General features: G+C 43.1%; 3 protein-coding genes across 6 annotated transcripts; 2 read left to right on the top strand and 1 right to left on the bottom strand.

The window, feature by feature from the left end:
• Positions 1–33,712: 33,712 nt before the first annotated feature.
• On the top strand, positions 33,713–43,031 carry LOC147852938 (uncharacterized). Of its 4 annotated transcripts, none has more exons than XM_087333374.1 (14): positions 33,713–33,848; positions 33,935–34,526; positions 34,956–35,130; positions 36,322–36,405; positions 36,498–36,739; positions 37,020–37,239; positions 37,399–37,478; positions 39,898–39,982; positions 40,804–40,935; positions 41,019–41,132; positions 41,634–41,690; positions 41,770–41,851; positions 41,937–41,990; positions 42,448–43,031. In XM_087333374.1, exons 2-14 carry the CDS (start codon positions 34,288–34,290, stop codon positions 42,567–42,569), a joined length of 1,686 nt encoding a protein of 561 aa, XP_087189500.1. In that variant the 5' UTR covers positions 33,713–33,848; positions 33,935–34,287; the 3' UTR covers positions 42,570–43,031. The 4 variants fall into 4 exon arrangements, with proteins under 4 accessions (XP_087189500.1, XP_087189502.1, XP_087189501.1 ...); XM_087333376.1 differs by having other exon boundaries at positions 33,714–33,848; positions 41,643–41,690; XM_087333375.1 differs by having other exon boundaries at positions 33,727–33,834.
• Positions 43,032–43,930: 899 nt separating this feature from the next.
• Positions 43,931–46,549, top strand: LOC147852937 (pentatricopeptide repeat-containing protein At2g13600-like). The gene has a single exon (XM_087332961.1). The coding sequence runs from the start codon at positions 43,954–43,956 to the stop codon at positions 45,640–45,642; it is 1,689 nt and encodes a 562-aa protein (XP_087189087.1). The 5' UTR covers positions 43,931–43,953; the 3' UTR covers positions 45,643–46,549.
• Positions 46,550–47,517: 968 nt separating this feature from the next.
• Positions 47,518–49,118, bottom strand: LOC147852936 (phosphatidylinositol 4-kinase gamma 3-like). The gene is made up of 2 exons (XM_087332963.1): positions 48,131–49,118; positions 47,518–48,004 (listed from the first exon to the last, which is right to left on the bottom strand). Exons 1-2 carry the CDS (start codon positions 49,052–49,054, stop codon positions 47,621–47,623), a joined length of 1,308 nt encoding a protein of 435 aa, XP_087189089.1. The 5' UTR covers positions 49,055–49,118; the 3' UTR covers positions 47,518–47,620.
• Positions 49,119–59,895: the final 10,777 nt, after the last annotated feature.

The raw sequence follows: 59,895 nt of genomic DNA, 5'->3' as shown, positions 1-59,895 counted from the left end.
GAGCCAAGTTCTTCATCCTCTCCATCTTCGGTTGTCCGCATCGCGGTGTCGCGGCGCGCGCACACTTTTCATTGTGCAAATCAACTTCCGAATATAGAGAAGTGTATTTCAGCACTTGGAGCGCATTTTCAGCAGGTACCCTGCTGTTTTACCCCCATTTCGAAGCCGTTCGTGTAGTCGAAATCGTCATCCGAGTGATAGTTTGTGAGCTGCATTTTCAGCACTCATTTCCGATTTGTTGAGGTAATATTTTACCACTTTCTTGTTCTTTGGTAAAATGGCAAACAATGGTGATTTGTTTGGCATGCTTCAAGCTGAAGATAAGCTTGATGGGACAAACTATCCAATGTGGTCCTACATGATGAAACACGTTCTTGTTGCCAAACAACTATGGAACATAGTGGTAGATGTAGATCGACGCCCCGCCGGTCCTACTACTTCACAGTCTACTATCACAGATACAGGTTCATCTTCGAGCACAGTGACTTCATCTACTCCACCAACACAAGAGCAACTTAGATGGGATGGAAAAGATGCTCAAGCTCATGCATTGATTGCACTTTCTGTGAAGCGTCATATAGTTCCACATATTCGGTCATGCTCTACGTCCAAACAAGCATGGGACACTCTTGCTTCGTTGTATGCCGTGCGTAACGAAGCACGTGTTGCATATTTGAGAAAGCAACTTGAGGATGTATATATGGCTGAAAATGAGTCGGTAGATGTGTATGTGACACGCATTAAAGATTTGAAAGAGCAATTGGCAAACATTGATGAGATCATTTCGAATACATCAGTTGTCTCTACGTTGTTGAAAGGATTACCCGAATCTTTTCAAAGCTTTGCTACTACTATTCGTTTGGTTGCAAAAGGGAATACGGATATGTACGCATTTGATGAGGTTGTGTCTCTTCTTTTGCAAGAAGAACAATCTAGAGTGATAGAGGGAACACAAGCACTTGCTATCTCACAAAAAGGAAAAGGCAAGCATGGTTCAGCTTTTGGTTCTTCAAAACCAAAGCCTCAACCTCCCTCTTTCACTTATTCCTCTAATGATGGTGATTTGCAAAAGAAGAAAAGATGCAAATATTGTCGAAAGGTTGGCCATACGATTGAAGAATGTAGAAAGCTTGTTAAGCGCAATGAGAAGAAGAAGGAATCCGGCATGACCATTTCTGAAAATGTTTCAAGTGCAAAGAGTGATGAGGCCAACATGGCTCAAGATTATTGGGCATGTGTTGTTACATATCATTATGATGCATCATTGCACTCTAAATGTATGGTTGTAAGTGAGATTGATTCGGATTGGTTCTTTGATAGTGGTGCTTCAAAGCACATTACTTCATGCAAAAGTTTTTTTGCATCCTTGAAAGATGCACCCAAAGGTGGACATGTGGTGTGTGCAAACAATGCCTCTTATCCTATCATTGGAGTAGGAGAAATTGAGCTTTCGGCTGCAAATGGAGGTGTTGTCATCTTAAAGAATGTATTGTATGTGCCCGGTATCAAGAAGAACTTAATTTCGGTTCCTTTGATTGCCAAAGCCGGACTTCATGTACATTTTGTTGATGATAAGTGCATGGTTCACGATTATAGCAATGGTGATGTTATCGTGATGTCCGGTACATTATGCAATGGCTTGTACCGTTTAGATACATACAAGAGGGCTTCTCTAAATGCCTTGGCTGTACATACTTCTTCCATGGCTGAAATGGAGCTTTGGCATGCTCGTTTTGGTCACTTGAACTTCAATAGTTTGCTTCACTTGCAAAAGAAGGATATGGTTATTGGGTTGCCTACACTTGAGTCCATTGAAAAACATGCATGTGAAGGTTGCATTCTTGGAAAAATGCATCGTGCTTCTTTTCCAAAAGATAGTCATACACACACTACAAGAAAATTACAACTTGTTCATAGTGATGTGTGTGGTCCTGTAAAGACTCCATCTTTTGGAAAGCATGTATATTTTGTTACCTTCATTGATGATGCTACTCGTCATACATGGGTGTATCCTATGAAAGCAAAGAATGAAGTCTTTTCTTGCTTCAAATCATTTTTAGCTATGGCTGAAAATTTTTCCGCAAATAAGCTCTTGACTCTACGCACGGATCGTGGTGGCGAATATATGTCACATGAGTTTAATGCTTTTCTTTGTGAAAGAGGTATTTTACATCAATGTACGGTGCCATATACACCTCAACAAAATGGTGTTGCAGAACGCAAAAATAGAACACTCTTAGAGATGGCACGATGTATGGTTAAAGGAAAGCATCTTCCTAACAAGTTTTGGATGGAAGCGGTTATGTGTGCAAATTATGTGTTGAATCGTTGCCCTACAAAAGCGTTGAGAGTCATTACGCCATATGAGGCTTGGAATGGACATAAACCTATGGTTAGTCATATGCGTGTGTTCGGTTGTTTGGCATATGCTCTTGTGCCATCACAACAACGTCACAAACTTGATGACAAGGCAAAGAAATGCATATTTGTTGGTTATAGTGCGGAAAGTAAGGGATATCGTTTGTATCATCCATTGACGGACACAATTATTGTGAGTCGAGATGTGGTATTTGCTGAAAATTCAGCTTTCCCTTTTCTTGAATGCAAAAAACAACCAACAGTTAGCTCACAAGATGTGTTTGATACACTCATGCCTTTGTTCCAAAGTGCTGCGCTTGACCATGGACATGTAGACCAGCCAAGTGAGTCTCAAAGGGATAAAAATTTCCAGCAAATAAGTGTTGAAAATGCACGAAATGTCCAACCAAATGTGGCTGAAAATGAGCATGAAATTCAGCCCACGCATGATGTACATATTGAAGATGTATTACATAATGAACGTATGGCTATCGAGAGGTCACAAACTATGCCGAGGTGGCTGAAACAAACTTTGCAAGATAGCAAATTGAGTGCACCCTTACTTGGTAAAACAAGATCAAGCTCTCGCCATGCATCAGGTAATTTTGTGGATTATTCTATTGTTGCAATAGCATGTAATGAGGAGCCACTTACTTTTGAAGATGCATGTGATGATCCACATTGGATGAGTGCTATGCAATCAGAAATGGATTCCATTCATAAAAATGGTACTTGGGAGTTATGTGAATTGCCAAAAGGAAAGAATGTGATTGGTACTAGGTGGGTTTACAAGATTAAACGAAAGCCCGATGGTAGTATTGATCGCTACAAAGCTAGATTGGTTGCCAAAGGATATGCCCAACAATATGGCATTGATTATGAGGAAACTTTTGCACCTACTTCACGCATGACTACCATTCGTACCGTGGTTGCATTGGCTGCCCAAAGAGGTTGGAAAATGCATCAATTGGACATAAAAACAGCCTTTTTAAATGGTGATTTGCAAGAAGAGGTTTATGTGAAGCAACCTCCTGGATTTGCTACGAAAGAGAAAGAGCATATGGTTTGTCGCTTGCATAAGGCCTTGTATGGTCTCAAGCAAGCTCCGCGTGCATGGTATGAAAAAATCCATAAGCACTTGATTTCTCTTGGCTTCACATGTAGTCCGATTGAAAGCACACTTTATGTACGCAAAGATGGGGCTGATCTTCTAGTGCTCGTTCTTTATGTTGATGACATACTCTTGACTGGGTCATGTGATGCAAAACTCGATTTTCTTATGGCTGATTTGCAGCATACTTTTGAAGTCACTTATCTTGGTCTTTTGAGCTACTATCTTGGCATCCAGTTTGTATCCGTTGAGGGGGGAATGTTTATGCATCAAGGAAAGTATGTTGAAAAACTACTTCAGCGTTTTGACTTTGAGGATTGCAAGCCGGTTTATACACCTGTGGAGACAGGATTTAGGTTCTCTGTTGAGGATTCTAGTGATGCGTTTGATACTTCTCTTTATCAACAAGCTGTGGGATGTCTTATATATGCATGCAATACAAGGCCGGATATACAGTATGCAGTCTCCCAATTGAGTCGATTCATGCATAGCCCTGGCACTAAGCATTGGCAAGCAGTGAAACGTGTGTTCAGATATCTTAGAGGCACTTTGAGCTTGGGTCTCTTTTATGGCAGAGATACTCAGCCATGCTTGCATGCTTTTACAGATAGTGATTGGGCTGGTTGTTATGATACTCGCGTGTCCACTAGTGGTAATTGCTTTTTCTTTGGAAACTCATGTATATCTTGGTTGAGTAAAAAGCAACCTACAGTGGCGACATCAAGTTGTGAAGCTGAGTACAGGGCAGTTTTCACAGCTACAGTGGAGTGTATATGGCTAAGACGCCTTTTGATGGATCTTTGCATGGAGATTGAAGTTGCTACACGTATTCTCACAGATAGTCAGAGTGCATTGGCTGTTGCACGAAATCCTGTACTTCATGCACGGACCAAACACATTGAGGTGCATTATCACTATGTGAGAGAGCGCTTTCATGCAGGAGATATTGATTTGGTATATGTGCCTACACAAGATAACGTGGCAGACATATTCACCAAAGCTCTTCCACGAGAAAAGTTTGAAGCTTTTCGCAAAGCTTTAGGCTTATTGCCTTGTGGGGGCTGATCTATCACTCCTTGTACATGTTCACATCATTCGCTCCAGGGGGGTTTGTTACACTTGCGTGTTCCTCTAGTAGCTTTGATGTGAACCATTTTCCCTATACATGGGCACTTTTTACTCTAGTGCTGGCTAGAGGTTTTTTCCCCATGTTACCACATACATGAGTCACTCATATGTGGTGGTACTTAGTACTTAGGGATATATATTTCAGCTATTATTTTTTTAGGAACATTCATCAATAGAGAGCTATTCCAGCCATTGCCTTCCTTGTGTGAGTGCTTCTTTCTTTGAGCTTCTTGTGTGTTTCCCACTCTTCCTCACATACCCAACACTCTCTTCCTCTTTCTCTCTTGTTTTAGTGTTTCTTCTTCTTCTCCTCCTCTGCTTCTTCTTCATCACTCTGTGAGTCTAGCTTGATACCTACAGGTTCTGTATCTTCCCTGTCGGCTGTGCAAGACCCTGCTCGGCGCGACGAGCCCGTGAGCTCCCTGACCGGCGGCTTGGTAGTAGACGACTATTGTATCTTGCTTCTTGTAAATATACCTATGGAAGATTTTGCATTTTTTGTGTTTGCGTGGGTGTTTTAGTGTTTCCTTACTTCTGTTTCTGTACATAAGCGTGAGTGGGGTCGGCACTGTGTGCGTGCGTGCGTGTGTCGGCCAGGAGTGCATGCGTGTTCTTCTCTCCCTCCTTTCCGGTCATTTCTGGCGTCCTGGAAAAGGTAACCACGACTTCCTACGCTCCGTCACTCCCTAGTCCAAGACCCATGTGGTCCCGCCCTTCTACATGCACGCGCGAAACTTCGCGACAACGTGAGCACACTTTTCGTTGTATAGTAAGTAGGTAGGTACAAGTCGACTGAGGTAAAATCCTAGGCAACACGCATTCAATAGGGAGAGAATCGAGGTGTATCTCTGTCCGAAAGGACAGAGAATTAATATGATGTAACGGATAATAACGGCCTCCCTCCTTGGGCTATAAAAGAGAGGGAGAGGAATGGAAAAGGTATCGCGCATTAGAGAGGAGGAAGTGTTGTCGGGCTGGGACCGAGCCCTTCTCCTCTGCCACTCTCCATAGCCATTTTTGCGTAGGTTTTCAGGAGGCTGACTCCGCTCTGTGGAACACCCGTGAGCTTCCGGTAGTGTCTCCATCTCGCTCTTCTGTGTGTGAGTGAACAAGCGTCGGTGTTCGCCTTGCCGGCCTGTTAGTTGTAACCGTCTCGATATATATATATATATATATATTTATATACATACGTGTTCATATACTCGGACTTCTAATCATCTCGCTTTGCTGTGTTGTTGGACTGTGATTCCTGTGTGCTCTTGTGTCTGTGTGTGTGCAAGCGCGTCCGTTGCCTTTCCGTTCTCCTCCTTCTCTGCTATCTCTCGGTCCAAGACCCTCGTGGTCCTGCCTCGTTCTCCACGCACGCGCGTAACAACGCGACATATTTGGTGAACCCGACGTAAACAGGCGGTAGAGGAATAGAAAGATGAGGGGGTCGGATCTCGCGGAAGTCATGGCTTCAGCTGTGGATTGGATAGTGAGTGCGCGTGAAGGCGCAGGTGCCCTCGATAGGGCTATTGAAGCGGTTGTCGGCACGATAGGCCGGTTCGGTGGGAAGGACGCCACGAGCTATTTGGAGGCCTACCGGGCCGAGATGGTAATGAGAGACATTCCGGAAGAAAGGCGACTGACCGGATTCCCTCAGGTGGCGATTCCGGGCATCCATGCGGAGGTGCTCGAGGTACGGGCTGAGAACCAGACCTGGGAAGAGTTTGAAGGTCGGCTCCTCGAAAAATACGGGCTTGATGACGCGCTTCGGCTCTCGAAACGGGACTTCATGGAATGGGTAGAGACCCCCGAAAAGGGGAGGAACGCGTCGGTGCTCCTCTGGAAGTTTGAAGAACGCTTCGCGCATCTTTCGGCGCTCGACCGGACCGTACTAGACACAAGTCGCGTCCTGCTGTTCGTTAAGTCGGTGGATGCGAGGGACCGGGAGTAAGTGGGTCTCCTACTAGAGATTGATGACGGGCTAACGACCGACTGGGCTGCGGTGAAGAGAGTCTGTGGCCGTTTCGACAAATGACGAGAGTGGGTCGATAAAGGATCAACAAGGGGCGGGGTTTGTAGCAGCAAGGAAACTCGAGCCAACCCCGCCAGCGCGAAGGGAAGAGACCCGAGACTGGCTCGAGACCGGATCAACTTTGATCGGCATGGTCAAAGGCTCGTCTGGAGGAGCAGCTCTAGAGGAGCTGACTAGGATGGTAAAGGACCTCCAAATTGCATAGGCACGGAGGGACGGCGGCGAACATGCCCGTGACCGAAGGCCTCTGGCTGGAAACCAGTGTTTGTGGTGCGACGCGGTCGGCCACGTCCGGAAGGACTGCGGGGACTTCGCCGAGGAAATGAGGGCCAACGTGGTGTACCTATGGAATGGTTAGGTGCACACTAGCGAGACCCGAAGGGCCCTGGACCTGAATGTCGGACGAGGGGGTATGAAACGGTTGATGGAAGAAGCAGCGGCTCGCCACGCGGAGACTGTCCACTACTCGGTGTCGGCTGGGATCCGGGTCGGAGGTGGCGAGGCTCGAAAGACGAACGAAACTGGATTCCGGCCCCTGATGCTGGAAGGCCTTGCCAGCGCACGACTAAGGAAAGAAGAAGCGGACCGCGTAGAAAAACGGGTCCGGGAGGTAATCGGGTGGAGTGAGCCGGTCGAAGAGAAGACGGGCTTCGTTGAAGCCACATGCTAGAACTACGAGGCTCTGGTGGAAGACAAGCGAGTAGGTAAAACCGGAGGGCAGGGCCCTCGCAATGGTACGAGACCCGATTCGGTCAAAGGTAGAATGAGGCCGGTGCGACCGGCGCACCGGATAAAGCCAAGAAGGCCGGGTACTGGTTGAGCACGGAAATCGAAAGGACCACGGACCTGCGAAAGGTCCTAGAGGAACGTATCCTCAACAACAAAGTGGAGTTGTCACTGAGGGAAGTGCTCGGGATCGCGAAGAAGGAGTTCCACGACTCCATCGTAGACTTGGTGAAGAGGAAGAGGCTGTCGACAGAGCCAGAGCCGGAGAAGCCGGTGGAAGTGCAAACGACGCACATAGAGGACATGGCGCTAGAAGACGAGTTGGCGGAGAGCCACTATTCGAGGCCACATTGGGCAAGAGCGACCACAGAGACCCCTATTAAGATCGGGGATGTCCAGGAGCTGGTGGTGGCGTTGGTCGAAAGGGGAAATGGCCGATCAACACCAAACACGACTGGAAAATACGGGCAACGACGTGCGCCACGGAAGAACTACATGGAGCCTGCCCGAACGTACAGGTGAAAATCGGCGATGTCGAGATCGACCAACACTTCTTTGTGTAGGAGACGTCCTCACATCCGGTTATTCTAGGAGAACCATACATCACGGCAGCACGGATGGAGACCAAGGTGTTGGACAACGGTTTAGCCTATGCAAGAGTCAAGAGCCAGGACGGGCGTCACTCGGTCCAGTTCCTGACGGTGCGACCAAACCATGAGCGTAACCGCGAGACCCTAAGTGGCGAAACCCGAGGGGATTTTTAGAGAGGGCTATCAAGGCATGGGGCCGTAATAGTCCGGACACCCCGGGAAAACCCCACAAATGTACAATAGGGAAGAAGACTTGTACCATCAGTAGGAAATTTTGGTTCTCCGACAGCGGGAGTTGTACAATTGTCGGCGTCGTTGGCGGGAGAAGAAGAGGGCGGAGGAGCGACTTTGAGCATGCAGAGTCCTCGGCCCTGGAGAGGAAATCAACAGAGCCGTGGAGGCGGTCTCTTTCGACGACACCTTGGGACAGTTACGAGAGGTGGTCGGAGGAGGCCTTAAAGAGGACCGGACGATTCCGGTATGTTCGGAAGGGATGTACGAAGTCATCGCCGACTTTTGTAACGGGCTCAAGTCGGATCGGACGGCCCGGGTGGACACGAAGTACAAGCCTGTGGACCGGAAGGTGAGGCCAATAGCGGCACCTTTGCCGGAGGGCAGCGATGAGCGGATAAAAGGGGTCGCGTCGGACCCAAGTTTACGGAATCCGGCTGGCATAGGGCACCAGTTCACCGACATAAAGCTACGGGAGCTCAAGGTAGGTGGGGGTGGCTTTCTATTGCCGGTGGAGGAGAACAGGTTTCGGAGAATGCTCGGAAGACATGGGAAAGCCTTTGCGTTCTCGCCGGGGGAGATCGGGTGCATGGACCCGACGATCGTCGAACCGATGGTGATCTTCACGGTACTGCATGTACCGTGGAATCTCAAACAAATTCCGATGCCGAGAGCTCACATCCCGAAGTTGATGGAGCTTCTGAAGCAAAAGGTGGAGATGGGCATCCTTGAACCGTCGAGTGCCCCGTATTCGAATCGGTGATTTACGGTGCCGAAGAAGAACGACACGTTGCGCTTCATTTAGGACCTGCAACCGGCCAACAAGGTGACCATTCGAAACATAGGGATCAGACCGACCATAGACGAGTTCGCGGAGGCCTTCGCCGGAAGGTCGATTTACTCTGTCGGTGATCTGTACTCGGGGTACGATCAGTTCCAACTAGCCGTGGAGAGCAGAGACATTACGACGATGCAGACTCCTCTCAGCCTAGTGCGGATGCGTACCCTACCACAAGGAGGGACGAACTCGGTGGCTCACATGGTGAACGCGATGAACAAAGTGCTCAGGGATTGTATCCCGAACATCACCATGCCATTCTTAGACGACATCCCGATCAGGGGATGCCCGGTGGAGGAAAAGGACGAAATAATCGGACCGGACGGATGTCGGAATTTCGTGGCGACTCACATCAATGACTGCGAGAAGGTGTTGCAGAGACTAGAAGGCGCGAGGGTCACCTTCTCCGGGGAAAAATCGGCCTTCGGGCAATCAGAGATCATGGTCGTCGGGCACCTATGCGGACCATACGGTCGAAAACCGTCTCCGGCCAAGGTGGAAGCCATCTCCGCAATGAAACATAACTGCAATTCGGTTACGGAGGTTCAGAGATTCTTGGGAGCATGCGCGTTCTACCATATCTGGATCCCGCATTATGCCCACGTCACGGAGCCGTTGTATGGGTTGCTGAAGAAAGGGCGTAAATTCGAGTGGGGAGACGAGCATACGGAGTCAGTCTGAAAGATGAAGGAATCACTTGCCATGACACCGACGCTTCGAAAGGCTGTCTACGGCAAAGACACTCCGATTTACGTAACCGTAGACAGGAGTCCGACCGGGATCGGATGGGTGATCAACAAGAGGATGACGTTGGCACGAGGTTCCCCATCCCGTTCGGCGCGAAGGTCCTCAGTGAGCTACAGCGAGGATACGCCCAGGTTAAACGTGAACTCTGGGGTATCGTTTCGGCGGTGAAAGTCGATAAAGACTACCTGATCGGGACAGAGGTAATGATCGAGACGGACTGCCTGCCGATTCTCGGCATGGTTTCCGGATGAGTGACGCCAGACCTGGCAATGCTTAGCTGGATAGCGTACATCAAGTCCCTGAATCCGGAGATACGACACATTTCCGAAAAAGACAATGCCATGGCCGACATGCTCTCAAGGGCGAGGTTCGAAAACGAGGATGAGGAAGTTGGCGTAGATTTCTTCGAGGTGGCATACGTGACAACCAGAAAGGGGAGCACTCCGGTGCTTAACGAATTCAACGAGAGCAAGTATGGTGGGGAGTGGCTCCAAATCGGCGGGCTCTTGAAAACAATGACACCGGACGCGGCGTGGACAAAGGAAGAGACCAACCGGATCCGGAAGAAAGCGTACCGATTCTTCCTTCGGGACAGGTACATATGGAAGCCCCCGAAGAAGAGGGATGACATCCCGCTCCGAGTGGTGGCGAAGAAGGAAGAACAGGAGGAGTTGCTGGAGGCCTACCACGAGAGTCCCTAGGCCGGACACCGCCGAACGTGGGCCACGTTCGAGAAGCTAAAGGGGAAGAAATGGTGGCCAGGACTGTACCGGGACGTACATCGGTTCGTGACGACTTGCGAAAGCTGTCAGATGCACTCCATAGTCCGACACTGGGACGAGCTTCACCCGACCTACCCTCCGACCGTCCATTTCAAGTGGATGGTGGACTTGGTGACGATGTCGATGGGAGTAGGACAGATGCGATACCTGGTGCTTGCGTGGGAAGACTTAACGAACCAGGTGGAAGGCCGGGCACTGCAGAACAAGACAACCGCGGCGTTATGCCGGTCCCTGATCGAAGAGGTAGTGTGTCGGTACGGGTGCGTTGGGAGGATCGTGGTTGACCGCGGAGAGTTGGACGCGCAAGAGGCTGAAGAGTTGTTTGACCGACTAGGGGTCAAACTCTCGCTCACCACAGCGTACAATTCGGAGGCTAACGGGAAGGTGGAGCGCAGACACGGGCCGATCGTCAAAGCGCTAGTACGGGCGTGCGAAGGCCAAGTCGGGAACTAGCCGCGACTGCTACCTTATGCCTTGTGGGCGGACCGAACTACGCACAATTTGATAACTGGGTTCATGCCGGCAGAGCTTATGTACGGGCAGAGGCCGATCATGCCGACTGAGCGAACCATCTCCTCATGGGCCACGATGGACTGGAGAGATGAGATGAGCCAGGAGGAGCTGCTAGCGGCATGGATTCGACAGCTCGAGCGAAGGTCGGAGGACGTGGAACGAGCCGCGAAGAAGCTTCGGTTGGCAAGGTTGAAGAACAAAGGGCGGTTTGACCGGACTCACCGATTGCGACCGAAGAAAATCGAGGAAGGCGACTGGGTCCTAGTGTATGACAGCAGCCTCGACAACCAGCACAGGGCAACGCGGAAGTTTGCAAGGAGGTGGTTCGGGCCTTACATGGTGACAGGCGCCAACGACAACAGGACCTACCATCTTGCGGAGCTCGACGGTACGAGGATGGCAATACCGGTAGCGGGGAAGAGGGTCAAAGCGTTTAAGAAACAACACGAGTGCGAGCCGGATCTGGAAAGCATGGACTGCGACGACGGGCGGTCCGAGGCGGATGATGAACCGAAAGACGAGGAGTAAAGCATGGACCGGTTTTCTCCAGCAAGAGCCCAATTTTGGCGCATACCGGTGGATGCGCGGTTAGGTGGGGGCGGATGTCATGAAGAAAACCATCCCTAGGCAGAAACCGAGTTTAGCATGTGTAAACTGGCCTTTACACGTGAGCACACTTTTCGTTGTATAGTAAGTAGGTAGGTACAAGTCGGCTAAGGTAAAATCCTAGGCAGCACGCATTCAATAGGGAGAGAATTGAGGTGTATCTTTGTCCGAAAGGACAGAGAATTAATATGATGTAACGGATAATAACGGCCTCCCTCCTTGGGCTATAAAAGAGACGGAGAGGAATGGAAAAGGTATCGCGCGTTAGAGAGGAGGAAGTGTTGCTGGACTGGGACCGAGCCCTTCTCCTCTGCCACTCTCCATAGCCATTTTTGCGTAGGTTTTCGGGAGGCTAACTTCGCTCCGTGGAACGCCTGTTGTCGTGTGGTTTTTCACACACGATATGAAAACTAGTAAAATAATAATTTACGATTAGCTTAATATATGGATATGGAAAGATAGATGTGTTCAAAAGCTTCATAACGTATTTTACTACGCATAAAACGAATAAACAAGTATCAAGTTATGTGAGTGTGAAGTTTAAAGAAAAGAAAAGAAAAGACAAAACTGTGAGATATCCCACATAGATAGGACAACATTGGAACCCAGAATATATAAGGGAAACCAAAACATATTCATTTTATCAATGTGTGGAGCATAGAATGTTCAAGGTGACTTGGGCTACACTACGTGGTGTGCACGCTTTGGGTGTATGCGCGTGTGCATGGTCGCGTGGACGTTTTCGGACGTACGCGCGCATGTACGTCTTCGGATGTACACGCATGTGCAAGTTTCAGGCGTACGTGTGGACGTTTCGGATGGACGCGTATGTGCGGATGAGCGCGTGGATGCGTACACTACGCATGTGCAAGTTTCGGGCATACGTGTGGACGTTTCGGATGGATGCGTGTGTGCGCACGTGCGCATGCGTGGATGCATACACTATGGCGCGGTCGGGACTTTTGCGCGCGGACACGTCTACGGTTTGGTTGTGACACACATACGGATTGTGCACGAGCTAAACTTTATGGATGATTGTGTCATTTGGCCGAATTATACGGACAATCGCATGCAACCAAAAGCCAAGGCCATGCAACTAAAAGTAAAAGGCGTGCAACTAAAAGTGGGCATGTAAAGTAACATTGGGAAGGAGGATCAACGAGGAGCTTGATATATGTCCCATTTTTTCCCTCCTAGTTTTTTTTTTTCCCCTTCTTTCTTCTTCCCTCTCGGATTCAAGAAACAAATTATCTCGCATATTGATATCAAACTCCTAGCTTTGTTTACTCGATCTTTCTTGTCAAAAATTATCTCTCGTATTCATATCGGACCACTCCTTGCATGGTTGTGGGCTCCTTTCCTTGAAAAATTAATCTCTCATTTCCATACCCAACCCATTGTAACACGATTCTAAAATTACAAAGAATCGATTTTCTTTTGCAATAAACTAATGATTTGTCTCTCCCACTTGTCTTATGCTTAAAGCTTGCTTGTGTTGTACATGTTGCTCTAAATCCTTCTAGTTCAGAACCTCGGCGGTTTTGTCTCACGATCTGCACATAGTGACGGATTTTCACGACAAAAAGACGGTGTGGACGAGACACAAGAAAGGAGGAAATCAAACACCAACCACCTTTGACCCTTCCACATCACTCTTGTCTTCTTAGCACATACCGAAGGATGTGCGGTTTGGTGGGGGTGGGGGTGGATGTCGTGATGTGGCATGTCTAGTGCGAGAAAAAGTCAAAAATTGAGGATCCACACACATTTCACGAATACTTGTAAAAATGAAAATAAATAAACCTAGGTCACAATGGCATTGAGTGCATGTAGAATTTGAACCTTGCACCTCTAAGATAAGAGGCAATTACTTTACCACTAAAGCTACTATTAAGTGCTTTAGATGTTCTATATTTCTTTCTCATATTCAGTATTCCGTAGGAAACAAACGAATAAAACCGTGTACACAAAACCACAGTTTTAAGCCCATGGTTTCCTGCATGTCACAAAGCAAAACTGTGTGCACAAAAACCATGGCTCCAAGCCCATGGTTTTGTGCATGGACAAACCTATAAAACCCCTAGTACGGCTTGTGTAAAGTGGGGGGCTCAATATGATATCATGATCATCATCACCATCAATAATATAAGCTTCTATTTCTTCTTCTTCGCATCTATCTTATAATGATTTATCTACTTCTCAAGTGACAATCTTCAATCTTCTCAAGTGTAATAGGTCTTCCTCCAATCTTACATTCACATCGTCCTCTTCTCAATACCTTGACGGACATCCTCCTTGGTCCAAGACCCCAGTGGTCCCGCTCAAGCGAAGCACGCTCGCACACACATCTTCGCGACACCGTGAGCTCCCGAGCAGCGTCTCCATCTCGCTCTTCTATGTGTGAGTGAACACGCGTCGGTGTTCGCTTTGCCGACCTGTTAGTTGTAACCGTCTCGATATATTTATTTATTTATTTATTTATTTATATTTATATACATACGTGTTCATATACTCGGACTTCTAGTCGTCTCGATTTGCTGTGTTGTTGGATTGTGATTCCTGTGTGCTCCTGTGTCTGTGTGTGTGCAAGCGCGTCCGTTGCCTTTCCGTTCTCCTCCTTCTTTGCTATCTCTCGGTCCAAGACCTCCGTGGTCCCGCCTCGTTCTCCACGCACGCGCGTAACAACGCAACAACGTCCAATTTAGTGGACGTACGCGTATGATACGCGATATTCGTTTGTTTGTTTTTTTTCTTTTTGGGTTTTTTTTTAAGACTGGTTTTCATGACTGTTCGTAACTGAGAGTCTGAGAGTCTGAGAGTCGAGAATTGAGAGTGAGTAGTGAGGAGAAACTCGTGAGAATCAGATTTCTATGAAGGAGGAAACGAACATGGCACAACCTTCCATCAATTCTGATTCCTGATTGTTGATTCCTCAATGCTCAGTGTTCACCCACCTACATTCTACCGCCTTACCAAATTTTCCCATTTGATTCTTCTAGGAAGCCTGAAGGTAAATTGTTGTTAAATTCATGTATTTCTAATGTCTATACAAGTGTTAAATCATGTGTTTCCAATGTCCTTCGATCAATGATAGCATGAGATCAAAACCCTAAAACCCATTTTTGGGAAAAAAACCCTCAAAATCATGGATTCTAGAAGTATGGATGTATGTATGTGCAAATCAACTTTAATGTGAGGTTGTACATACTACAAATGCATGTTTTTCTCAAATAATGGATGCAAGGGATAAGAAAACCAGGCATGCCGCCCTTCCCCGCCCCTTCACTATCCATTTTTTCGGTTTTTTTAATTGAATAGTTTGCATGATGCATCTCTGTCTTAGGTTTGTCTTGCATGGTATTGAGAAGGTCTTAATGTGCTGAAAGGTGATACCCCTTGGCTGTATAGAATTTGTAATAATGTAGAGAATTTAACTAGTTGGTCACATTTTTCATCTAAATATATGTCTTGAGGAGGAGGATTAAAAACATGAAACTTTGGAGATAAAGAAGACTATTTAGAATATGTGGATGAGCAAAGCTATTGTGTTGATGTAAATCCATCACCCTTGAACCTTTTGGCTTTCCGCCATAGAAATTCTTGATATTGAAATTTGAAACATAAGATAGAAAGTGACATAGAAATGAATTGCATTGAGTCAATGTTGCTCGAAATCGAATAGAACTTAATAAACTCCGAGAAGGAAAAGCACTTCAAAAAGAAAAAATTGAAATCAAGAACAATGAATTAAGTGCTCGTCATACCAACTATGTGATTGTAGTTTTATTAAATCAATGTAATTGTAGTTTTCTTATGTTTTGTTATAGGCTTTTGCTATTACAAAGACGACATGCAACTATGGTTAATGAGGATTTTGAAGATCATGATGATGATGGGCAAGATGTTAACATTGACAATGCAACTCAAGAGTAGGTAGATGAGATTAACTATTAGTACTATGAATTTAGAGCTACTTTCTAGGTTAATGTTCATGTTCGAACTTTGGATAAATTTTAGTTCATGTTTAGAACTTTGGATGCTACTTTGTTAATTTTCAATGAATTTATCGTCTTGACTCTTGACTTTTGTCTATAAAAATCTTGTTTATTTTTTATTTTTCATATTTTTAAAACATTTAAGAGTAATAAAAATAAAAATATAAAAAATATATATAGTGTTAATAATTAGGTAATTAATTAAGCAAGGGTTAATTAGTACTTAATTATGTGATTAGTTGATAAGCGGAAGATTAAGTGATATATGTGTGTATGTGTGTGTGTGTGTATGTGTGTGTGTGTGTGTGTGAGAGAGAGAGAGAGAGAGAGAGGAAGTTAACACTTATAAACAACACAAGATGGGGGATGTGTAACTATATATTAAATTAGCATCAATATCATCAAATACAAAAATACCTATAATGAGGTATATATAGATCTCATGTGCAAGGGTGCACATGTGTGAGGATAATATAGGTACAAAAGTTTAAGTCCTATATTAAATGTACTTGGGAGTGGAGGATCTAGAATATCCCACTTAAGTAGGTCTTATTTAAGGCGTTATAGTCAACACTTCTAACTAGTTTCTTTCTAGGTAACTACGAAGTTACATGGTTGACTAACTAAACGAAATTGAGCTTGATCTCTCAACATATAGACGAATGGATTCTAATCATACTTGGAGCCATTTCACGTATGACTATGATACGAATATTCACGTATGAGTATGGCACGTTTGAGACGTATGGCTAGAACTATGGTTCACACTAGGATACAAGATGGAAGGAGTCGGCCTTTTATGCCAACAAACTCCCCCGTGAAAGGACTACTCTTTCCTACATGTACATGTGTTTGGGGTTATCTCCCCCGTAAACCTAGATTACAAAACCAATTTAAATTTATGTTACAAGTCGGTCGGCATATAGCCGAGTCGGCAAAGGTGAGGTCTATGTCGAGCCTAGCCTAGGTCATTATCATGATTGATTCGGTCAACTCTTACCTTCTGCTCCTCGTTCGGTTTTCTTTTGCTCGATTGTTTGTCGTAGTCCCATTCTAGTCCTTAGTGCTTTGAAGTGTTGATCTGGGAGTGGCTTCGTCAAGCAATCAACGATGTTCACCTCGGTGTCGACCTTCCGAACTTCGAGCTTCTTCTCTGTTATGAGCTCTCAGATGTTATGATACTGCACCTCAATATGCTTCTTCTTTGCGTGATAGACGAGATTTTTGATGAGGTGAATTGCGCTTAGTGAGTCGTAATAGATGGTCGGTGCTTGTTAGTTAATTCCGCGTGTGTTTGAAAAATCAACAGTAAGTCTGTGCAGCCAGATTGCTTCCTTCGTTGCCTCTGATGTTGCTATGTACTCACCCATTGTGGTCGACATGGCCGTGTACTCTTGAAGTTTCGACCTTCATGATATCGCATCACCACCATAGGTGAAGATGTAGCCTGATGTTGACTTCTGATTGTCCGTATTTCCGGCATAACCAAAGTCAATGTAGCCTTCAACTTCGGCTGAGGTTGTCAATCCGAAAGTTAGATGTGTATCTTTGGTCCCTCTCAGGTACCTGAAGATGTGCTTGATGGCCTCCCAATGCTTCTGTCCTAGATTTGACATGTACTGGTTGACCACCCCTACGGCATAGGCTAGGTCGGGTCGGGTCGCCACTATTGCGTACATGATACTTCCTACGGCCGATGAGTAAGGCATCTTACCATTGAGCTCTCTCTCCTTGTCCGTTGAAGGAGAGTGTCTGTCTGATAGTCGGATCGACGTCGGAAGCGGTGTTGGTGTTGGCTTTGCATTCTCCATGTTGAAGCGCTTCAACGCCTTTTGGATATAGTCAAATTGGGAGAGTCAGAGAGTCTTGGTCGTCCGAGTTTGCTCAATCCTCATGCCTAGTATGTGATAGGCTTATCTGAGTCCCTTCATCACAAACTTGTCATGAAGGCTCTGCTTTAGCTTTCCGATCTCTACTTGATTGCTTCCTGCAATCAACATGTCGTCAACATATAGGATCAGATAAATCCTAGACTAGTCAACCAGTTGTCGAATGTACATGCATGGGTCGAAGTTTGATCGGCAGTATCCAAGCTGCCTGATGTAGGAGTCGAACTTCTAGTACCGCATACTCGGCGCTTGTTTCAAGCCATAAAGACTTTTTTTCAGCCGACATACGAGGTGGTTGTCCTCTCCCGTCACCGTGAAGCATGCCGATTGAGACATGTAAATGTCTTCTTCCAGATCTCCGTGTAGGAATGTCATCTTTATGTCCATCTGCTCAAGCTTTAGATCGTCTGTCGCCACAACTCCTAGTAGGAGTCGGAGGGTGGTCATCTTGACTACTGGTGAGAATATGTCATCGTTTCTATGAGTCAGATACATATTTGTATCGGAAAACCCATTTGCAAGGTAACGGCTTTCTTCCAGCTGGTAGTTCAACTAGCTCCCATGTCTGATTCCTGTGAATTGAGTCCATTTCAAATTTCATGGCTTGTAGCCATGTATCAGCTTCCGATGCGGCCGTAGCTTCTTTATATGTGTTGGGTTCATCTGCATCAGTGTAATGGACGTAGTTGAGGCCCCGTTGATAGAACTCTATCGGCCTTCAACCTCATCCAGATCTGGGTGACGAAAGGAGTGGTTCGAATCCTTCGATCGGGTTTGTTGGTCGATCGACATTTGTTGAACCAGTTGCATCAGGAGTCTTGCTGCATGATCTGCCCCCATGTTGGGAGTTCAACGGTGTCGTGTCGTTCTCCCTTGGGTACTTGATCGATTCAGATGTGTTTATCCCTTGAGTCGTATACGATGTTTCGGTCAATTGGACTATGTCATTTTTTAGTCTGGTCGATTTGGCTTTGTCTTCGAGTTCGACTCTTGGACCTATTGCCGATTCCGAGTCAACAGGTATATTGTCAGCTTGTTCGAGTTCGACTGTTTGTTGAGTCTTTGAGTTGGCTCGGTCGGTCGATCCTTCTATGTAAACGATTACTTGCGGAAGCGTTAGAAAACAGAGAAAGCAGAGAATACACGGAGTACATGGGAGAGACAGAGAGAGCAGAACGTAAAAGCTATATTCAAAACAATATAGACACTCTGTCACTTACAACTGTGCTCAGTAGCACTATTTATACAAGTCCTCGTGGGACTGACAGAAGTACCGCGTACTTCAATGCTCACACGAGCATCTGACACTTACTATGAGTAGTTAGTGTCTAGTAGTCTAAACTAATACTAGGCTTTCGGTTACCGATTGGATACGGCTAACTGGCTCTGTTGCTTGCCGGCTCGGTTGCTCACCAGCTTACCGGTTCGTCTCGCTCACCGGCTCAGGCTTATCCAACCGATCCGGTTCCAGTTGAGCTTGCCACTCAACACTCCCCCTCAAGCTCAACTTGAGGTTGGATCCTAGTGTCAGCCTCTGTGGTAGTCGGTTCTTCCAACCGATTTCTCCTGGTGTCGCTCCGCCTTGCTCGCACTCCTCGTCCGGTCCAGTTCTGTTTGCCATGACCCCTCTTGTTCTGCGCACCTCGACCTCCTCGGTCGGCTTGTCTGCTCAACAGGCCCAATTCAACTCCCTTGCTGCTGTGACTTCGGCACGTTCCAGTTCGCCGATTCCTTCGTGTTGGCGTTGACTTTCGTTGCCTTCTCGTCCTCTTGGCCTTGAGTTGATCCGGTTCTTCCGAATCTGTCTGTTGAACCGAATCGATTGTCTCCGATTCGTTCAGCTCTTGTCCAAATCGGTTGCTCCCGATTCGTCTTTTGGTTCCAAGCCTTTCACCACATCAGACCATGTCCGGGTCTTGGCCTTCTTCCTTCGGTTGGCTCTGTCCTTCTTGACTCTGCCGCTTGTTCTGACTTGTTCGGACGTGTCGACTCGGCTCCTTTCTTCTTCTTGACTCTCCCTTCGTCGGTTCTTCCGTCGTCGGCGCAATCGGCAGTCTCTTTGCCTTTGCCCGTTCCGGTGTCTTTGCCCGTTCTCCCCCTCAAGTGTGGCACGTCGAGATGCTAAACACCAAGCATTTCGGTGAAGTGCTGCAACTTGTCTGATCCAAGTAGTTTGGTGAAGATGTCGGCAACTTGCCGATCCGTGTGAACATACCGAAGTTAGACCTCACCGCTCAGGACACGCTCACGCACGAAGTGATAGTGCAATTCTATGTGCTTTGTGCGAGCATGTAATACGGGGTTCTTGGCGAGTTGCATACTGCTTATGTTGTCGCAGTAGACCAGAATCGGGGTCGGTACCTCGATCCGTAGGTCTTGCAGCAGTCGTCGAAGCCAAATGGCTTCACAGGTGGCAATGGTAGCGCCCCGATACTCAGCCTCAGTGCTCGACAGAGCAACTGTTGGCTGCTTTTTGCTGCTCCACGCAACAACCGCGCTACCTAGGGAAAACATGTAACCGGAGGTTGATCGGCGATCTGATGCATCGTCGGCACAGTCGGCATCTGTGTAACCGACCAACTCTTTGGGTATACCATGCCGGTATAACAGGCCCCGGTCCTTCGTGCCGCTTACATATCACAGTATCCGTTGCGCGCATTGAAGCTACTCAACGGTCGGCTTCTACATGAACTGACTTATCATTCCGACCGGATAGCTGATGTCGGGTCGCGTGATAGTCAAGTAAATAAGGCTTCCGACAATTTGTCGGAACCGTTTCTCGCTGCAGGCTGGTCCAGAGTTGGGACAAAGCTTCTGGTTCCGGTCCAAGGGTGTGGAGACAGGTCGGCATTTTGTCATGCCAAACTTGTACAACATATTCAAGATGTAATGTCGTTGTGAGAGCAATATGCCGTGGGGGGTTCGGATCACCTCGATCCCAAGAAAATAATGAAGGTCCCCCAGGTCCTTCATCTCAAATGCGTTCGACAACTGGGACTTGACGCGGTTGACTTCTGGAAGACCCGGTCCGGTGATGACTAAATCATCAACATACAACAGGATACATACCGGACCGGCTGAGCCTTACCGGATGAACAACGAAGAGTCAAACTTGGAGGCCGCAAACCCCATCTTACGCAATTGGTGCGTGATCTTCGCATTCCAAGCTCGAGGGGCTTACTTCAGGCCGTACAACGACTTCTTCAGCCGACATACCGCCTATTTGTTCATCTCCGATTGAAAACCGGGGGGCGGAGTCATAAAGACTTCTTCTTCAATATCACCCTGAAGAAACGCATTCTTCACATCCATTTGGTGAAGATGCCACCCTCTTGCTGCAACAACCGCCAGCACCACACGAACCGTCGTCATCTTAGCTACAGGAGTGAAGGTCTCGTCGTAGTCGATTCCGTGGGTCTGCGCGTATCCCTTCGCCACTAACCGGGCCTTGTACCGGTTAACTGAACCGTCGGCATTGTCCTTTACATTGTACACCCACTTGCATCCGATCGGTTTACAGTGACGGGGAGGGTCAACTAGGTCCCATGTCTCATTGACATCAAGTGCCCACATTTCTTCCTCCATAGCGGCACGCCAATTTGCGTCCTTTACTGCTTCTGCGTAGCTCTCCGGCTCACGCACTTTCGCCACCTTAGTCATGTACGTATAGTGATGCGCCATGTACTCATTGTACCCGTACCGCGTGACGGGATCCTTCTGGCTGGTGGACCGACGTAACTCATCGTTACCCGGTTTAAGGCGTTTCTTGGCCGGTTCGGTCTTCGTTGCCGAAGATCTGCCTTTCTCCTTGCCAGAGTCGGATGCATACCGATCCGACTCATCGTTGCTGGTTTCGAATTCCGACATCTTTTTCTTCCCCTTCTCTTTGCGCATGAACCGTCTCCTCGGTTCCTTGCGCATGGAGAGCATGGCAGAGTCTCCACTAGTCGTCAGTTCCTCATCGGACTGGTCAGATTGACTCAGTCTCTCGTTCGACCCACTCAACCGAAATGATTCCGGACTCTCATCCTGAGTCCACGCTTCATCATCATCTACCTGGGCTGGTTCAGGCTCACTAGCCTCATCCTCCGGCATCGGGTCGGATTCGGAAGTCGGAGCCGGTAAGGAGTACCACGATGCCGATTCATCGAACTCAACATCTCAACTAACTCGGACTTGCTTTGTCCGGGGGTTATAACACTTATAACCCTTTTGCTCTTGAGCATAGCAGATTAGGATGCATTTTTCTGATTTTGCATCCAACTTCCTCCGCTTCTCATCCGGTACATGCACATATGCAATGCTACCGAAGATCTTAAGGTGTCTCAAATTTGGCTTGCGCCCGAAATACAACTCGTGAGCTGACACCTTGTCACCGATCCGGTTCTGGATGTAGACAGTCGTTCAGACTGCCTCCGCCCAGTAGAATTTGGGCATGCTCTTCTCCTCCAGCATTGCCATTACCGCATCAATAAGCGACTGGTTCTTCCTTTCGGCAACACCATTCTGTTGCGGTGTGTATCTGCAGCTGAACTCTCGCCAAATTCCCTTTTGCTGCAGATAACTGTTGAATTGGCCGGAAAAGTATTCTTTTCCGCCATCCGACCGCAAGCATTTGATCTTCCTCTCCGATTCCCATTCCACCATGTTTTGGAGACCCATTCCACCATGTTTTGGAGACTCCGGAAACACTCAAATACTTCACTCTTCCGCTCAATGAGGTAGATCCATGTGTGCCACGTATAGTCATCGATGAAGGAGGCGAAATATCGACTCCCGCCAAGGCTAACATTCTGTGTCGGTTCCCACACATCTGAATGGATAAGGTCGAGCTTGTTATGGCTCCGGTTACGTTCGGTGGGGAATGGAAGCCGGTGTTGCTTCCCGAGTTGGCAGGCTTCACATACTTGGGCCTTCCGGCCGCTAAGCTTCGGCAAACCGAAAACAACTTGTTTCGCTTGCAGGTCTTGAAGCCTCCGGTAATTGACGTGGCCTATCCGCTTGTGCCATAGGTCGATGTCTGATTCGACCTTCTGTCCTTTTGCAAATAGAGTGGTGCCGACGTCATTGGTGTTGAGGATAAACATCCTCCGTCTCTGTGCCCTTGCGCAATAATTTGGCCCTCTTCCTCGATGAAGCACCCGAGGTGCGTAAACCGCACCTGCATCCCTTGTTCGACGATCTGTCCGACCAACACCAGGTTCTTCGTGATTGTTGGAACATGTAATATGTTCATCACCTTTCCCTTCTGTCCGACGTGGCTCAAAGGGACTTCTCTGACATGCACAATTGGGTGAGGAGTGTCATCTCCGGTTTCGACTACTCCTTGTTGATCCGGTTTCTTCAAAAAGAAGAACCACTCTTTGTGGTTCGTCATGTGGTTCAACGCACTGGAATCAACATACCACACTTCCTCCAATTTGGAAGTGGTCTTTTCTTCATCGAGTTCGCCTCGTGCTTCATCACCAAGGCTGGCCCGTTACCGTTCTTGGATCCTCCCGATCCCTTCGCATAGTGCGAGCTTTGCCGGCCATCCTTGTCGGCCTTGCCGGATCCGGATTTATCTGAATCAGCGTGTTTTCTCCAGCGCTCGCTTTCTCTGTGGCCCTTTTTGCCACAGTACCAGCATTCTGTTGCAGTCTTCTCTTGCCGTCTTCTGGTGCCGCCATGACTCCCCCTGCTCCCGAAGGGTCCGGAACTGTTGTCGGCACGTTCTCTGTGCCTTTGTTCCTGGTCTTGTCAGCCGTCTCCATTGTGTGCCAACCCGCCTCGTCCACCACGCCCACGGGACCGATCTGCTTCCATGTACAACATCCGGTTGTCAATGGGTGCGCTAATTGACGCACCAGCGTGGTTCTTCTCTACAAGAAGCATCGACTGTAAGTCAAAAAATGACGACATATTCTCCCTTGTACATACTGTCATTCGGAATGCTCTAAACTTAGACACCAAGCCCCCAAGACAGACATGTACCATCTCATCTTCCTCTACGGTAACGTTGATAGAGGCAAGCAAGTCACAGATCTCTTTGATCCGGGCCATGTAATCCGCCACCGACATGTCCTTCTGTTGGACATTGCTCAACTCCTGTTGGAGTTGCAGCTTCCGAGTTGTAGTGCTCGTGACGAAAACCTTCTTCAGGTTTCCCCAAGCCTCCTTCGGCGTCTTGGCGTCTCGGATGTGGCTCAGCAGTTGGTCTCTAACACTGGACGCGAAGTAGTACATCACTCTGCTTGTCGATTGTTCCCACACATGGAAATCCTTATGTGCCGCATCAGGTGTTGTTTCGTTAGCTCCTTCGACGAAACTCCAGTAGCCATGCCCAAGCAAGTACTGGTGCATCTTGTACGACCAAGATGCATAGTTGGATCTGTCGAGTTTCTCCATAGGGAGCGAGCTAGCCATTCCTCTATCCATCACTTCTCTGTCTGTTGTTCTTATGACCTGTTAGGGTTTGCTTTCAAGCGTTTTTCGGCTGTAGAGGTTCTCAACCCTCGCGCTCTGATACCATGTAAATGATTACTTGCGGAAGCGTTAGAAAACAAAGCAAGCAGAGAATACATGGAGTACACGGGAGAGACGGAGAGAGCAGAACGTAAAAGCTATATTCAAAACAATATAGACACTCTTTCACTTACAACTGTGCTCAGTAGCACTATTTATACAAGTCCTCGTGGGACTGACAGAAGTACCGCGTACTTCAATGCTCACACGAGCATCTAACACTTACTACAAGACTATAACTGCCTAGTAGTCTAAACTAATACTAGGCTTCCGGTTACCGATTGGATCCGGCTAACCGGCTCTGTTGCTTGCCGGCTCGGTTGCTCACCGGCTTACCGATCCATCTCGCTCACCAGCTCAGGCTCATCCAGTCGATCCGGCTCCAATTGAGCTTGCCACTCAACATTGTACAACAACTCTATCGTCTTCGAAGGATACCTTTTTACCAACTATTCTCTACTGGTTCCGCTGAGAGAAGATAGAGTCTTCATTGAAGACTATGTCATTGCTCTGGATTAGTTTCCAGTTCTTAGGGTCCCATAGCCGGTGGCCGAAGTCCCAATCAGTTCCATAACCGAGAAATATGCACTTTGTTGCATGGGGCGCAAACTTGGTCCTTTTCTCGATGAATGCGTAGGCTTCGCATCTAAATATACATAGCCTATCGTGGGTCAGTTGTTTGCCTGACCATAATGTTGTGGCACTTCGAGCCTAATTGCTTTCGAGGGTAATAGGTTTACCAGGTATATTGCCATTTGCAATGCCTCAGCCCAAAACTCCAACTTCAGTTCGACTTGCTGCAACATTGCCATCACCCTCTCTTGGATCATTCGGTTGATCCGTCCTGCCACTCCATTCTACATGGGTATGTAAGGAGCGGTCCTTTGATGTCGGATCCCTTTGTCGGACAGGTACTGTTTGAAGGCTCTGGAAGTATATTCTCATTCGTTGCTGGATCAGAGTGTCTTCACTCTATCTACCGACCAATTCTCCACTTTAGATATCCACCGAGTGAAGACCTCGAGCGCTTCGTCTTTGGACCTAATCGAGTAGGCCCAAACCTTCTGTGTACACTCATCTACAAATGTGATGAAGTACCGGGAGCCTCCTAGTGATCGCTCTAGCATGGGCCCACATATATCTATGTGCACAAGCTCTAGGGGTTGTTGTACCATCTCGTAGTGGAGAGAGTGTGGATTTCGAGTCTGTTTCCTGTATTGACAATGCTCGCAGAAATCCATCTTTGCTTGGAGTTTAGGGATGTAGCCGACTACCATCAACCGATCGAGTCTAGCTTGAGACATATGGCTGAGTCGGCCATGCCATAAGTTCGGGTTGGTCTTTTCAGCTACGTCCACAACCCTGTCTGGATTGATCACCATCATTGGGTACAAGTTGTTGTACTTATGCCCGCTTCCAATCTTTAGATTTCCACGATTGATCATCCATGTTGACCCACTTAGAGTCGTTTTGTACCCGTCTTCGGCTAGCATGTCGATGGAGACTAGACTCCTTTTCAGATAAGGTACGTGTCGGACTTGGTGCAGGGTGATCATGTTGCCATTGGGCAATCAAATGGGAAGCTCTCCGGTCCCTGCGATTCTACACTCCTACTCGTTGCCTAATCAGACTATGCCACTAGGGTCGGCTAAATAGTTCAAAAAACATTCAATATTAGGGGTCACGTGGAATGTGGCACTGGAATCCAGTAACCACGTGTGTGCATCTTGTGCACTGTAGAGGACTTCTCCGATCATCCAAACCTCTAAGGAAAAGATTTCTCTTGATCGGGTGTCGGCAACATTGATTTGGTTGCTAATAGGAGAGTGGTTTGAGTCGGGTCGTCCTCGATTTCGCTCAGATCATTGACCACTCTCTTTCCTCTTGATCGACTAGCAATCGGAAACATTGTGGCCATATTTTCTACAATGTGTGCAAAATTCACCTGATCGGTCGTTCTCGACTTCGACCGTTGTCAGTCTCCCCTCGTCTTCAATCGGTTGGTGTTCCGACTGGTTCTATCAGCTTGCTCTCTTGATCGACTAAATTTGTCGATCGGCTCGGTTGAGTGGTGGGTTTCTGCTGACTCATCGATGGTGAGTCCAATTGATTTTTGCCAAATGTCCTTAGTGAGGACTTGGTCGATCATCTCATCCATATTTAGGATTGGTCTGCTATTGGCGTATGTCATGCAGAATACCTCCCAACTCATCGGCAAGATCAATAGGAGGGCAAGGGCTTTCACTTCTTCTTCGAAGTTGATCCCTTGTGAGGAGAGTTCTGACAACACCCGGATGAAGGTGTTGATGTGAGAGGTAGTCGGATCGGTCTCTCTCATCTTCATGTTGAACAGTTGTTTGATCAAAATCAGTTTTGAAGATGAGGACTTTTTCTCGTACACGACTTGTAGCTTCTCCCACAACGAGAACGTTGTCGTCTCTTTTGTCATGCTAAAGTAGATGTTTTCAACCAGGTGCATTCAAATGGTGGAGCAAGCGATTTCGTCCATAGATCTCCATTCTTCAGTTGTCATTGAGGTGGGCTTTTCATTGTGTCGAATAGCTTCGACCTATCTTTGAATAATCAATACATCTTGCATCATCTCCTTCCATAGGGTAAAAATTTTGTCGTTGAATTTTTTGATTTAAACTCCTATTCCAGATGTTGAAGCCATGTTCTTCTTCGAAAGTGAGATTTTTACTGACCTGATCTTTTTCCTTTCAGCTTTTCGGTTGTTTGTTGTCACTGAGCAGCAAGTCACTATGATACTAGTTGTTGTTCGGATATGCGTGCGGAAACATATGTGAGGACCTGTCGGTTAAGCTCATAATACAACATTACATCATGTATTTTGGGAATGTGTTGCCACAAAAAGTTTTTGGTGTCGAATTCTTTTGCTTCTAGGTCGTAAGTATAGGTCGGCTATTTTCACGTGGGGTGCAATCTTCTGGCCCAGGGGAATGTTGGATCAACAAAGGGCTTTTTATCATTATCATCACTCTTCCTTGTCTTTACATGTACGAAGTTTTCATGTATATTCTACTTCAAGCTCCTTGCAGGGAATCAAGTTCTTCTCGCGGAGTTATGTTTGGCAGATTGTCTCCCCGTTGGCTCTATGGGTTCTTTGGAAAGCTAGGTGTTCTAAGTTATACAATGATGAAGACACTCACGTTGTGGATCAGGTAAAGTCTTTTTGGAACTTATTGGTACATACAGTTAAAGGTGATTATGAAAATTATAAGGGTTCTAGAAACAAATCTATTCGAAAAAGAAGGAGAACTCGACGAGTGTAGTCAGCTATTCCTATAATGTTGGATGCAAGCGCTGAGGTTAGATGGAACTATGTAACACCTTGTTGGTTGTTCCCGCCACCGGCACCATTCTTACTGCACACAATATGAGTCAGCATGGAGAGGCGGTTGCAGCATGTAGGAAGGCTCTTTTAATTTACAAGGTGTTGATGATAATCGAAGATAGCTAGATGGTGGATGTGGACATGAGGATGAGGGATGATGTTGTGGGGACTGAAGCAATGTGGTATAAGAAGTTAGGAAAAAAATTTGACTCAATTTTGGCTGTTAGTACAAGATTTTAGCGGTATTCAGAAGAATTCCTATGATAATCGGAGACAGCGAAATGGTGGATGTGGACATGAGGAAGTGAGTTTTCTGTTTTTGTGATCAGGATGAGTGATGTTGGTGTGGGGGCTGAAGCAGATTATTATGAGAAGGTGAGGAATTTTTTTCCACTCATTTGTTGGCTGTTAATATAGGATTTTCGAGGTAATCAGCGATAATGCAAGAAGGTCAGTGAGATGCTTCCTTCAAATGTGGGCTAACTTATGAAGATGTTATGGTTCTCATAGGTTGAGGGATGATGGTGATGGGGTTTGAAACATATTTGTTATGTCAAGGGATGAGTGGTGATGGTGTGAGGGTTGTCACAGATCACGAGGGGATGATGAAACATTTTTCACTTATTTTTTGTTATTTGCACAAGACCTTGGTGGATTTTAGCGGTAATAGGCGAGAATCCTGAGATAATCAAATATCACGAGATGGTGGATGGGGGCATGATGAAGCTGGTTTTCTGTTTTTGTGATCAGGATGAGTGATGTTGGTGTGGGGGCTGAAGCAGATTATTATGAGAAGGTGAGGATTTTTTTTTTCACTCATTTTTGGTTGTTAGTACAAGATCACGGTAATCGGTGTGATGGCAAGAGGGTCAACGAGATGCTCTAGATATGGGCTAAGTTAAGAAGATATTATGGTTCTCATAGGTTGTGGGATGATGACAATGGGGTTTGAAGCATGTTTGTCACGACGAGAGGATGAGTGGTGTTGGTGTGAGGGCTGAAGAAGATCATGAGGGGATGAGAAATCATTTTTCACTTATTTTGTTGTTATTTGCATAGGACATTGGTAGTATTCGGTGAGATGGTTGATGTGGATTGAATGAAGCAATTTGTCTATTTTTAGGAGTGATGATGGTGGGGGGGACCGAAGTAGATCATGAGGGGATGAGAATCACACTAGACTCATTTTGTTGTTATGTGTACATGACCTTGGTAGTAAGCAGCGAGATGGTTGATGTGGACCGAATGAAGCATAATTTTCATTACTGTTAAGGTTGAGTGAAGATGGTGTGGGGATCGAAGCAGATGGTGTGAGGTGAGGAGGACATAGTTCATCTTGTTTTCTAGGGAGATTAATTACAAGTACATTTTCAATTTTTGTGGAGATGAAGGACATGGTCGTTTTGATATGGGAGATGAAAGATGGGGGCTATCCAAGGTTGCCCATCACGTTTTACCCCAAGCGTCAGGTGCATCATGGACTACTTTTGTGTCTTCAACTGTTGTGTACCAAACATTTGTCAAATAGCATCACCTAGTGGACAGCCAGGTGATGGTGAACAACTTCAGTATATGCGGAACCAAATGCAAACATGGAGTTTTTAGACTACTAGCCAGGGTGGACAACCACGATATGTTGACTAGGATTACCACCAAGATATGTAAAGATATGTATTCTCTTGGACTGCAGGAATTTGTTACCGCAGGAATTTGTTTATATGTTGAGAATGGGTCTTGTTGGCAAAGGCTGAGAGAGTTTTCATGGATATAAATAGCCTTATCTTGCCAAATGCCATCGTTTATATTTGGTCCTTTTTATGGTGGTTACTTGTGAAGTGGAAACTATTATGTACAATTTGTAGATTGCCTTTGGCATTGTTAATTTTAATACCAATGGAGTATAGTTTTTATGGAAAAAAAAACTCAAAATACAACACAATAAGAATGGCAAGAGTATAGACAGTAGATATGCACAATTGAAGCTTTAATGGAAGCAATGTTATTGCATTTGTTCTCTCACTCTCTCTAAGACTCGTTGTACAAGATGATCAAGAGTCTTTTTTTTTACAATGTTAGGTTATTGCTTATATACTAAGCCCTAACTCTTTGGACGAGTTCACACTAGGATACAAGGTAGAAGGAGTCGGCCTTTTATGCCAACAAATATAAGGGGACATGAGTTACACCACCTATAAGTTTTAACTTTGAGATCCTAACATATGAGATGTTTTAACTTTGATTAGTAGTGTTTAGTGTTGAGGCATCATAATAGATGAAAAGTTTTAACTTTGATAGTAGTGGTTGTTGTTGAGGCAACCTAATAGATGAGAAGTTTTAACTTTGATAGTAATGTTTGTTATTGAGGCAACCTAATAGATGATCAATTTTAACTTTGTTATCTTAGGTAAAAAAACATGATGATTATTTTCAATATATGCTTACTCGATTACAATTGGCTCCCTTACCTCAAAATGAATCAAATCATCGCTTTTCTTACTTTCCATGGGACTTCGCACATGGAGGGGTTTCTTTACTAATTGGGTATAGGGTTAACAATCTACCATTCTCTATTTTGGACACATCAATATGGGATTGGTTGAGAAAAGACTAAAAATTCTAAACCTTCACATGTTTGTTTGTATGTTGTGCTTTGCATTAATTTATGATAGTTAATTTGTGGAATTTACAAATTTTGAGCGATGCCAATGACAACCTAAAATGTTTGTTCAAGATAGTCTTCACAATGTAAAATGTATTATCTTATCACTTATTGGAAATATCCAAACCTTCACATATCTAAGATAAGGCATCCGGGTGTAGGTTATTCTTGTTATGATAAAGTTGGTGCGAAGCATCTTTGTGTTGAACCACACCATTTGTAAAGTGGATTATGGACTTAAAACGTATAAATATTAGAAAATTGTGTGATATTAGTTCATGTGACCCTCAATTTCTTGGAGGTTGGCACAAATAACATTAACATTGTGCAAAGTATAAAATAATCTATTTTTGTGCTCAATGGCCACGTTGGAAAATATTTGCTTTCCCGATTTGTGATTGACATCATACTATGTGCACATGAAACTAAATGTCTCAAAAATGGATGATTCTCATTGGTGTTTTAGAGGAAGGTAAGATGCCTTTAAAGATGACACACATTGTCTCAACCAATGCAACACCATAACAGGAGACATCTTAACTAAAATGTTCATAATTATTCATTTGTCGACGGCAGATTCAAAGATTGGCATTGGGTAATATCTCCCAACCATCATATAGAAAACAAGCCTTGAAAGACAAGAATTCACATGAAAAACATAATGTCATTTTCTATGCTCTTGAATTGAAGATGAAGCATATAGACACAAGTCTAGTTGTATGGTCCCAAATAGGGACCATGAAATATTGAGAGAGAGAATGTAGCAACATGAGTTTAGCTTAATGGGAAAAGATATGAGATGAAGCATATAGACACAAGTCTAGTTGTATGGTCCCAAATAGGGACCATGAAATGTTGAGAGAGAGAATGTAGCAACATGAGTTTAGCTTAATGGGAAAAGATATGGAACGACTTAAAAAAGTAATGTATAATTTTATTGAGTTCGAGTTTAGAATACGAATTTTTCAAAATGAAAAAATGACCCTTGTAAGCTTAGGCTTCTCTATAAGTATTTCAAATCAATCTTCTCAAGGTATCATACTCTTGGGTGCCTCCTAGAGGGTGAATGGTAAGGTATGTGACCACAAATAAGACACCCTTCATTTTAACTAGTTAGAAGCAAGATTGATCACGATGTGATGCTTTTGTAGTTGCTTTGGCCTATAAACCAATAACAAATGGCATGAGATCAATCTCTCATGTAGTGAGATTTTTTTTTTATACATTTGTGTATATTATTTTTGAATCATATCACTTAAATTATATCCCATGTTAATCATCCTACAAAGTCAATGTCTTTATGCTAGATTTTGGACTTGATGTACATGTCCACTTCGAGAAATTTGGCATGGCATGCCACCCACATAAGCCAACTCATCTTTTTTGTTTTTACAATCAAATACTTTGTCGTTATGTCATGAAACCAACATAAGAAGAACCTATTCACGAGCGAGGGAATAGAAGAGCACAATGATGGTGTTTAGTGAAAGCAAAAGTGGCAATAGAGTCATGACGATCAAACAAGTGAAAAGATTGAGACCAATACCTAAACATTGAATATTGGTAGGAAGAAGACAATAATTTCATTATTAAACTCTAGACTACTCATTATGAGAGTATAAATGAGAGTACAATGTTACACGTCATTGTTTTATACCATCTAACATCAGCTCATTAGGAAGTTAGTCCCGGGATCCACAATCCACAATCCACAATCTACATAGTGAATTAAAGGGACTAACTTTAATTCGATGTGAGGTTAGTTGGTCAAGGCCCACGAGAGAGGTACTCACAAACAAGGCAATAATGAAGCATGGAGCATGAACATTCAAAGTTTGGGAAAATTGCATGCGTCTTCTCTAAAAGATCTATCAAGAATAAGGACTATATGAGTTCATATATTTATTTTTGGATGTTAAAGCATGACAAGGTAACATTTTGACCAAATTATTTCAAAACCGAAAGGCACTGTCTCAGAAATTCCTATTGCCTAATGCATAAAAAGGAAGCACAACATTCGTAAGAAAATACTGGCATGACCCAACTACATCGAGTGTTGTGTCATGGAAAGCATAGGTATGATAGAGGCTATATACACACATTATTGTTTCAAGGTGGTAGTTGTGAACACTAGTATACATACTAGGCCGCTTTTCCTTTCAAGACCGACAAGGTCATAGATTTTCGATAGAACTTACATTACACTGTATGCTCACATGTCGACACCGTCTTATTGTAGGATCTATATTTACTTTTTGATGGCTACAAAGTCATTGATTGTAGAGAGAGAGAGAGAGAGAGAGAGAGAGAGCTTACATAATACTATATACTTACATGTTTCACACCTTCTTATTGCATGAAGCTACATTTCTTTTCAAGGGCTATAGAGTCATAGGTTGTAAGAAAAGGACTTACTTTACACTGTATACTTACATTATGGTTGGATATGCACTTCCTTTCGAATATTACAAAGTCGTAGATTGCAGAGAGAGAGAGAGAGAGAGAGAGAAGCCACGTTACACACGATACTTCATATGTTGATGCCCTCCCTTTATTGTCCGATCTTTGGGGACACGAATATAAACAAGGAAGAAGGATAATAAAGAATGTAAAGTCCATCCCTATGAAATAAGCCATTGTCTCTATGAGTAGAAATGGGCACGCTTCGGTTCAGTTTCAAGGCAAAGAAACCGAACCGTTTATATAAAACAAAAACCAAACCAAACCATTTTATAAAATTTTTAAACCAAACCGTTTAGGGAAAAGTTGAAACCAAACCAAACCATTTAATAAAAAATTTAAACCTAACCATTTAAATCAAACTAATTAAACATCTAAATAAACAAAAATACATTAAATTAAATAAACATTTAAGTTAAATTAATTAAATAAATAAAAAACCATTAATTAAACCATTAAATTAATATTTATTAAGGTAAAAAAAAAGTTAACCAAAAACCTATAAACCTTTAAACCAAACCTATAAACCCGAGTTTTAGAACCGAACCAAATGGAAACCGAACCGTTTATAAAAAAATCCAAACCATTAATTTTTTTGGGAACCAATGAACCGTTAAACCATGGCTTAACGGTTCGGTTCGAGCCGAAACCGTGCCCATTGCTATCGACGAGAAGGAGAAAACAGAAAATGTACATGTGATTTTTGGGGTCGGGCCAGAGCGCCCATTGCATAACAGTGTTGGGTCCAGTCCAGTCCACGTCATGGTCCGGTGGTCGGTGATTGGCCCTGACGTGGCTTGGGGGGGGGGGGTGCATCTGACGTGGACTGTGACGTGGCGCTGGGAGTAACGTGACCGGTCCACGTGGCAAGGCGCAGAGGCTGACGTGGATATGAGATGGCATCTTCTCCGATGGACGCACGCGATACTCTCCTCGTCAGTCTTCTCTCTCTCTCTCTTTCTCTCTCTCTCTCTGTGTCTGTCTGTCTGTGTGGATATGGCTTTAGTTATGGCGAACGCCGTCCTGCAGTACCCCGCGCTCTCCCTTTGTCACTGAATCGCAGTTCCTTTTCCTTCTCTAATTTCTTGTTTCCTCCCTCCACTCGCTCCGCATTATTGCTCCCTTCACAGCAAATCGCGATACAGGAATTTGTCGCTGCTGTTTTCCTTCGATCTCCACCCGTTCAAGGACCCCAATTCCCTCTCATTCCTTCGGAAAGGAATCTAAAGCGACCAGTTAGGATGGCTTATTTCCAGCGTTTCTGTCAAAGATTCTGATTCCATCAGTGAAGATTATTTTATTCTCTCAGTGATGCTTTCCAGGTATTGATTCACAGGTAGATCTCTCTTTTTATCTCTGGGTTTACGTCTCTATCTTTCTGTCTCATTATCTGAATCTCTTGCGAGGAATTATACCTGCCAGCTGTTTCCAGACGTCTTCAAATTCGAAATGCAAGGGATATCCAGCATTTACTTGATGTAGTGTACTATGCCACGCCGTATTCCACACTAACACGCATGGAGAAATAGTACATATACTTCAAAGATTAAATAATTCCCTTAACAGCAGGCAGGAGCCAATTGAGTCGTAGCTGACTTGGTTGTGTCTACTATTTGGAGACTGTGAGTTTGTGAGTTCGATACATTGATGTGGCATGTAGTCTAGGAAAACAGATATATGGTTGAGCAAAGATGTGAAATTGGGTTGGAACCCAAAACCTTGAGTTATTAGCCTGATAAATTACCCTAGTATCATTAAACATCTATTAACAAGCTATGGAAGATATGGAAATCATGGATACTGCAAGGTTCAGAACACTTAAAGTTGTCACTGAAGATATGGAAGAGGAGTTGAATAATATGGCTCATGATGACTCTTCTAACTCTCCTAGTTCTGGTCTGCAAGAGGAAATCCTTGCATCAAATGAGACCAGGCAGAAAGTTGTGGCTACCAAACAGTTTATAGAGAATCATTATAAATCTCAAATGAAGAATATGCAAGAAAGGAAGCAAAGGTACCTCTTTTTTTCCACTAAATTTTTTATTGTTGTACAAAATACTATCATTCAAACAAAGCTACTGTAGGAGAAGCAAACGTACCTTTTTTTCCACCAAATAAATTCTTTTCTATATAAGTACTAGCATTCCAATGATGCTATATGGGTGGACATCACGCCTCCCACATCTTCCTTTCTCTATGAATGCTAAATTTTTGTTTTTTTAAGCAATGTTATTTAAGAAGTAGCTTTCAAAACTAAATCTTACATTGCTTGTATTATGATACTAGAAAGATATCTATCCTAAGCCCGGAGTCTTGTTGATGCTGTGCATTCCTTGATTCTGTTTATTTACCTGCATCTTCTGTATTTAGTGAGAAGCGATTAAGTTATATTTCTGTTTCTATTATGTTTATATCTATATTTATGTTTATAATTTGACCACAGGAGATGGATTCTGGAACGAAAAATAAAAGAGGCATGTATTTCAGAGGAGGATCATCAAAGCCTTATAAAAGATCTTGAAAGAAAAGAAACCGAAAATATGAGACTGCAAAGGCAGAAGCTATGTGTTGATGACTTTGAACCTTTGACTATAATAGGGCGAGGTGCTTTTGGTGAGGTATCCTTCTTTACTGAAACATCATATTTATCAGTGGGTACGTTCTTATTCATACTACTGGTCTTTCAACTGCCAAATATCCTCCACACCTGTTTTGGATGTAGAATAAAAATGTTTGTATGAAGAGAGAACTCATTTACGTACATGATTTGAATCTGTTTTGTTTCCCTTGCGAAGTGATACATTCTGGCCTATTGTCAGATTCTTTATTTATTTCAGATTGCACAATTCTTTTGTTCTCTTAAGACCAAGTCTTCCTGAAGAATTTTTTTGTCATTTGAAAGTTTCGATGTTGCATGACTTTCCACCTTCCTAGAGGTTGATCATTTGCATCCTCATATGCATAGTCATGGAAGTGGTTTATCTAATACAAATTCTTACTTAGGATGATGCTTGTAAACTCCAAACTTAGTGCTCTATATGAGCATCTATGTAAATGTTTCCTGGGTGGAGTCTTGTGGATTCAAAATCTAATCACCGGTTTTTCTTTTTGATATATTCAGGCCTTCCACTACCTGTAAAACAACATGTGAATACTAATTGGTTAAGAAATGGCATATAATGTAATTGATGAGAAACTTCAATTGAGCATGAGCAAGTACTCGAGTGGGAGGTTCCTGAATTTGTTTTGTTCAAGGCACATTTTAAATAGTGCCGTAGAATTTTGAATAAAGTTCAGAAAAATGGAGAGGGAGAGATGAAAACAATAGGACGTGTATTGATTGAAAAGTGGGGCCTGGTGGCAGATATTGATAAATAGATAGCTATATAAGGTGGAAGATGGAGAGGAATTTGTGATAGCAATGAAGTGTGCAGAAATCTTCTCGAGAAAAGTATCCTGAGATGGGTGGGGACATTAAGATTCTATATTCATGTTTGAGCCTGGTAGCATGAGGGTTGAAGGGATTGATAACTGATACAGACAGACTTTAGCAAAATCGTCTAATGACTCGGTGACTTTCTAATTTTGATATGTAAAGCAGTGACTGTCTCTATAATTAAGTTGAAATTGTAGATGGAAAAATTTGAGCTTCTCTCTATTCTTTTAATAACACAGAATACTTGCTCAATACTTAATTGATTTCTCTATGTAAATCCTTGGATAAGGTCTGCCAAACTGTTATAGCTGGTTGTGATCTCTAATGATTGTTGTTTTATAGTGTGAAGCTGTCTAACTGATGCAATCTACAGGTCAGGTTATGTAGACTGAAGACAAATGGACAAATTTATGCAGTGAAGAAGCTTAAGAAGTCTGAAATGCTCAGTCTTGGACAGGTAGCTTATCGACTATAATATTTTAATATGAATGTTCTAAACTCAAGTGGTATAGTCCAGGCACTTGTGACATTATGGATTTTGTCTGACAGGTGGAAAATGTTCGAGCTGAAAGAAATCTGCTTGCTGAGGTTGATAGTGAGTGCATTGTGAAATTGTATTATTCATTTCAAGATGCAGAATATCTGTACCTTATCATGGAATATCTACCTGGGGGTGACATGATGACTCTCTTGACCCGGAAAGATATATTGACAGAAGATGAAGCTCGATTTTACATTGCAGAAACGGTTCTTGCAATAGAGTCAATACACAAACATGGCTACATACACAGGTAAAGGATTCGTTTTCCAAGCTCGTCTTTAAGATACATAAGATGTCCATACGTATCTACAAACATGCATATATTAATATACAAAGGAAACAGAAATCGAAATGGTATATGTTTTAGCCTGTGTTGTTTCTGAAGTCTGTTTATTAATCTTTTTCTGCTGTGCTGATGCTTGTTGCATTTACGTTTGGCCTAAATCTCAGAATATTTTTCGTTATTGTTTTTTAACACGATCCAATAACTTAGATGATATTCTAATTTCTCCATTATGTTTATACTCTAGGGATATTAAACCTGATAACCTCCTTTTGGACAAAAATGGACACCTGAAGCTATCTGACTTCGGTCTTTGTAAGCCACTAGATTGTAGTGCTATGTCACCTTTTGATGAAGAGGCATTCAATGATACAGCCATGGATATTGATGGATGTTCTCAACGAGGAGAACCTTGGCTTACTCAACAAGAACAATTACAACGATGGAAATTAAATCGAAGGACTCTAGTAATTTCCTTTTACTATCCTATATATTTAATTAGTTTTTTTTTGCAAAGATATATCTCATTTTCTTAAATAAAGATATGTTCATATCTTAAGTTAATTGAATGAACGTTTTCTTGGACACAAAGGCATTAATATATATCTACATTTCTTTTTATCTAGGCATATTCAACTGTTGGTACACCGGATTACATTGCTCCTGAAGTGTTATCAAAGAAGGGTTATGGCATGGAATGTGATTGGTAAGGGTAACTGTCCCATTAAGGTTCTCGCCCATGCAGAATTGATTTTCCTGAGTGGAAGACAAAATTATGTTGAAGTTACAACATTATGAAACTCTTCAAGTATGCTGCCTTTAGGGTGGGGGAACTTGAAAACCTTATACGCTTTCAAGTTCTGGAGCCTTCTTTTCGGGAAGTCCAAGTTGAATGACGTTACAGTATCTTGAAACCCTCAAAGTAGGCTGCCTTTAAGGGGAGGAAGCTTGAAAACCCTTAGAATCTTCACATTCTGGAGCCTATGTAATGAGAAGTCAAAATTATGTTGAGATCGCAAGATTTTGAAACCCTGAAAGTAGGCTGTCTTGTGTTTTTAAGGGGGAGGAAACTTGAAAACCCTTAGATTCTTCACATTTTGGTGTTTTCTTCAGGCTGTACTCAAATTCTGAAAAAATGCCCCACATTCTTGATAGTGATCATTCCTCTAGAGAATACACTTGTACTTATTGTGATTGAGTTCATCACGTAGTCTAGGCCTATGGAGTAGGAGTCGGCAACTGCTTGGCTCAAGCCTGAACTTAGCCGTTAAACTGTTTTTAAACGGTTTGGTGGTTTGGTTTGGCTCATTTCAGGCTTGAGTTTCCTTAACCTGTTTGAACTCGGTTTGGCAAGGCTCAAGCTGAACTGAACCCATCTGGGCCAAACCGGTTAAGGCTAATCGATTTGGCCAAATCACTTAAGCCTTAACTGGTTTAGGGATCGGTTTGGTTCAAGTTTGAAAACTCCCAAACCGCTTCAGGCCTAACCGGTTAAGCCGAAACCAAACCCTTGCCGATTCCTACTATGGAGGGCATCATCTGGTTTCTTTTAGTCTGCCACGAGGGAGACGGGAGGAAGGAACAGAACTGAAATGCTATATTAACGTCTGCACAAGGCTGAACACCTAAACCAAATCCATGTCAATCTTACAGAAGTCTGATAAAATAAGGCAAAATTAAGTTGTACATAAACGAAGCAGCTTCCCTATGTAACTAGGCTGCCCGATGAATATCAAAACCAAATCCATGTGAACATTGGTTTTGTGATCAATGAGTCCCAAAACCAAATCCATGCGTATCTTACAGAAGTCTGCTAAAATAAGGCAAAATTAAGTTGTACCTATACTAAGCAGCTTCCCTATATAACTAGGCTGCCGAGACGGTGGGAGAAAAATGAAATGAAAAGTTATATTAAGCATAAAGCCCCGTGGAAGAGCAAAGGAGTATGGTATCAGAGGCATCTAAGGTTCGTATATTGCTCTTCCTTGCCTCATTTCTGAAAGCTTCTTTCTCAGTCTGCAGCCTTCATTGCTGCAAGCCTCCTTCTCCATCTGCACAGCCATTTACTATTCAGCCTTCATTGCCGATTCAAATTATTTTAGATCTGGCAGTTTTCATTGACAACTCTTAGTGGTTCAGCCTTCATTGCTGAATCACATCTATTTAGGTTGTATAGAGAAACCCTGTTTGTTTTAAATTATCATCCTAGTTGCTCTCAGATTTCATACACCTGTACCATTCAGCCCTTTCTTGCTGATTCCCTTTTTTTATAATCTGAGGCCTTCATTGCCATTCCAACTTCCTCTTACCAAGTTCTTCACTTGCAATCTATGAATGTCAAAAACAACAGGAGTTAGCAGTGCGTCTATGCTGCAACCTGTTGAGACTGCTATGTTTCAGATTGGTGGAGAACTTCCAAATATACCAGCTGCTAATCAATTGAATGGAAAATAAACTATTTCAGATGGTCATAGGTCATCTGTACACTCCTCAAAGGTAATGGTAAACAAAACCATATACTTGCGAATGGAGTAAAGGAAGGTAACCCAAAATTTGTTGCATTGGATGAGAAAGATTTGATGATCATGGCATGGCTTTGGAATTCGATGATACATGAAATTAGTGGAAACTGTGTTTGCTTTGACACTACAAAATAGATATGGGATACAATGAAACAGACTCAAAGGCTCATGATGCAGCCCAGGTATATGTGTCAGTGAATACATTAGTAAAGGGCTTGTGGCAAGAAATTTATCATCACAAGCAGATAAAAGGAGATTGTGCCAAGGATGCAACCATCTTCAAGGAGCTTACAGAATATGACCGAATCTATGACTTATTTCTGGTATTAGCAAGGAATTCGATCAAGTGGAGTGCAGATATTGGCTAAGAAAACAAAGTCATTCCATTGTTCTTTTAAATGAAATTGACGGAACCTAATGGTTGAGCCAGAATCAATCAATGGGTCTGCCATGATATCAAAGTATGGGAGGAATAATATGCAAAATCTGGAAAATAAGGACAACTTGTTTTGCAACTACTGCAAAAAGGGGGGGGGGGGGGGGAGGGAGGGAGGGAGGGAGAGAGAGATCGAGACTTGACTTTTGTAATTTGTCCACTCTCAGGTGGTCTCTTGGAGCAATCATGTATGAAATGCTTATCGGTTATCCTCCATTTTATTCTGATAATTCAGAATCAACTTGCTGGAAGGTACAAATGCTCTGCATGATTTTTCATAGCAATGCATTGCTTGTATAGTTGGAATGGGCGAGATCATAGGAATAGCATTGTATCTAATTAGCGTGCATTATACCATAGGAACTTTTTATTCAGAAAATTGCTTTAATTAATGAAAATTGGCTACGTATCTCAGTAATTTTTGTTGTAATTGTAATTGTAGCATATCCTGATTGCTGATGTTTTATCACATGTATTGTTTCTTCTCCAAGGAGAAGTATTGATTTGTTAACTATAATATCCCTAACACATTCTCTCGAAAGAGGTAGATGAATTTGAAGGTAGTGCAAAGACGAATATTAATGTTTGTTTAATGAATAAGGCTGCCTATTTCAGTATTTGTGTAATACATTTGTAAATATGAGACAGTGGATCACATGCGTTATCCAAGCAAGGTTTTGTTTAAAATTAATATGAAATCTGAATAAGTCATGTGTAATCCAGTATGCATACTTCCTTAAGCTTTGCGTCACAAAAGACCACACTGCATGCAGTGAAATGTATTTGACAGTGTTCTCCTAGTGAACTTGAATATGCAACAAAAGGTACTAATGGCAGAGATAAGTTTATTTGCAAGGCGAGTGAAATCACATTTGAACAATGAATAGCCTTATTTTATCTAGAACTCTGACGTTTATAGCGTTGTCTCTTAGTAGTTTTATCTGTCCCAATAAATCCTCTGGGGACATTCAGTCTTTGTGGAAACAGAATCTTGTGGAGTATTCAATGTGTCCCAATTTTTCTTGTTCAAAAGTCAATACTTCATTGATCTTTTTTTCTTTCAATTGAACCAGATTGTTAACTGGAGAAGGACTTTGAAATTTCCTCATGAACTTACGCTTTCACAAGAAGCGAAGCAGCTGTTGTGTAGATTTCTTTGTGATGTTGATCATCGGATTGGAACAAGAAGCATTGATGAAATTAAGGTTTACAACCGTGTTGCTCTTGATTGAAGCTTTCTAATATCTAAAGCAGTTCTCACTCAATCATCACTTAATCTCATTTACAGAATCATCCATGGTTCAATGGCATTCAGTGGGACAAGCTTTACCGAATGGAGGCTGCGTATAAACCACAAGTAAATGGTGAACTTGACACCCAGAATTTTGATAAGTTTGAAGAGGTATACAAATTTTTCTTGCCAAATGTAATCTCTATATGTTACAGGGAATAGCTCAGTTTGTTTCCAGCTAATGATATTAGTGGGCATTGCTGATTGAAAATCACGATTTGATATCTATATGGCACTGTTTTAGATCCCTATTTTGTTCTCGCAGTTGAACAACATATCACAGCTTAAAGATTTGTTCTATTTGCGTAAGATCTAGGATCCCTAATGAAAAATTAACTTAATTTAAACCAAATCACAATATGATTATGCAAATAGAAGCCTAGAGAGAAATTCTCCACCCAAAAAATCCTGATGTAATTTAAGCAAACCAAAATTCCTACAAAAAAAGTGACTTGGAATGAGAGAACTGATGAAAAGTGTGCATGGGATGTGATCTTACTACAATTCCAGGGGTCTAATGCATCGCCAACTGGAACCTATCTTGAACCTTCTGGTTCTCTACCTCGGGGTAAATAGTTATGATTACGTGTGTGCAAATAACAATTTGCATAGCTGATGCAGGTGGACAATAACCAGCGTAGGGCATCCAAATCCGGACCATGGCGGAAGGTATTGCTCCATCTACTAAAAGTATGAAACAAAATCTGGTTCAAAGCACGGGGACTAACAAAATTCTTCTCGGTGGCAGATGCTGCCTTCTAAAGATGCAAATTTTGTAGGGTATACATTCAAGAGTTTGGATGTTTTTAATCCCATGCCCTCAGTTGTTGGTAAAAATGCAAATCCTTATTTGGTTTTGAAGATGCTGCGTAGTACAAAAGCTAATATTTAAAGAATATACTTTCTTGTATTCAGGAGAGCTGCGGAGGAAGAGCCCTCCGAAAAGAAGATCAATAGTCTCCATATTTAGTAAGCATATTTAAATTTTCAATAAATATATAGTTGCATTAGGCCACAGTAGAGTCAAGGTTTGCTGTGGTATATGACTACTGATGATAATGCAATAGTTTAGGACCTTTTATAGAAATTTTGGTTGATAGTGCATTTTTAGGAACCTCAACACTAAGAATAGATAATTGGGCAATTTTATATCTTATGAAACCCTAACAGTAGTAATAATGCACGAAAATTTTAGTTTTCATTTAACAGATATTTTGCCAATTTTTTTAGTAAATGCTTAATTATGTTTGTAGCTCATAGCTTTTCTGTGTTTAAGATGTTGCCATGGTATATAAAGATGAATGATATTGCATTGGTTTAGGATTACCTCGATGATGGTTTGCTACGAGTATATTATGACATCTGATGATACATTTGGTTTAGGACAAGATTTAATGGAAGTGTTTGTTGTGTTATACAACTACAGATGAAAATGCATTGGGCGAAGATTTTAACATGAAGATGGCATATGGAGATGCCAAAAATGGTCACACACACACGTCTTTACCATCACATCAAATCGAGACACCTTACCAAGAGGAGAGATAGAGTAGATTTTGTATATAATTTTGCAACCCAAAAAAGGGAACACATAATGCATATATAGAATATACATAGAAAGGCTTGATGATAGTCCAGTGTTTCCTTTTGTAAATTACTAGATGAAATGTAGCCAGTCTCGCCAAATGTTCCTAATAAGACCATAGAGAATGCATGTTGTAAGTATGTGAAGCATGCACAACTTTACATTTAAGCAATTGTAAATTGCTTATTAATTGGAGATTTTGATTGTGACACGGGGTAATTTGCTGTTGTCATCTTTCCCTGGGAGTTTGAATTGCTTTGTGAGGGCAGAATACAGTGTAAGTCAATTACACAATATAAACTGATGTAATGACTGCATTCTATATAAAATGCTATCTGTTACGAGAAAAAATGTACTAAGCATGTACTCTTCAATTCTTCTTGTTGCACCATGAATTAATGTAATCTTCACTTGTTCTTTGTAGTACATGAATTGTTCAAATGCTCTTGATGGATATGCTAATTTGCTTGCAACATGAAGTATTCTTCGAACATCTTTAAATAAGGGATTATCTTATGAGTATATTATTAGCATATGCATATTAGGACTCTGATAATCTAGATTGTGTTAGCATATGCACATATTATGATTGTGCAACTACATGGTTGGACAAGACAAAGATTAAGACTGTACAAGCAATATTGGACATGATGTATTGTTTTATCGTACATAAATGACAAGCTACCCTCATGTTTGCTTCTCTTATTATTCTTTTGTTTCACCAATTTAACTTTTGTGCCTCATTGTCATGTAAAAGATATGAGAGTGTAGATCATGGGCTTGGTCTGGGTAAAATGGTATGCAAGTTTATTGGCTGGTTGTGTAGAAAGTCCATCCATTTGTTGTTTTCTTGGACCGAACGATGTTCGCTTCTTAGGTGAGAATGAAATACATTGCCTTATTGTATCATTCATTGGATAATTGATGTTGGAGATGTTTTTTGTTTGAAACGTTGACATTGGGGTCATCTTGAGATGGTTGTCCATACGGAGCATTAGGTATTGACACGTGACAATGTGACAACCTCATGAGTCATATGCTCTAATGCCTACTAGTCCATTGATTGCAAAGGGTTATGCATATGGTCATAACAAGTGTTGCCGATTGTCTTCGAATCTACTCAATGTAGACCATATAAGTGCAATACAACCCACCCCCCCTCCAAAACACACAAAAAAATAATCATAAAAAAGTTTTCTTCAAGTCCCTTCATGTGAAGTGATGATATAATGACACAGAGTCCAGAGTATTGAATTGAAGAAGTTGAACTCTCTATGTGAACAGGACACAGAAATTGAACTCAAAAAGAAATTGAGGAAGAGAAGGAGAGAGAGAGAGAATAGGGGCATGGTAGCTAGAACCATTGCTCAAAAAAACATATTTCATCTCCTGAAGCTTAATCGGCACATCTCAAGCTTCTCTCTCTCCCTGCCCTTCGATATTCTGCAACCTTCTGATTCTCTTCACAGAGCAGAAAACCGTGATCCTCATCATGATCAGCTCCATTTCGACAACCTCTGTCGTTCCCTCCATTGGAGCTCTTCAGTTAGATCGCTTTCCCATGGCATGCGCTTCCATTTTTGTGCTATTCATTATGCTTTTGAGAAAAATCGGCTTCTCGGAAACCTCCTCGTTCAGATGTATAGTAGATGTAAGTCATGTGAAGATGCCCTTTCCGTATTCACAACAATACGTAGAAAGAACGTATTCTCTTTCAATGCCATGATTTCGTCATATGCATCACATGGAAAGTACGGAGAAGCTCTTCATCTCTTTGAGGAAATGTGTATTAATGGATTGATTCCAAACAAATTCATATTTTCTAGCATTATATCTGCTTGTTCTACGCCTCAAGCTCTACAAGAGGGAAGGAACATACATACCATTATAAAGAAAAGAGACCTTGAAACTGATATTGTCGTGGGCACTTCTCTTCTCAATATGTATGGTAAATGTGGTAGTTTTGATGATGCTAAGGAATTGTTTTATAAATTGCCTGATCGAGATTTAGTCTCGTGGAATGCAATGATTGCTGTGTCCACCCAAAGCGAGAAACAATGGGTGGCCATTTCCTTATATAACCGAATGATTCAAGAAGATATACTTCCCGATGAATATACTCTCGGAAGTATCCTTGATGCTTGTGTGACTCTCACTACATTACCCATTGGAAAGTCTATCCATGCGAGTGTGAAAGCAAGTGGCTTAGAGGTTGATGTGGTTGTCGGGAGTGCTCTTCTTAATATGTATGGAAAATGTGAATGTTATGGTGATGCTTTAGAGACATTTGAGATGATGCCACATCAGAATAGAGTTACTTTCATTAACATCCTTTCCACATGTGCTGCTCAGATAGCTATAGATGACGGCCGGCGGATGCATTCTCGTATAATAATACATGGATTAATTGTGGATGTGAATCTTGGGAATGCATTGGTGAATATGTATGGAAAATGTTGCTCTCTCATCGATGCCCATCAGATGTTTCACGATATGCCAGAGAGAGATGTCATCTCGTGGAATGCAGTGATTGCTGTTTACTCTCAAAATGGGCAAGCGAGGAATGCCTTATGTCTCTTTTTTCAGATGAAGGAGCAAAGTGTTACTCCAAATACAATCACGTTTGTCAATATTCTCTCTGCGTGTAGCCATGCAGGGTTGATAAAGGAAGCCTATCAATGCTTTAGCTCTATGGAAAGGGACCATGGTATGGTACCTTCAGTTGATCATTATAATTGTATAGTAGATCTTCTTGTTAGGGCAAGAAAGCTTGATGAAGCTGAGCGTTTTCTCATTTGCATGGGAATCGAACCTACGGTTGTATCATGGACGACTTTATTGGGTGCTTGTAGGTTTGAAGCAGATTTGGAACGTGGTCAAAGGATTGTAAAACACGTACTAACATTGGATAAAACCAACCCTGCCCATCATGTAACATTGGCAAATATATATGCTGCTGCCGGTGAAGGAGATGAGGCCACAAAGATAATTGACAAGCTAAGAGAGATGGATCAAGTAGACGCGTGGATCGAATAGAGCAAGAGAAAGGGACCCACCGTTGATGCGGAGTGAATAGAATATCAAACATGACCAAACTTTTTGGCAACTGCATCACATTGGTGGGCCATCAGAAAGTTAGAATCAGTGTTATGCTTAACTCTCTGCATTGGTGATAACTGGATGTGTTCAAACTTTGTTGAAATTAAGAAGACTAATATTGGTTCATTAGTTTATCGATTGAGATGTAGTACAGACCAGCATGATGAAGAGTTAAGTGTTGTTGAACCCATATGAGATAATGCATAAAAGGTAAAAGCAGGAATGATCTGAAAGTTGAAAAAGAAAGCATACCCTACTGTTGATAAATTCAGCACGATCAGCTCATCTGCTACCGTGGAGTATACATTTATTGTCCATGATACTTGGTAAATGTTCCAGAATTTGAAAAAGAAAACAAAATACAATCAGCCCATTCATTAAGACAGAAAACATGACCCTGGTCTTGATAAAGACAGCCAATCAGGTCGTTCATTTCAGTGGAGCATACATTTATTCTCCATTATGGTCAGTGTGGTTCTATGTCAACCAGTATATAGTATTGGAACCGAAGAAATTTCATAGTCTCACCATATGTTTAATGAGACTGAAATTTCTTCAGCTGCAACCTTGTACCCTAGTACATGGGGGTAACCCCATCGTCATATATACACTTGGTGAAAGAATATAGTACAATTCTAAATAGGAAGATGGATTAAACATAGACCAAATGAACCTTCTTCCAAATCTCATGCATTCAAAGATGGATTCTATACAAACCAAGCCTATTTGAACTCTAATTGGATCTGGAAATATGCGTGCCTCTTTTCTACATCCAAATGCTTTATTGATTCATATTAGATTGCCTTGCATTTGTTGTGCTGAAATGATTGGTCTTAGTCCTCAGTCCCCATCAGAAAAAATGTTGGAAGTTGCTGTAATACCCAAATTAGTACATTAATGAAGCCATGGGATAGGTGACAAATATCAAAAGAACCTTGCGGCATTTTTTACTGACGTTTAATATTGCATCTGGAAATTATATTACACTACTGTTGTGCTACATAATGTATTTAGAGAATTATTTCTAATGCACGTCATCAAGATGTAAGATATCCTTCACACTGAATATATAAGTACACATAACAAAGGAGGGTACATTCTTATTCAAGGGAGGTGCTCCATCATATGTTTGTTAACATGCAATGTGTACTATTGAGAGCTTATTATCTCAAAACATACAAGTGAATAAATGTTAAGCTAATGTAATTGTACCAATTGGGGAATGGTGAGGTACTCACTTTTTATCACATATTTATGTGGTGGTCTCGAGAATTTGCCGATGCTCTCCTTTGTAGTCATCCTTTGTTCCTTCTCCTTCCAGATGGTAACATTAATAAAGAGAGGATCTCAATTATATATATATTGTGGAAATCCAATGCGAAGTCTTTTTAAATAGGGAAAACAATTTTTGTGTTTGGGGTTGTCATAAACAAGCTTCAGAGAGTTTGTTTTGCTCCACCCACCTCATCATTGTTAAAAGGGTTCAGCTCCAGAATTGGAAATGTGATCCCATAGTTTGCTGCTCGGAACTGAGGATAATCTCACTTTTCTGTAGATCTCCTCGCTCTTCACCCATAATTCTACCCCACTATATCGTTTTCTAGGAACTGAAGATAATCTCACTGTTACTCAGATCCCCTCACTCTTCACCCATAATTCCACAAGATGATATTGCCAAGGCTTGTTCGATAATCATATAGCAGGTTCTCATAGAAAGTTTCAATGAATGTATCAAAATGGCACGTGAATATGTAAAATAACATTCTCCAAGGAGATTCAAGCTAAACTAAATCATTTTTATGATGACAACATTGACAAGATGTATTCACATTAATTTCCTTTCCCCCTAGCCTGTACACTTTGGGAGAAAAATCTTGATTTACAATGAGAGGAGAACGTCTCAACTTCTCCAAATCTATTGGGTTTTCAGCAATATGATGTAATCATCAAGCAAGCTAGCAAGAATGCCAAGGAAATCTGATTCTCCCCCATGTATGGGAAGTAGAGCTTCAGCCTTCTCAAGCAAAACCTCAATAGGAGATTGTGTATCGAAGGATTCTATACGAGACATGATGGAGCCGATCTGGAAAGGTGTAAGACCAGCAGCCGCACCTTTTTTGAGCAACATGGTTGAAACACGAAAAACACGAGCAATTTGTGGCCCAAGTCTCCACCCACTCTTCTGAAGTAGCATGATATCTTCCTCAGCATCAAGAGACTGTATGTAGCTGAGTGTTAAGTTCCCATATGGTTCTTGGGCTTGAGGCCAATATAGCCACTCAAAGGTGCAATCCTCAAACTGAATTTACATCAACAATGAGATTCATGTGAGACAGCATCCCCACAGAAAAAAATGAAAGCAATTCCCAAATATTATATTGCCTTATTATTTATAGATATTTAGCTACGTGAATAATTCACTTACTTTGGTAGGCAAACAGTAACCATGATCAATGGGGACAAGCTTCAATCCACCATCACTTCCCTTGCAAATGAGAATGTTCCCGGCATTTCGATCTGTGTTAGCTAGCCTCAAGTCAAGGACACTGATCTTGTGAACCTCTTCCAACGGAAATTGTGAATAACCCATATCTTCACAAGAGCTTAAAGCATGAACAAACCGTTGGAGTGATCCTTTCTTTGCTTTATTGATGGAAGCCTGAGAACCCAAAGCATAATGGAAGGAACTATGATAGCATTCAATCATAGTGGTTGGAGGAACACCTGAAAAGCCTTGGCCTTCATTCTTTGATCTTGTGTTAGATTGGTTAGGATGTGATGTTGGATGATCAAGGAGATAAGCTGCCACTTCTCTGAGGGCACCTTCACCACTCCTGCTTCCTTTCTTCAATCCTTCTCCATGGTTGGATACACAGAAACCTCTAGGGTTATTTATAGCCATGGGTTCTTCATCCATAGGCTTAAACACACCAACATTCGTTAGACCACATTCATCTTTCATGAAATACACTCCTCCTGATCCTTCCGATGCGAGTTTAGGAATCTGGTGTGCATGTAAGCCCAATTTCACCTCATCCACCAAATCTTTGATCACCAGAGAGGTGGACCCTGTGATGGGAAGCTTGCATAACCTGAAGCTGAAATTTGTATTATGGACATGGTGTATAGCATCAAACTCTGTTGTATTATGAATATCTGCTTTATCCTTTGGTGATGATGATGGTGCTGGTGCTCGATCATGAAGAACAGAGGAATTACGCGCGCTCTCTTGAATGATATGGTTAGTATCTCCCACCTCAGTGGCAGTGAAGGAGAAGGCCTCCTTCACAGACCTAAAACCCTCCTCATTCACATGGCAAGGAGAGAGGAGCAGGGCAGAAGCAGCCATGGGAACTGCAGAGAGGTAACCTTTTTAGAAAACTAACAAAACAACTAGTGAACAGGGGAATGGTCTGGGACAGGGCGGGTGGTATTTATGAACAGAGAAAGAAAAACAAAAACCAGAAAACCGCTAATTTAAATTTACCCCTGGTTTTGGTGGGCGGCCCTGTTTTTTTGAAAAGTTTGTGGTCATGCACACCTTCTCACCATTGGGTCCCTTTGGACACTTGCCTTTCTCTCTCTTCACACACACACACACACACTCTCTCTCTCTCTCTCTCTCTCTCTCTCCCTCTATCTATCACACACACACACTCTCTCTCTCTATCACACACACGCACACACACACTCTCTCTCTCTCTCAAAAGAATGAACTTCATGGGGGACCTAGTCACTCCTTCTAGAACTCCTCCGCGTCTCGCCGTTTACGTGTGTTACTGTGGCTTCACATTGTTTCAGCTCACCCCAGTTGTCACTTTTGGTCCTCCCTTGACATGACACACCACTCGTAAAGGTAATATATCCTTTTCGTCGCAAATCAGGGATAAACGATATATTACCCTGGGATGAGTACGTGATGGCTACTGACAAAATATTGAATTGCACCCATCTATCCCCATGTTCTTTTGTTGTATGAGAAGATGCTTTGGGTATTTCTCGTCAAATAGTGGGAAAATGTTGGCATAGAGTACTTTCCCAAACCAATAGCCGCCCTTCACATCTCCTAGTTAATATGAATTAAAAACTCTTGCATGAGTCACCTAATTGATGTTAGCACGAGGAAAAGCGAATTTTCACCGGTTCTCGTCGAGAGGTTGAGGGAGATCAAGTTATGTAGTTATGTCATTGCCCCAACATGAGTTGGTTGCATTAAAATCGTGGTGGGGGGGATGAGGGTGATCAAATCTACAAGTGCATGTACATGTAGAACAAAATAAGTCTTATATGTAAATACCTACATACACATGTATATAACATGCATGTGCAAAAATGTGATATATTATAAATTTATATATATGCATGTGATGTATACATATATGTATACAAGACATCCCTCTCCCTACATAGGCATAGGTAGGTAGAGGAGCCTAATCCGTGTTGTAAGTTGTAAATTGTAATTGTGGATTTTACACAATTAATACAATTGTGTGCTTTTACCAAAGAGAGAGAGATAGAGAGAGATGATATGAAATACATTGAAGGGGTATCATCTTTCTTTATAGGAAATGGATAAGCAATGTTGCATTTGTAAACTTTTGGCAACATCCATTGAAAGTGATGTTTTCTTTTGGCTACTTTTTCAAGATATACTTGGTTTTGTGATATGTTACAAGGAGACAAGTTACTTGCATTATTTACCCAATAAACCTTTTAGAGGTAGCCATTTTGCATTATGTATATAGGTGAACAACTTGAGAGTCGAAAGCACCAACAAAGAAATGTCAAATCTATCATATGTAAAGTTTGTTGACCCCATCCAATCCACTTGTAAGAATCAATGGAGCTATAATAATTGGATAGTCCACAAAGTCGACTTTCTTTTGGTATAGAATTGGGGAAATAACTTAAACGTGGATGACATATAGTTGCGGAGGTTTAAATGCACACAATTACCATTCCTTTTTTTGTCAAAACTCACACCTAGTAGTTGTTAGCTTTCTTGTGCCAAAAGGGTTTGATGAACAAAACAATGATCTCATATCTTGGTTGTTTTGGAAGCATGACTAGACAAACCCGTACTTCTTGCTTTGCTCAATCTTTGCAGTACATCATCATGGGCAACATCTACGCATTTATGCATCATAATTTTGTTCAACACAATACACATATACAAGAAACTTTTCTAGCTTAATTTCACTTCATACTACAATGATTTTGCTTTTTTGTTTTAAATTCTATACCAAAAACCACCCTCTCATCTTTTTATACAATAAATTGTTCTTCACTATCAAGGCATTGCACATTGTTTTACATGCATGCGTGTGAAAGATGAGTGCAACCTTTGGGTGCCTAGACTAGAGAAGGTTGCATCCTTGATAATGGGGTTGCGCTTGAATTATGAATATTTTCCCACTTGACAAGCACTTAAAATTACCTTTCTAAGAATGTAGCTTGCAAGCAAATGGTAGCTCTTTTTAGTTAACTAGTGTATGATTGTACTCTAGCTTGTAAAATCATTCATGAATGTGTGCCCGCTCATAGATCAATGCTTACATGTATGCAGAAATAAGTGCTCGTGTAATACAATGTGTATATGTATGTGTGTATTGTTTACTTGTACACTTGTATGCGTAAGTAAATGTATATACATGTATATGTGTATGTATAAGATGTCTGTGAATAAGGGCTAGAATTTTATGCACAAATGATTGTGGGTTTGTAAGAGTTTATTTGGTTGCATGTGTCTATTCATGTATAGGGGTGAATGTGTTTTGATATAATGTGTTTGAGTAAATATATGTGTATGCGTGTGCTCTAGGACAATGGTTGTCAATGGTCCTTCCCTTCTCGCCCTACTACTTGACGACAAACAACATATGTCATTGATGACTTTCTTTTTCTCTTGCTCTCCATCGTGGAATTGCATGTGAAGGGTGACCTTTGAGGAATTCCATGAAGAACTTTTCACCTTTGGGTAAATGCAATTAACCAAAGGCTTTATACCATCGTATAATTGATTATTAGAAGAACCTTTGGGTAAATCAACTAACATGAAGGTCTCTAGCATCTGGTAATTGGATTACCCAGACTTGACCTTCGGGTAGAACAATCTCCCAAACTTTTTCACGAATGTTTCTCAATCGGACAAGTGTTGGATTTATTGACATCAAGTGTCGTAGGTTTGAATTTTTATCTATTTATTTAAAGAAAGATACACCTTAGTATATTACTTGAGAAATATACATATAGAAAACAGAAGGAGATATTTCATCTCACCTCTATTGTGATACAAAGGCTAATACCAACATCTGATCAAACAAATGATATCATATGAGAAACAAGTGGAGCAAAAACTACAAGCTATGCAACAAAAAAGAAGGTATGGGATAATTCCACCTCATACCATGCTCACATACATCTCCACACCATGCTTATTGGATTCTGGTTGTTATTTGTCCATACACTACGTTGTCAATATGATGATCTATAGGGTTCAGCTGATGTTCTATGGCAATATCAAGTGGACTTTAAGGTCTGAATTTTGTTGTTCATTAAAAAAAAATTCTTCATAATCTCTTCTTTGGCTTCGGATTTTTTATCTGAAAATTTTTCCATGTTCCTTGTAGAAACCTCTAGACGATGGTGTGCCAATTATTAAGATGTACAAACACGAATCCATCTCCCAAAAACATAAACCAATTTTGTGTGTAGATTTTCAAGCCAAAAATTCCATAACAATCTGTCTTCGATCTCAATTTACAAGGAAACAATTTGCAATTCTTTCTTCAAATGCACAACTTATAATACATAAAAATAGAAATACTTCTTGTTGTTTACAATAATTCCTAAAACCCTTAAGATCAATATAGAATTAAGTTTCTTAAACCAATTAACCCTGTTATATGGCGTGAGAGTTAAAGATCACGAAAAAAAAATGGAAGAATATTCTTGAAGTAGATGCGATGAGCACACATCGTTACAGTTCTCTAATTACACAACTTTCAATGATCATCATTACCTGTGAGCATTCTTCATCCTTTTATAACTTTCAAGTGCAATTGCGAAAAATAGAAACTTCCTTCTTTAACATGCATTGTGTTACGGGCATGACCATATAATATCCCGTGGTGAGAATTGTCGTAGTATTCTATACACGTGGATAAGTGTGAGGGTTAAACAAAGAGTCTAAAGAAGGGGAGGATTACTTTTAATCCTCGGGATTGAGACAACCCATGAGGCCAAGTGTGAACATGGCTGGGGGCCTTGAGAATTACTATAAATAAGAGGCCTAGCTACCCTCATTTGGGCATGCATTGACTACGTCGAGACTCTGTCCGTGAGTGGAACGACTCTTGTAGCAAGCGCGCTATCGTCCAGGTACGACTCGACGCCAAGGCGGTGGTATGGGACGCCGATCGAGGCTCGAGTCCGTCTCGATCCCTTCGCTCGGGGGTGGTCGGGTGGATCGGCACCCTTCTTTCTCTCTTTTCTCTCTATTCTTTCTAGATCTATCATTGATATATCCTTATTTTATGCTTACTTTAGTACCTAATCTCTAATATTTGGTATCGGAGCCTATGTACTAACGTTTCTTTTGGTTTTCTTTTTGTCTTCGCGTGGGATGGCGATTGATCGTTGTGCGGTCGCCTTCATGCAGACAAGGATTAGCGAAAGAACTTCGGTAAATTTTCCTTAATTTTTTATCTAATTTTTCTTCTCCCTTCTATACATGTGTATACTTAATATGTAGTTTTTTTTTCATATATTCAATGATGTTGACGTGGTATTTAATTGGTTATCTTAAACGTTTACATATGTCCACGAGGTCAATACCTCGTTTGACATATAAATCATATGTGATGAGTGTCGTATGCGTACGAGGTTACTACCTCAATTGCGTATTACGTTCACGAACATATGTTACGTTCGCGTACGAGGTCAATACCTCGATTCGTTCGAAATGATATGCGTTGGATTTACTATGCGTAAGAGGTCAATACCTCAATTGCGAATTACGCTTAACCTTATTTTCGGATGTTTCGTGTGCGTAGAGGTATATGCCTCGATTACGTATCCCGAATACATCATTGTTGGCTATATAAAAAAAACGATTCATTTAGTATACGCATATGTGGTCACTTATATACGTCTCTGATCGTATATATGTGATATATTGACATATGTGTATATTTTAGATTACGTGATTCATATCAAATGTTTTCCTAATTGGGGAGAGGATTTTGGTGGCCGTCCTCACATTTTTGTGAGAATGGCGTTGTCACCATCCCTTTTATCAACAATTTTTATTGTTGAAATTCCCGTTGGTCACTTTGATCTTTCGTTACGTAACGAACCTCGTATAGCCAAAATGATGTTGAATACGTCGGGCTTGATCCACATCAAGTAGGGTCGCTCTAATGACACACGTATCCAACATCTCCCCTCGTTACATGGATACGATGCCACCATGAGCTCGTTCTTACGAGCGCCATTCGTAATGACGTGACCATGTGATGGGCCACATGAGCCTACGAAGACACAAGGGCTCATTCGGCTTGACCATTAGGTTACACTTTGGCATATGCCATTGTACTTACGAGGCTTGAGGGTAGGTAGCGTACAACCATAGTGGGTAATAAATGAGGGAGAAATAAGGCCACTTGACCTATATGTTTCTTTTAAAAAAAACATATAGGGGCAAATGCCTCGCATATCTCGAATACGCCTCAAACATTAAACATTCAAGACGCGCAATCTACTTGGTTGGCTCAAGTGTTTAATGTATTTGTCCTCGAGGTCTCGAGTTCAAATATGACCAACACCATACAACATCGTTGATACATATGACTATAATACATGTTTAGACTTTAGGTCTAAGTGCACTTCGGGGTCCTCGTAATAGGACTTAAAGAGCCGAAACCACATATGTGGGCACAGAAACATAGTTATTGTTAACATTTTTTTCGTGTATAAACTATTCATGACGCGAACATACATGGTTGAGCCTCGGGGAGCCGCCATGAAAAAAATCGATATAGAGATCAGGGAAAGGCATTCATTTGTCACCCCCATGGTTTTTAAAACACCTCTATGTTACCATAGTAACCTGATCTTGAACCTCATCTCATACGTCTAGAGGGGTATTGACGTGAGATCATGATATCGATTAATGTTTGCCCATGATATGTTTACACCACGACAAGATGTTATGACTATTTGTCTGACCTTATCTTATTTCTTTGCCAGAAATAATCATTCAATGGCTCAGAATAACGACCCGATGCCCTCCGCTCAAGCGGAAAGAACTCAAGGAAATCCTCCTGGGACAATGTCCATTGAGGCGTATATTTTACAAGTACAACATTTCCTTAGTTCAACCGCGCAGCAGTTGACCGAATTTCGGCAATCTCAAAGTGCTCTCGAGGCACGAGTCATTAGTCTCCAAAATGAGATTAATAGACCTGATGAGCGTCAGGGTGAACCATCATTTGTCGTAAAGCCATTTACGGGAGATAAAAAGGAAAGAACCGAAGAAGCAATCTGCACGTGGCTGGGCCGATGGGAGTCTCATTTTGAGCTCTATCCCACGCCAGATAGTACGAAGATTGCATATGTCGGCCGAGAACTAGGGGGTAAGGCCGCCGCTTGGTGGCGTGGGCTCCGAACTTTGGGGAGATTGCCCGAGACCTGGACAGACTTTGTCACAGTTTTCAAGGGTCAATTTCTACAACCTCCCTCTCGAACCGAGGCAGCACAAGCTTTAATGAACCTCTCTAGCAGGAAGTTTTCCTCGCTAGAAGACTATGTCCACCATGCTAGAACCCAAATCCAAAAATCGGGTCTAGAAGGGGACAATTGGTTAATAGCTTGTTTTGTCAATGGCATCCCCAATTCGGACTATCACTGGATAGTGCACGATAAGGATCCAAAATCCTTCGAAGAGGCCGTTGAGATAGTTCTTCGCTATCAACGCACTTCGAAGAAGGACCATAACAAACCCAACGAAGCGCCCGGGACTAAGCAGTCGCAATTCGTTGGGAAACGCAAGACACCCAACGAATTCATGGATCACGATTATAAGTGACAACATCCTTTTTGCGTATTCTGCAAAAAGAAGGGTCATACAAAAGAGCAATGTCGTAAGCTCCAACGAAAAGAGCACGACGCCAAACCTAAAGCTACAGACCATAAAGGTCAGATTCCTAATGTCCTTCAGGTCTATACACATCATTTGAGTAATTGTCAATGTTCTTTCCCTCATTATGTATTGGGTCCCAATGATTTACTACGTGCAAACGGGTATATCAATGGATCTCCCGTACAATTTTTATTTGATTCGGGAAGCTCACACAATTTTGTGAATGATCGTTTGGTACAGATATGGGGAATCCAACCCACCGTAAGTGATCACACCTACACGGTGCACTTGGCTGATGGAAGAGTACAACACATCAACGGGGCGATTCATTCTTTAGGAATTTCTATTGATACCTATATAGAGGAAGTAGACTTCCATGTAATGAATCTTAGTACCACCGATGTAATACTGGGTTATCCCTGGTTTTATAATAAAAGCTCTTCTTTATTTATTGATTGGGTTCGCCATTCCATTTCTTTTGTACTCAACGATTGTACGCATTTTATTCAATGTGTAACAAAACAATCCCTCTCGATTGTTTCCTCGTGTCCATCAATATCCGAGTTGTCTTGTTCTACGTTATTTTATTGTGTACTTGATCCGGACATTCACGTTTACAATATCGATAATGTCTCGGGTCAATTAACATATTTTGAACAAAAACAACTTGATGAAATCGTAAACGATTTTCGTGATGTTTTTCCGAGTGAACTACCCGATGGTTTACTGTTGGGATTTCGGTCCCTTCAGATGGGATGGTCGGATGTCGGAGGCCAAAGTCGACAAGCCCGGTTTCGGTTTCGGAACCGGATGATGAAGACCCCGACTTCGGAGTCGGATGACGAATGTACCCGAAGAAGAGATCCGGATGCAGGGACATATCCGTGAATATGTCTGCTAAGGGCCCCTCTGAGGCTATAGTTGTAAATAGCCCTAAAGTCATATATGTATAAATATGACTTAGGGCAAACAGTTTTTATGTTGCTTCTTATTTTTCTGTTTTTCCACTTAAGAGGAGTGAAGAGAGAGAGAGCGCGAGAGAGAAAGAGGACGACGCCTCTGTGTATTTCCGCCGCCTGTGGCGAGGACAGCGAGCTCAAGGTCGTCGCCTTGGAGCTCGCCACTGTATACTTCTTTTTTGCATAGTGTTGTTTGGAGTCTTGTACTCCCGTGGTTTTTCCCATCTAGGGTTTTCCACGTTAAATCCCTGTGTGCTCGTGTTCTGTTTCTTTCTCCGTGTGGTTCCTATTTTCTGCTCCATTGATCAGCGATTGCTCGGTTGTGGCCGAGTTGGTGAAGGTGAATAGAAGCGTCTATTCCTTACAAACTGGTATCAGAGCGACTGTTGCAGAAAATGGAAGGCGGCGGCAGCGGGCAGCCGATGATGATGGTGCTGAATGCACAGAATTACGCCGACTGGAAGATCAAGATGGAGGATCTTCTGATTGTTCGGGACCTGTACGAACCGATTGACAGGTCGGAAATACCGAAAGGGGTACTTGAGTCAGAGTGGAAGCTCCTGAACCGGAAAGCCGTAGCGACGATCCGACAATATGTCGATGTAAGCGTCCTACAACATGTGGCGAATGACACCAACGCATATGAGATGTGGAAGAAGCTGTCGGGCCTCTACGAGAGGAAGAATGCGTTGAACCGGACCTCCCTGATGAGGAAGATAGTGAACCTCAAGTACCGGGACGGCGAGAGTATGGTCGAACACGTAAGCACGTTCATGGGATTCGTGAATCAGCTTGCGGCGATCAAGTTCCCGTTGGAGGATGCAATGCAAGCCATCATCCTGATGTGTACATTGCCGGAAAGCTGGGAGAACTTGGTGGTGACTCTCAGCACCTCCTGCACCGAAGATAACTTGTCCTTACAAACGGTAAAGACAAGTATTTTGAATGAAGAAGCGCGTCGGAGAGATAAGGAACCGACCTCCGACCCGAAGATGTTGTTTACCGAATCGGATCGGGGAAGACAATGGAACCGGAGTCCGCAAAGACGGGAGAAGTCGGGGACCCGGTCGCAGTCAAGAGGAAGACCCACATGCTTCCACTGTGGGAAGCCGGGGCACTTCCGAAAGAATTGTCGGCATTACCGAAAAGACAACGGAGCCGACGACACCGATTCGAAGAAGTCACCAGAGAGAAACGGTGCATACCGGGGAGCCACGGACCGGAGAGGTTCGGATCGGCGAGGGCAGGACCGGAAAGGAACAACGGCACTCGCGGCAAGTGAGGAAGAAATCATGCTCATCACCGAAGAAGGAGAGCTAAACATTGCCGGCGATGAGACGACCTAGGTGGTCGACTCCGGAGCGTCGTTCCACCTGACCCCGGAGAGAAGATACTTTTCATCCTACACAGCCGGTGAGCATGGCTGTGTTCGGATGGGAAATGAAGGTACGTGCCGGATTGCCGGCATCGGAGACGTGTGGTTGACAACCCCGACCGGATGCAAAATGCTGCTGAAGGATGTCCGACACGTTCCGGAGGTTCGATTGAACCTGATTTCGGCCGGAAGGCTAGACGATGAAGGCTACACAGGTAGCATCCGGAACGGCGTAATGAAGTTCAGCAAGGGGAGCCTGATAGTGGCTCGGGCCCGGAAGGTCAACACACTATACCTGATTAATGCCCGGTTATGTCCGGAAGAGCTGAATGTGGCAGCCGACACTGCCGGTGAGCTGTGGCACAAGAGACTGTGCCACATGAGCGAGAAGGGGATGAAGAGGCTTGCAGAAGACAACCTCATTCCAGTGAAGCATGTGCACCTGGAGAAGTGCACCGATTGCCTGGCCGGTAAGCAGAACCGAACCTCCTTCCACTCAAGGCCACCGACGAGACGTAGCGCACCATTGGAGTTGGTGCACACCGACGTGTGTCAGGTAGAAACGAAGTCACATGGCGGAGCCCAGTACTTCGTAACATTCATAGATGACCACAGCCGAAGACTGTGGACGGCACCTTTGAAGACAAAGGACCAAGTATTGTCCGTCTTCAAAGAACTCCACGCGAGGTTGGAAAGGGAATCCGGCAAGAAACTGAAAGCGATACGAGCGGATAACGGAGGGGAATACCGAGGGCAGTTCCAGGAGTACTGTCGCTCGAAGGGAATCCGACTCGAGTTTACTGTGCCGAAGACGCCGGAACTGAACGGGCTGGCCGAGAGGATGAACCGGACCGTAATGGAGAGGGTCCGGAGTATGCTGGCGCATGCGAAACTACCCAAGGGATTTTGGGCTGAGGCAATGTCGACGGCGACGTATGTGATAAATAGATCACCCTCAGTACCTTTGGACGGAGACACGCCGCAGAGAGTGTGGACCGGTAGGGAAGTATCCTACCGGCATCTGAAGGTGTTCGGGTGTCTCGCATACGTGCATGTGGCAAAGGACCGGAGAGGAAAGCTAGATCCAAAGACCCGGCCATGCATATTCCTCGGTTACGGCGACGACGAGTTCGGCTACCGAGTATGGGACCCGGTCGACAAGAAGATATTCAGGAGTCGAGATATCATCTTCATGGAGGACAAGACACTCGCCGACTGGGAGTCGGAGAAGAAGATGAAGAGCTCCAAGTCGACCGGTGAGGATCAACTCTACGAGGAGCAGTCCCGACCGGCAAGGGACCGGTTAACACTCGAGGATCCGGCCGAAGACGGTGAAGAAACAGAACCGGCCGAAGAAGATGAAAATGATACCGGAACCGGCCCCGATCCCGAAATGGATTCGGATGAAGAAGAATCGGAAGAACCGGTTACCGAAGCTCCGGAACGGAGATATCCTCTAAGAGAGAGAAGGGCCCCCCGGAGATTTCCGGAACCAGAGCACGTGCTGCTAACCGACGAGGGGGAGCCGGAAAGCTTTGAAGAAGCAAAACATGACACCCAGAGCCGCAGGTGGTTGAGTGCCATGCAGGACGAGATGGATTCCCTACATGAGAACCACACATATGAACTTGTGGAGCTGCCGAAAGGAAAACGGGCACTCCGTAACAAGTGGGTGTTCAAGCTGAAACCGGGAGATGCCGGAAACCCCCCGAGAT

The sequence above is a fragment of the Azolla caroliniana genome, unplaced genomic scaffold (genome assembly GCF_043228905.1).
Source record: "Azolla caroliniana isolate FFs.n. ecotype wild unplaced genomic scaffold, voAzoCaro1.0.p SCAF_17, whole genome shotgun sequence".
Classification (NCBI taxonomy): Eukaryota; Viridiplantae; Streptophyta; class Polypodiopsida; order Salviniales; family Salviniaceae; genus Azolla; species Azolla caroliniana.
The sequence above is the reverse complement of the archived record's forward strand: the minus strand, read 5'-3'. Positions and strand labels throughout refer to the sequence as shown.

Excerpts from the sequence above, each read along its gene's own strand:
- LOC147852936 (XM_087332963.1), bottom strand. The coding sequence starts at position 49,054 with ATGGCTGCTTCTGCCCTGCTCCTCTCTCCTTGCCATGTGAATGAGGAG. Across the intron at positions 48,005-48,130 it reads GTTACTGTTTGCCTACCAAA|TTTGAGGATTGCACCTTTGA; the intron begins GTAAGTGAATTA and ends ATGTAAATTCAG.
- LOC147852937 (XM_087332961.1), top strand. The coding sequence starts at position 43,954 with ATGGTAGCTAGAACCATTGCTCAAAAAAACATATTTCATCTCCTGAAG.
- LOC147852938 (XM_087333374.1), top strand. The coding sequence starts at position 34,288 with ATGGAAGATATGGAAATCATGGATACTGCAAGGTTCAGAACACTTAAA. Across the intron at positions 37,240-37,398 it reads AATTAAATCGAAGGACTCTA|GCATATTCAACTGTTGGTAC; the intron begins GTAATTTCCTTT and ends CTTTTTATCTAG. Across the intron at positions 41,691-41,769 it reads AATCCGGACCATGGCGGAAG|ATGCTGCCTTCTAAAGATGC; the intron begins GTATTGCTCCAT and ends TCTCGGTGGCAG.